Source organism: Equus asinus, chromosome 7 (assembly GCF_041296235.1).
Source record: "Equus asinus isolate D_3611 breed Donkey chromosome 7, EquAss-T2T_v2, whole genome shotgun sequence".
Lineage (NCBI taxonomy): Eukaryota > Metazoa > Chordata > Mammalia > Perissodactyla > Equidae > Equus > Equus asinus.
In genome coordinates, this window is record NC_091796.1 from 19,122,580 (window position 1) to 19,188,894 (window position 66,315).

The 66,315-nt window shown below is 40.9% G+C and overlaps 2 protein-coding genes across 6 annotated transcripts in view; both read left to right on the forward strand.

Moving 5' to 3' along the window:
- NARS1 (asparaginyl-tRNA synthetase 1) overlaps positions 1-14,240 on the forward strand; it is a 21,428-nt gene extending 7,188 nt beyond the window's left edge. Inside the window, exons 8-15 of the mRNA XM_014847137.3 lie at positions 616-702; positions 1,919-2,140; positions 2,250-2,449; positions 2,866-3,001; positions 9,577-9,690; positions 12,019-12,150; positions 12,457-12,588; positions 13,124-14,240. Of these exons, the coding sequence (XP_014702623.1) occupies positions 616-702; positions 1,919-2,140; positions 2,250-2,449; positions 2,866-3,001; positions 9,577-9,690; positions 12,019-12,150; positions 12,457-12,588; positions 13,124-13,255 (1,155 nt within the window). The 3' untranslated portion in view covers positions 13,256-14,240. The remainder of the gene's footprint in view (positions 1-615; positions 703-1,918; positions 2,141-2,249; positions 2,450-2,865; positions 3,002-9,576; positions 9,691-12,018; positions 12,151-12,456; positions 12,589-13,123) is intronic.
- An 8,399-nt stretch (positions 14,241-22,639) lies between these two features.
- Positions 22,640-59,542, forward strand: FECH (ferrochelatase). 5 transcript variants are annotated; one of them, XM_070512976.1, is made up of 11 exons: positions 22,640-22,872; positions 27,526-27,649; positions 33,218-33,337; positions 34,165-34,313; positions 44,524-44,658; positions 47,566-47,672; positions 51,014-51,112; positions 54,139-54,246; positions 54,675-54,839; positions 57,714-57,773; positions 58,243-59,542. In XM_070512976.1, exons 1-11 carry the CDS (start codon positions 22,806-22,808, stop codon positions 58,375-58,377), a joined length of 1,269 nt encoding a protein of 422 aa, XP_070369077.1. In that variant the 5' UTR covers positions 22,640-22,805; the 3' UTR covers positions 58,378-59,542. The 5 variants fall into 5 exon arrangements, with proteins under 5 accessions (XP_070369077.1, XP_070369076.1, XP_070369078.1 ...); XM_070512975.1 differs by having other exon boundaries at positions 22,660-22,872; positions 27,523-27,649; XM_070512979.1 differs by having other exon boundaries at positions 22,679-22,872; positions 27,523-27,649; positions 57,635-57,773; positions 58,243-58,333.
- Positions 59,543-66,315: the final 6,773 nt, after the last annotated feature.

Consider the following 66,315-nt stretch of genomic DNA (forward strand, 5'->3'; position numbering starts at 1 on the left):
TTGGGTCTGATCAGGTTTTTTTTTTTTGCACAACTACGTTGTGGGCAAAGCTGTGTTCTTCCATCTGCGTCTCGTCATGAAGCACATCATGTCCACTTGTCTTTCTATGATTAGTGGGTTCAGGTGTTGATAGCCTGATCCCTACATTATAAAGTTCCCCATCACTTTTCTTCTAATGATGTTATCAAGTATTGATGATCATAGCTTAGATGGACTCTGTGTGTTGTTTTAGCAGTCTGAATTTTTTTTTTTTTTGAGGAAGATTAGCCCTGAGCTAACTATTGCCAATCTTCCTCTTTTTGCTGAGGAAGACTGGCCCTGAGCCAACATCCGTGCCCATCTTCCTCTACTTTATATGTGGGACGCCTACCACAGCATAGCTTGTCAAGCTGTGCCATGTCCGCACCCGGGATCCGAACCAGCAAACCCTGTGCCGCCAAAGTGGAACATGTGAACTTAACTGCTGCACCAGCAGGCCAGCCCCAGCAGTCTGAATTTTAAAGAAAAGAAAAATGAACTTTCCAGATATCTTTAAGAGATGTGAGCTAGTGTCATTTATGCATATGTATGTATGTAATATTCACATAACTAAATTAGAACTTGATCTTTTTGTAGTGTCAGTGTTACAATGGAGTAGTCTTGTCCACCGAGAGTAGTGTTGCAGTGTATGGAATGCTAAATCTTACCCCAAAGGGCAAGCAGGTGAGTGGATTGAGTTCCTCTCTGGGCGAATAGATGTTTGTTTGTTTTCCAAGGTCTTTATTTGTACTTTTGGTATTTGGCATATAAATATGCAAATGTGATGCACTTGCTAAATTTGGTATGCCTTTTCCTTTTCCAGTGAAATATATACACTGTGCAGATCATATGATGTAACAAACTCAGGGATTTCAAACCTTATAGAATGTCTGAATAATCCTCATGGTCTATGATGTAGCTGCTTTGCTCTGGGTGTGTGAATAATTTTTCAACTAAGTGGAAGTAAAAACTTAACAATCTACCCAAAAAATTTCAGGAAAGAACAATAATCTAAATCTGAAACTTTCTAAATAGAGTTTGAAAGCCTCTTTTTAAAAAAAGTTAAATATAGCTCTGATATTCAGACAGTTGTTTGTTCCCCAACAGACACATAACCTATACCAGTTATAGTTACTTGATGGTAATTATTGTTCAAATAACTACTGTGGTTCTGTTTGTTGGCTAGGAAAGAAAAAGAGACAAATGTGACACATTAACCACCAGAGGGAACCCCTAGAATCTACCTAATAGACTAGAACTATTGATAAAAGAGAGTTTCCCAGGATTCATCTAAGAGAACCTGTATTAAGAATGAATATCTGAGTCAAGTTCATGGAATTTTCCTTGCAAGTAATGTGACTGCAAAATGGAGTGGTTGTCATGATGTTACTTGCTGTCCAGTGTTTAGCATCAGGATAATTATATATTCCATGATATATGGCTTCTAAAATGAATTGCTTTTAATAGGATTATTAGGGAGAATTCAATTTCATACTATATATCTGTTCCAAAGAGTAATAGCTTTTAGTAAAACCTTTGTATTTAAGGAGTTTTTCAGCGTGGGTAATAGTGTTATTTTAAATTATTGGGCAAAGGCTAGAAAGATATACCAAAATGTTAACAGTAGTTAGTAGTTACTGTGAGTTATAGCTTATTTTATTTTCTAGTTTGTGCTTTTCTATTTTTAAAAAATTGTGTGTGTGTATATTTACTCTGAAAGAAATATTAAATATATGAACATAAAAATGAATTACTGGGTCTTTGTTTTTAGAAGGGTAGGCTAATAATGACGAGGTTCTTAGAAGTATCAGCTTACCCAAAATTTTGACGTAAATTAAAATCTTTAATAATGTTAATTTTTTGTTTCCTTCTCCCTCCCACCCTCTTTTTAAAAATTTAGGCTCCTGGGGGCCATGAGCTGAGTTGTGACTTCTGGGAGCTGATCGGGTTGGCCCCTGCTGGAGGAGCTGATAACTTGATCAACGAAGAGTCTGACGTTGATGTCCAGCTCAACAACAGACACATGATGATCCGGGGAGAAAACATGTCCAAAATCCTAAAAGCACGTTGCATCGTCACCAGGTGCTTTAGAGATCACTTCTTTGACAGGGGGTACTGCGAGGTAAGCGCATGGTCATCACCTTTTGCAAGTGGTATCTTTTCCTAGTTTTAGATCTGAATAGCGGTGCTCACGATAGGCCTTTATTTACTCCTTCTTTCCATTTGAACAGGTAACTCCTCCAACATTAGTACAGACACAGGTTGAAGGTGGTGCCACGCTCTTCAAGCTTAACTATTTTGGAGAAGAGGCATTTTTGACTCAGTCTTCTCAGTTGTACCTGGAGACCTGCATTCCAGCTCTGGGAGATGTTTTTTGTATTGCACAGTCATACAGGGCAGAACAGTCCAGAACGCGAAGGCACCTGGCTGAGTATGGAATTGTCTTTTTATTTTAATTGAAAACTTTTTTTTTTTAAGAAAATTTGTTTAGAGAAGCAATCTTTATGTAGGCAAATGATGTCTATGTAATTGTGATCTATTAAGAGTATACATGAAGGGCAGTTGAATAAATTAATGGAAACCATGTATGAAGTTTTGCCTCTTAGGCCATGGATCTAAGGTCTGTCCTTTCCCTTTGCCTTGACCCTTTGTGTGTTACGGAATAAACAAGAAGCCACTATTCAAGGGGGAGGGTAGAGGGTGGCCCAAAACTAGTTTGCAGAGTTGAGCATTGGTTAGCAGGGTTGAAAGTTTGCCTTTCTGGACAGTTTCCCGATGTTAAATCCTTGCTTGAGAGAAATACAGCAGAGGAGAAGAGCCGCTCCGAGCTAGTGTCTTGTTCTTCAGGTACAGTCACGTGGAAGCAGAGTGCCCCTTCCTGACCTTTGAGGAGCTGCTGAACCGATTGGAGGACTTGGTTTGTGACGTGGTAGACAGAGTCTTGAAATCTCCTGCAGCAAGCATAGTGTATGACCTCAACCCGGTGGGTCTAGTGTTTTATGGAAATACAAAATCGTGATTCTGTTTTGGGAGGCAATGAAGTCTTTTTTTTTTTTTTTAATTATTTTTTTTATTGAGTTATTGATAGGTTACAATCTTGTGAAATTTCAGTTGTACATTAATGTTTGTCAGTCATGTTGCAGGTGCACCACTTCACCCTTTGTGCCCACCCCCCACCCCACCTTTCCCCTGGTATCCACTAAACTGTTCTTGGTCCATAGTTTTAAATTCCTCATATGAGTGGAGTCATACACAGATTATCTTTCTCTCGCTGGCTTATTTCACTTAACATAATTCTCTCAAGGTCCATCCATGTTATTGCAAATGGAATGATTTTGTTCTGTTTTGCAGCTGAGTAGTATTCCATTGTATATATGTACCACATCTTCTTTATCCATTCGTCTGTTGCTGGGCACTTAGGTTGCTTCCACGTCTTGGCTATTGTAAGCAGTGCTGCAATAAACATTGGGGTGCACAGGACTTTTGGGATTGCTGACTTCAGGCTCTTTGGATAAATACCCAGTAGTGGGATGGCTGGATCGTATGGTAGTTCTATTTTTAGTTTTTTGAGGAATCTCCATACTGTTTTCCATAGTGGCTGCACCAGTTTGCATTCCCACCAGCAGTGTATGAGGGTTCCTTTTTCTCCGCAACCTCTCCAACATTTGTTGCTATTAGTTTTAGATATTTTTGTCATTCTAACGGGTGTAAGGTGATATCTTAGTGTAGTTTTGATTTGCATTTCCCTGATGATCAGCGATGATGAGCATCTTTTCATGTGCCTATTGGCCATCAGTATATCTTCTTTGGAGAAATGTCTGTTCATGTCTCCAGCCCATTTTTTTATTGGGTGGTTTGATGTTTTGTGGTTGAGTTGCGAGAGTTCTTTATATATTAAGGATATTAAGCCTTTGTCAGATATATGACTTGCAAATATTTTTTCCCAGTTAGTGGGTTGTTTTTTTGTTTCAATCCTGTTTTCATTTGCCTTGAAGAAGCTCTTTAATCTGATGAGGTCCCATTTGTTTATTCTTTCTATTGTTTCCCTTCTCTGAGAAGGCATGGTGTCCGAAAAGATCCTTTTAATACTGATGTCAAAGAGTGTACTGCCTACATTTTCTTCCAGAAGCCTTATTGTTTCAGGTCTCACCTTTAGGTCTTTGATCCATTTTGAGTTTATTTTGGTGAATGGTGAAAAAGAATGGTCAATTTTCATTCTTTTACATGTGGCTTTCCAGTTTTCCCAGCACCATTTGTTGAAAAGACTTTCTTTTCTCCATTTTATGCCCTCAGCTCCTTTGTCAAAGATAAGCTGTCCATAGATGTGTGGTTTTATTTCTGGGCTTTCAATTCTGTTCCATTGATCTGTCCACCTGTTTTTGTACCAGTACCATGCTGTTTTGATTACTGTAGCTTTGTAGTATGTTTTGAAGTCAGGGATTGTGATGCCTCCTGTTTTGTTCTTTTTTCTCAGGATTGCTTTAGAAATTCGGGGTCTTTTGTTGCCCCATATGAATTTTAGGATTCTTTGTTCTAATTCTGTAAAGAATGTCATTGGGATTCTGATTGGGATGGCATTGAATCTGTAGATTGCTTTAGGTAGAATGGACATTTTAACTATGTTTATTCTTCCAATCCATGTACATGGAATGTCTTTCCATCTCCTTATGTCGTCATCCAATTCTCTCAAAAAAAGGCCTTGTAATTTTCATTATATAGGTCCTTCACTTCCTTAGTTAAATTCACCCCAAGGTATTTTATTCTTTTTGTTGCGATTGTGAATGGTATTGTATTCTTGAGTTCTTTTTCTGTTGGTTCATTACTGGAGTATAGAAATGCTACTGATTTATGCAAATTTATTTTATACCCTGCAACTTTGCTGTAGTTGTTGATTACTTCTAACAGTTTTCCAATGGATTCTTTGGGGTTTTCTATATATAAGATCATGTCGTCTGCAAACAGCGAGAGTTTCACTTCTTCCCTCCCTATTTGGATTCCTTTTATTCCTTTTTCTTGCCTGATTGCTCTGGCCAGGACCTCCAGTACTATGTTAAATAAGAGTGGTGATAGAGGGCATCCTTGTCTCCTTCCTGTTTTCAGGGGGATGGGGTTCAGTTTTTGCCCAGTGAGTATGATGTTGGCTATGGGTTTGTCATATATGGCCTTTATTATGTTGAGGTAGTTTCCTTCTATGCCCATTTTGTTCACAGTTTTTATCATAAATGGCTGTTGGATCTTGTCAAATGCCTTCTCTGCATCTATTGAGATGATCATGTGGTTTTTATTCCTCAGTTTGTTGATGTGGTGTATCACGTTGATTGATTTGCGGATGTTGAACCATCCCTGTGTCCCTGGTATGAATCCCACCTGATCCTGATGTATGATTCTTTTGATGAATTGCTGAATTCTGGTTGCCAAAATTTTGTTTAGAATTTTTGCATCTATGTTCATCAGTGATATTGGCCTGTAGTTCTCTTTTTTCATGGTGTCCTTCTCAGGTTTTGGTATCAGCGTGATGTTGGCCTCATAGAATGTGTTAGGAAGTGTTCCATCTTCCCTAATTTTTTGGAATAGCTTGAAAAGGATGGGTATTAAATCCTCTCTAAAAGTTTGGTAGAATTCCCCAGGAAAGCCATCTGGTCCTGGGCTTTTATTCTTTGGGATGTTTTTGATTGCTGTTTAAATCTCTTTCCTTGTGATTGGTCTGTTCAAATTGTCTGCCTCTTCTTGAGTGAGCTTTGGGAGACTGTAGGAGTCCAAGAATTTATCCATTTCCTCTAGGTTATCCATTCTGTTGGCATATAGTTTTTTGTAGTATTCTCTTATAATCTGCTGTATTTCTGCAGAGTCTGTTGTTATTTCTCCTCGCTCATTTCTGATTTTGTTTATTTGAGCTTTCTCCCTTTTTTTCTTTGTAAGTCTGGCTAGTGGTTTGTCAATTTTATTTATCTTCTCAAAAAACCAGCTCTTTGTCTCATTGATCCTTTCTACTGCCTTTTTCGTTTCAATAGTATTTATTTCTGCTCTGATTTTTATTATTTCTCTCCTTCTGCTGACTTTGGGCTTCATTTGTTCTTTTTTCTCTAGTTCAGTTAGGTGTGCTTTAAGGTTGCTTATTTGGGATTTTTCTTGTTTGTTAAGATGTGCCTGTATTGCGATGAATTTTCCTCTTAATACAGCTTTTGCTGTATCCCATATGAGTTGGTATGGCATGCTATCATTTTCATTTGTTTCCAGGTATTTTTTTATTTCTTCTTTAATTTCTTCAATGATCCATTGCTTGTTCAGTAGTGTGTTGTTTAGTCTCCACATCTTTGTGCCTTTCTCAGCTTTTTTCTTGTAATTAATTTCTAGCCTTATAGCACTATGATCTGAGAAGATGCTTGTTATTATTTCAATTTTTTTAAATTTGTAGAGGCTTGCCTTGTTTCCCAACATATGGTCTATCCTAGAGAATGTTCCATGTGCACTTGAGAAGAATGTGTGTTCAGCTCCTTCAGGGTGGAGTGATCTATATATGTCTATTAAGTCCAATTGTTTTAGTTTTTCATTCAGCTCCACTATTTCCTTGTTGATTTTCTGTCTGGATGATCTGTCCATTGATGTGAGTGGGGTGTTGAGGTCCCCTACTATTATTGTGTTGTTTTTAACATCTTCCTTTAGGTCTGTTAATAGTTGCTTTATGAATCTTGGTGCTCCTGTGTTGGGTGCATAGATATTTATAAGCGTTATTTCTTCTTGATGAAGTGTCCCTTTGATCATTATATATTGTCCCTCTGTGTCTCTCTTTACCTGTCTTATTTTGAAATCCACTTGGTCTGATATGAGAATTGCAACACCTGCCTTTTTTTCCTTGCTATTTGCTTGAAGTATTGTCCTCCACCCCTTCACCCTGAGTCTGTGTTTGTCCTTGGGACTGAGGTGTGTTTCCTGGAGGCAACAAATTGTTGGATCTTGTTCTTTAATCCATTTTGCCACTCTGTGTCTTTTTATTGGAGAGTTCAATCCGTTCACATTGAGAGTGATTATTGATGCATGTGGACTTAATGCTGTCAATCTGTCGCTCATTAGCTTGTTTTCCTGTGTTTCTTTTCCTGTGTGCTTTAGACTATCCATTTAATACTGCAATTTCTTATGCTGGGTTTGTTAGATTTTTCCTTATCTATGATTTGTGACTCTGTTCTGTACTTTATTTTAGTGTCTACCTTGAAGTTTGTATTTAGAATCTCGTGTATAATATAGTCTATTCTCTGGTGGTCTCTTACTTACTCGACCAATACTGATTTAGACCCTTTGCTCTTCCCCTCCTAAATAATTATTTTCATTTTTTATTCCAACTCGTCTTATTAATTTGTAGTTAGAGTGCTAAGATCGTCCTTGTTTTGGTAGGTTCCTTATTTTTACCCTAATGCTATAGTTGAATATTTGCTCTCCTGTTCTGGTTCTATCCATCGGTCTCCCTAGTCTGTGGCTTGTGTCCCCTTTCTCCCTTTTTTCTTTTTTCAAGTATGAGAGCCTTCTTGAGGATTTCTTGTAATGGAGGGCTTTTAGTTACAAATTCCCTTAACTTTTGTTTGTCTGGAAAAGATTTAATTTCTCCCTCATATCTGAAGGAAATTCTTGCTGGATAGAGTATGCTTGGCTGAAGGTTTTTATCCTTTAAAGCTTTGAATATATCACTCCATTCTCTCCTAGCTTGTAGGGTTTCTGTAGAGAAATCCACTGACAGTCTGATAGGGGCTCCTTTATAGGTTATTCTCTTTTTTTTCCTTACTTCCCTGAGTATTCTTTCCTTATCATTCCTATTTGCCAACTTTACTATTATGTGCCTTGCGGTGGGTCTTTTTACATTGACAAATCTAGGAGATCTAAAACCCTCCTCTACACACATTTCTCCGTTGATCCATAGATTTGGGAAGTTCTCTTCAATAATTTCGTTAAGCACCCTTTCTGCTCCATTTTCCTTTTCCATATTCTCGGGAATTCCTGTGATCCTTATGTTCTTACTCCTCATTGAATCCATTATCTCTCGGAGATTTTCCTCATTTTTTTTAATTCTTAGTTCTCTTTCTTCCTCTGTCTGGCGCCATTCAGCCTGTCTGTCCTCGATTATGCTGATTTGCTCCTCTATATTGTCTACACGGGCATTCAGGGAATCTGTATTCTGTTTTATCTGGTCCATTGTGTTTTTCATCTCAAGTAATTCTGTTTGATTCTTCTTTATGATTTCAATCTCTTTTGTGAAGTAACTCCAGAACTCGGCTTGTTTCTCTATCTTTCTCTCTACCTCATTGAGTTTTTTGATTATAGCTGCTCTGAATTCATTATCACTTAGTTTACCTAATTCCAAGTCCTCAGGACTTAATTCTGTGTTTTTATTGTTTTCCTTCTGGTCTGGGGCTTTTATAAATTGCTGGATGGTAGAGGAGCGGTTTTTTCTCGTGGTGGTAGAATTCAGTTGTGGTTACAGCCTGTCGCCACTAGATGGGGGTTGAGAGCGGCGTGTTAGCTCTCCGCCTTTGGGCAAGATGGCTGCGCCCACTAGCTTTGTTAGGGGGGAGGGGCTGTTACTCACCCGCGCCGGTCTGGGTTCAGATCCGTTCTGTTCTCTGGTCTCCCAAGGCCCTTGATTTATGGGGTCCCCGTGGAAGGAAGCTTTCCCCCGTCAGCGGGTCTCCACTGAATCAGCGGCAGGAGTCCTGGATGATCCCCCGGTCGCGCGGCCCCTCCCCCGCTCCTTCCCGACCCGCGCCGCAGCGATCGCAGACTCTAGGGGAGGCAGCGATGTTCTCTCCTACCGTTCGGGCGCCTCCGAGGGTGTAAAGCTAGGTTTATGATCTCCTCCTTCTTGGTATTGTAGGTCTCTAACGAGCTGGCATTATGTTTATTTTCTGAAATTCAGTTCTTCCAATCTTTTGTTGTATTTTGGAGGGGAGAGAATCCCGGGTCAGCTCACCCTGCCATTTTGCTCCGCCCTTTTTGGCAATGAAGTCTTCACCCTCAGTTTTTGTAGATGCGATAGCTCAGTGAGCTTTGAAATAAGTGACAAGTATACGTATATATTTTGAGATATAATAACATTATATTAGTTTCAGGTGTACAACATAATGATTTGATACATATTTATATTGCAAAATGATCACCACAGTAAGTCTAGTTAACATCCAACACCACACATAGTTACAATTTTTTTCTTGTGATGCAGCCTTTTAAGATCTACTCTCTTAGCAACTTTCAAATTTACAGTACAGTATTAACTATAGTCACCATGCTGTACATTACATCCCCATGACTTAATTTTATAACTGGCATTTTGTGCCTTTTGACCACTTTGCCCATTTCTGGGCTATTATTTTGAAGAATAAAATTTGATACTAGTCATTGCTTATATTTCATAATATTTTAACTTACGTAGGAGGAGATTCATATATGTTTTCCATTTCCACATTGTTTTCCAGTCTGAAATAATATTTTACAGTAATAGTAAATAGTTTCTCTTAAAATGAGAATTTTAGTGTAAATGGTTTCTTTATTTACAGTTTTTCCTTTCTACTGTAGAACTTCAAGCCCCCCAAACGGCCTTTCAAACGGATGAACTATTCAGATGCTATTGTGTGGCTAAAAGAACACAACATAAAGAAAGAAGATGGAACTTTCTATGAATTCGGAGAGGTATGTATTCCTTTCTAATCATTGTTTCTAAGGTGACATTAACTACTAATGGAGAAAGCACCTTCTTGTCAAATAAATAACAGAACCTTCTTCTTGGGGTCATCTGAGGATTCATTGAGTTAATAGACATAGAGTAAGCCTTGGAACAGTGCCTCTTCTGTAGTGTTCAATAAATATTAGCAAGTTCTTAGCCTTCACATCTCATCCTTTGTCTCTTTCTTCTTCTTCCATGATTAATCCATGGTCTTGATTTGGAAGCTCTAGTTGTAATTCTCTAGGATGGCAGGATGCTTCAGAAAGTTGTGAGCTTTGGAATTACAGGCAAAATATTGGTATGTGTATATATTTGTTTTGTTTTTCTGGAGAAAGTATCTGGCTTTTCCAAAAAGGGTTCCTCCCCAAAAATCAGTGAATTAAAACTCCTTCATGTGGAGGAGATTCAAAGAAGATAGCCATTGGTTAAAAGGAAAAACCAAGAGAGGAGACCTTGATGGGGAAGGTGGCTGGCTGGTCCCCTAGTAAACTGAGCATGTGTGTGTTGTGCCTGGGATCAAACTCCTGGCATGCATTGGGGGTATAGATTGTTAACTTTATTCTAAGCCCTTTTCCCTGTGCATTTAACCATTCCTCACATAGTATTTGCAAATCTAACTGTTTTACAGATGAAAGGTAACTGCTGCTAACTAGAGTTTTGTTTTGTTTTTAGAAGGAATTTACAGAGAGCACAAACAGTATACTAGATCTATATAAATTACTCTTAGTATTTCCTGAATTCAGTTGATGATGTATAATAACAATTTTGTACTGAAAACTTGAGAACTACTGTTATCTAAGACTTAGCAAAGTAGTATGATTGAGTGGAAAGAATATAAGCTTTGAAGTAAGAAGGCCCCCAGGTGGGCTTAGCTCCCACCTTTGTCCTTATTGCTATATAACTGAAGGCCAGGGACTCCACTCTCTGGTTCCTTATCTCTACCTTGGAGGTAACATCCACTTTGCAAAGTTGTGAGAACTCAATGAGCTAAATGGCCAGCAGGGCGCATGGCGCAGGAAGCCCTCAATGCATGTCAGCATTTACTGTACACTGATGTCATCCCACACACATGAGGACGCTGGGGTAGATATATGGTCTTCAGACTTTGGAATGTGCAGTAAGATCCCTTTTCCTCTGATTAATCTAATGCAGAACTCTAATATGTAAAGTAAATGAAAGCTGAGAGATCAAAGCTCTCCCACTCATCTCCCATTTCCTCTCTGTCCTCTAGAGGGCGCAGGGCTCCTGGGGCTAGAGCTTGAAAACAGCTGTGCCAAGTGACTGCTATGCTCCGTTTCAGTTCTTTTTTTTTTAAGATTTTATTTTTCCTTTTTCTCGCCAAAGCCCCCTGGTACATAGTTGTACATATTTTTTTTAGTTGTGGGTCCTTCTAGTTTTGGCATGTGGGATGCCACCTCAGCATGGCGTGATGAGCACTGCAAGGTCCGCACCCAGGATTTGAACTGGCGAAACCCTGGGCTGCCAAAGCAGAGCGCGCGAGCTTAACCACTCGGCCATGGGGCCAGCCTCATCCGTTTTAGTTCTTACATTAAACAAATCAAAGAGTCTTTTCAATTCTCTCAGTCAGTTTTGACTGGGACAAGAGTTTTCAGTTTTAACTTGAATTTATGTGTGGTTTCCTGAAGAATGTTTTGAGAGAGGAACGGATTTACTTGATTCATCATCATCTAACATTTCTTGGCTAACTATTCCAGGTGTGGGTACACTTACAAATTTGACATTGATTATTTGTCTTATGACTGCGTCTTACCGCCATTGAAGGCACACAGATTGATTATAACAGGAAAGAAGTACAGATAACTGGAGCGTTTAAAGATTGGTGTTATTAACAACATGCTCTGAGTGTAGGTCACTGACGTTCTGGGGCATTCACTGATTATCCTGGGCCTTACAGGACTGAGTGGACCATGTTTGCTTCAGAGTTAGATAAAACTAGCCACCGAAAAAAATACCTGAGCAGTATCTAGACACAGTGATAATAGCTTGGGTGGTTATTTTTTGTTTTTCATTCCTCAAGCAGCAAGGCACTTGACAATATACTGTAGAATAGAGGCTGATCTTTTTACAGTTCTTAAAATAACTGCATGTGAGTTTTGTAATACGTTTGTTTTTGAAAGAAATTGTCCCTTACGGCTGAATGTCTGGGTTATGGGTAGGTGTATATTCTCTACTCTGTGGCGTTAATAAGAGGAGGGCTGCTCCTGGGTGAAGAGCTGCTTCTGTCTGGCTGCGTTTCGAGTTGTAAATGTTAATGAAGTCTTGTTTAACCTCAGGATATCCCGGAAGCTCCGGAAAGACTGATGACAGACACCATTAATGAGCCAATCTTGCTATGTCGATTTCCTGTAGAGATCAAGTCCTTCTACATGCAGCGATGTCCTGAGGATTCCCGCCTCACCGAATCTGTCAGTTTGTGATCCAAATAGTATTAGTAATTTTGCTTTTTAAGGGGGTGGGGACTCACTGGAATAAGATATAGCTCATGGCAAATATTTCATTATAAATCTAGAATGATGATATTTGAAGAAGTCTTCTGATTGGGTTTAACATAGCTTGTTAAATTACAGAGTTTGAGTAATGTTTGAATTTTGCATGATCATAGTGCTCCTTTAGCTATTGGAGCTTAATTGTGGCTTTCTTTTAAGCTCTAGAGCAATGCCATGACTAATAGCCTGGTAGTAACTTTGCATTTTATTTCCTCGTTTTTAAAGGTTGACGTGTTGATGCCCAACGTTGGTGAGATTGTGGGAGGCTCAATGCGTATTTGGGATAGTGAGGAAATGCTAGCAGGTTATAAAAGGGAAGGAATTGACCCCACTCCCTATTACTGGTACACAGATCAGGTAAAAACAATTTTTTTTTAACACTTTTTAAAGTTTTTTCATTGTAGTAGTTGTGTATAAATTGAAATTTTTAAAAGGAGAAAATTTAGGGTGGTACTCAGGCATTTGATGAATGACCTGTATTCAGATTCATGGTTATAATAATGTGGCATGTGAACATTGCTAGTTTTGTCTTTGGCCAATTATGTTAACTTCATTTGAAAACCTGTGTAACTGCTGGCCTTGTTCATTACTACTGAGTTTTTAAAAATTTGTCATTAGATCCTACCAGTATCGAGCGCTATTTTTCATTTTCCTCTGATGAACAGAGGCATTGACTTAAAGTTTGAAATCTCTTCTTCCCAGGGTGGCACTTAATCCCTAGTTTGTTTTTCATACCAAATTATTTCTTCACACGTGGTCCATGAAGGTTTATAGATTAAGGGTTGAATTCTTAACCATGATAAACGAACTCGTTTCACAGTAGATCATTGTAACTGTTTTAGACAATTTAAAGTCAGCATTTATTCCTCTCTCTCCCTCTTTTTTTAAACAGCGAAAATATGGCACATGTCCTCATGGAGGGTATGGCTTGGGCTTGGAGCGATTCTTAACCTGGATCCTGAATAGGTACCACATCCGGGATGTTTGCTTATACCCTCGGTTTGTCCAGCGCTGCACGCCGTAAGGGAGTCCTCCTGAGCCATTAAAAGAATGCGGTTCATGAAAGGAACAGGCCATCTCTTTAAAAAAAACAAAAAGCCCAAATCTTCCCGTTTTTATCCTGCTGGAGTATATTCGTTTCTGTTTTCTCTTTTTGTTTTCTCTTGCTACTACCACAAAAAGTAACAAATCACTTGAATGTCGGGTGACATTGATGTTGTCATTTTAAGAAAAAATATCCACTACAAAGTTTGGGAGAAATATGTGACATATAACACAGCATTTTATCCAATGATAGGTTATAATCTTTGCATCGTTATGTACCATGTATATAATTAAACAGTTTTTAATTATGGTCTAAGACATTCCAGTAACTTAATCTTTATGTCCCTTTAAGTGTAACTGGAATTCTTAATTTATATCACTTTATTGTATCAATGAGTTAAAACAAACATCTTGGGGGACAATTGATGATATGGTGTAGAAATCTGCTAGAATTAGAACAGAGTATAATTCAGCAGTAGATACTGGAGTCAAATGAGGACAGTCTTTTGCATTAGTTACTAATCTTTTCTAAATCTGTACACTGCTTCTAATTCTAAGGCATACGAATTGATATGGAAGAATTTGCAAAAATGGAATTGTTTTAAACAGTCTGAAGTAAGGGCAAATTTTTTCTTTTTGTACTTCAGTGAACAGCATCCTTCCTAGCATTAGTGTAAGCTAAAGAGGCAGAGTGATCTTCCCTCCTTCCTCGTAGTTCCTAAGTAATTAAGAATAAAGAAGTTCCAAAAGAATTTGCAGCTAGAATCTTAATGACAACTGTAGTTGCTGTTTGAGTCACCCCACGCTGTGTCTTCAGATCTAATCTGTGCTACCTTACTAACTCTCAGCAGGCTTATTGAATGACTTCATTTCAGATTTGGTTAATTTCTCCCAAAAATGCATGTCATGTATTCTCAATAGGCTGTATTCCCAGCAATTAATAAAGAGACACACATAAAAACTCTTTGCTGCCTTAATTTTTTTAAAGCTGAACGTCTCTGTCTCCCACTAGTTCGTGTCTTTTGCATTTTTTTATCTTTTTATTTTTTATGATGTGTATATGTGAGATGAGATATTACTAAATTTAGTAGGTATCACTAAAATTACATGGTAATGAAAAAGAAGGATTTTTAAAAATTAGGTGTGGGGTCTAGTTACATCATTTTTGTAATCTTTTTTATGTTATTTTTGAACGCGTTAGATTATGTCCTGTTTTGCAGTTAAGTGAAATGACAGATGGAAATGGGGCATTTGTAGTATACTTAGCCTGTATCTTTAAATAAAAAATACTTGTAAGAATGTGAGTGAGCTCGAATTGGATTCAACTAAGCAATTCATTTGATCAGAATGTAGGTGAAGAGGTGAGACTCAGCTTAAATTTTAATTGTATAAATGGGTCGAGAGTTTTAAATACTGAGCGAGAGCGGTGGGATTAGGTGGGGATTAGGGAGTCGAGGTCGTGGGAACATCAGGCCAACAGCAGCAAACCTCATGCCTGTGGACTTTGTTCCCTTCACTCTGGTCCTTGCTGTAATCCAGGTGTCACAACTCTATCCCTCATCCCTGCCAAGTGTCCCACTTAGAGACACCCTGTTCTGAGTTGCTGCTCTCATGGAACTCTCCTCTCACTGGACTCTCATCTCAGCTCTTTCCTCCCTGAAACCTGTTCCTGATGTGACTTTTTGAGTTGATTCTCACGCAAAAACTCCCTTCACCTTCGGTACTTGTGTAGGAGACTACTTAAAGTTTTGAAGACAGATGGAAGGCTAATACTGTGGCAATTTAAATGACTTCAATATTAACTTTCGCTTTTTGTAAATGTCCTGCAGCCTTTTCTAACCACCCAGCTTTCCACCTTGTTGCTCAGCTCCCCACACCTGGCTGCCTCTAGCAATTTCTAAACATTTCTTCTTTAGTATATAGAACAGTTCCACTCTGTCAGAAGTAACTTTCCTGCATATTGGGATCACTTGCGGACCTCAAAAATACTAGTGCCCGGGCCTTATCCCAGGCCAGTTGCATCTGAGTATCAGGGAGGGGCCCATGATGTGTTTTAAAAGTATCCCAGGTGAGGCTGTTGCAGAGTGAGGTTGATCATCGCTGAGTACCTCTCTCCTGTTTCTAAATCCAACCTTAAGCCTCTCTCACTGTCACTGTAGGTCCTTACTTAATTATGTCTCATTAATCTCTGTAATTGGAATGGGAACATTGGGGCAAGGCTGAGACTGTCCAATGGCTGCAAAAACACTGCATGTGCTTCCACATAGCTTTCAAGGCATAGCGAGAAATGCTTGAAATTATGATAGCTGCCACCAATGCAGTAGTGTTTTGTGTCAGGCCACACACTATCGTGTGCTTTAATCCTCACAATAACCTCTCCAGTCATTCATATTAGCCCTATTATCCCTGAGATAATGGCTGAGAGAGATTAAGAAATGTGCCTGAAGCTGCACAGTTGTTAAGTGGCAGAATGAAGTTTTAAACCTTAAATCTTGAATTATTTTAAACTTAGTGTATTTCATTCGGCCTTTGTAAGAAAAAAGGAGGGATGTCATGATGTACAAATACTGTAATAGTATTTGGTAATCACTGACCAATTAACTGATTTGGTTTCTTATGCTGAAAAGTTTCCTTCTGCCTCATGGATGTTACTAACATGGTTAGGTGAAGAACATTATCTTTGAAGAAACATACAGTCTGAAGGACAAAGATGCTGGTTTCTAGAGTCAAAATCAAGTTTGTATTTAATACAATTCAGTACCCCAGCTCAGTGAAATGGAGGTGTTCGAAAGTTTTAGCTTAGTCTTTAGGCATTTACCTCCATGTCGCCAAATAGCATATTCATATTACTTTATTGATTTTTTAGTTTTAGACATTATCCACTGTTCTTCTATGGAAAAAGGATTTCACTGCTTCTTGTCCCTGCCCCTACCATTCATGTGCACCCTTCTCATCTCCCCAACTTTTCAACTTAGTTGAATCATAACTTGGGTTGGCTGTGTAGTATACTATGATTGCTTTTTCTTTTCTGCCCAACTTTTTATTTTCCCAATAATTATAGTCATCCTATTTTTCTTTTTCATTAATTCAATCCCAAAAGATAGTCATACATCAGGTAGCCATCGGTTATATCTTCCCATAGAAACTTCTGCTGGAGGTTCTGCATTAGTCTGTCCTAGTCACCCTCCCTTCTTGGAACACAGTTGTTATCCCGGGATCTTCTTTCACTGTCATCCTAGGTATTCACTTTGCCTTCTGTATTGGACATCCTATTTCCTGTATTCCATGTTCTCTTCTTTCTTGGTTCACTTCATTTTGGTGACACACATCCTCCACTAGTTTCCTGAGGAAGGGTTCGTGGAAGGTAAATTCACTGAGATCTTCCATATCTAAAAATATTTTTAATCTGTCTTTGCCCTTGAACCATACCGCCATAGAAAAATGTGGGTTAGAAAGCATTTTTCCCGCAGAATTTTGAAGTCCTAGCATCTAGTGTTAGCGTTCTAGCTTCCAGCATTGCTATTAAGAATTCCCAAGTATTCTCATACCTGGTCTTTATATATGACCTGTCTATTCTGGAATCTTGTCCCTGGTGTTCTGAAATTTCATGATATTTCTTGGGACTATTCATCCATCCACTGGGCAGTTGATGGGCCCTTTAAATCCAGAAAGTCATGCCCTTCAGTTGTGAAAAAGATTCTTAAATTGTTTTATTAAAAGTCGCCCCCCTGGTGTTTTTGTTTGTTTTCTTTATAAAACTGCTATTATTTAGATATTAGACCTTTTAAATTTTCTTTTATTTATTTATTTTTGCTTGCTAGTTTCTGGAAGTTTTCCTCAACTTTTCCCATCTCTGCTAGCATAGTAAATTTTTTTTTAAATTCTTATTCTGGTCTCAGAAAGTTCCATCTTTATGGTCCCTTATCCAAGTTTTCTTGTTCGTGCATCATCACAGTTTCCTCCATGTTGTTTTCTTCTGTTTGTTTGGGTCTCTGTCCTTCCTGTTAGAGGCTGTCAACAAATAAGAGCCATGAACTGCAAGAGAAGCAACAAGTTTATCTGGGGGTCTCAAGAACTACAATTTAGGGAGCACAGATTTAGGTAGAAACCCAAATGGTGTCCCACTAGGGAGTAAAAGTCAGGGACTTTTAAGGGTCAAGAAACGAGGTTGTATTACAAAGAATTTTAATTGGCAGTGGAGGCAGAGAGCTAGTCTAGGCTAAATATTGATTGACTATTGATTCTACAGAAAGTCCACAATCCTCAATCATTGTGATCAGGATGGTCCGTTCTCCCACTGACTTCTCAAACAAGTTCTTGTGAAACAATTGCCGTTTTGGCCCAGTGCAAAGGTTTGGCCTAGTCCGAAGTTCAAGACAGCAAGGGAATTTCTCTGGAAAGGCAGTTCCGACTCCATTTAAAATGGCTCCACTATAGTCAATTTTGACAAGGCTTTCCTCAGATGTCAAGTGGCGCTTAGTTATCTGCTGGGAATTCTGAATAGGGATTAAAATGCCCTAAGTGTGTGGGTGGGAGATGTGAGCCCCATGTAGGGTCAGCTGCCTGGGCTGTTGAGTGAGGGAGTCCCTGTGTCAGTATCCTTAGGTCTTTCCTTTTGGGCTGATTGAATTCCGGACTCTTTCTGTCTCCTGTGGGGGAAACAGGTGGAGAGGGCTGGGTCTCTGTGCCTTCAATAAGTGTAGTTGCCCAAACTCTGCTCTTTTCGGTGGTGCCCCTGCTCTCAAATGTGCCTGGTATCTTCAGTCCAGAGCCCCCATTCCCTCTCCAGAAACCAAACCTCCAGTTGGCTGCTGGGTGGGTGGGGGCAGTTGCCTGCTGCAGTGGGGGAATCTGGGTAGTCCGACCACTTGAACAGACTTGAACCACTTGAATCCATCTCATTCTAGCATCTCTCTTTTTCATCCCGTTGCCAGAAGTACCTGGTGCTGCCAATCCTGAACTGCCTGGGAATTCGGTTGTGTAAATCTGGATGGTTCTCGTTTTAGGATGGCCAGCTTAGGATCTAGTTTTCTTGGGTCTGCTCAATCATTAAGCATTTATCCACCTGCTTTCCAGTTTCCAAAATTCTGTTGCTGTGGTTCCCTTTTTTCCCCCATCCTGTTAGGTTTGTGCTTGAAAACAAACAAAACACCACTACCAACAAGACCTCTGTTGACATTTTAGTGGGGTTTTGGGGAGAGAGTGAAATTATATGCATATATTCAAGCCCCCATCTTTACCCAGAAGTCTTTACTCTGTACTTGAAGACAAAAGGGAGTGGACATAAGCAAAAGGAAAGAAATGCTCAATTACTAGCTGTTAGGAAGGACAAATTAGCAAGGAGAGTGATGAATTCTCTGTAAATTGTTTTGTAAAAAAATGATGAATGAGGGGCTGGCCCAGTGGTGTAGCAGTTAAGTTCGCCTGCGCTGCTTCAGTGGCCTGGGGTTCGCCAGTTCAGATCCTGGGTGCGGACCTAGCACCGCTTTTCAAGCCATGCTGTGGCAAGCGTCCCACATATAAAATAGAGGAAGGTGGGTACAGATGTTAGCTCAGGGCCAATCTTCCTCAGCAAAAAAAAAAAGGAGGAGGATTGGCAGCAGATGTTGGCGTAGGGCTAAACTTCCTTAAAAAAAAATGATGAATGGATGAATGGTTAGTTTCAACACTTACTTCTATGTAGATGACCAGTAAAACTTCCTGTTGGATAGCCATACCTGTTTGTCCTTCCTGCAACATAAAACATAGGTAAAAACAAACAAAACAGTATGAAAACAACCACAATAAAAAAAGTACCCTTATCTTTGTCTCAAACCAGCTGTCTTGCTGACTAACATGTTTCTTTTTTTTGGCCTTGCCAAGGCTGGAGGCCTTGGAGTTACCTGATTCTGCCCTCCCTCTGTCCTCCAGCGTGCCATTAACAGCCTGTTGGTGTCCTCTCTTTCCTCACTTCCCGTGTTCAATCCTCTCAACACCTCTTCTGTGACTGTGGCCACTGACTCCTATCTGCTCTTCCTGCCTCACCTCTCGTACACACTGGGGCCCACACGTGGCTTACTCAACTATTTTCCTCAGAGCACAGCCCTGAACAGGCCGCTCTTCTCAGTGACTGTCATGACTATCAGTGATCCCTTAGCTTACCAACAAAGGTCCAAGTCCTTAGCACTCTCAGGCTTGGCCCTCAGCCTTCTCTCCCCAGCTTCATCTCCTTCCGTACCCTGTGCGGTGGCCAAGTGGATGCATTAGTCCTGATGCCATGTGCTCTTGTGCCTCCATAGTGCCCACCCACATTCAGTATATTCCAGTCGTGCTCTTCTTGTAAGTTCTAACACCACTTTGATGAAAAAGCATTCCTTCTTCCACTCGGCCTGAAAGCATTACTCATTTTTATCAGGGAAACTTCTGCTCACCTCTTCCCCACTACAAACAAGTATATTTACTGGATAAATATAATAATCCTCCTGTCCCCATCCCTCCCCACCCCCGCCAAATCTTAGCTGAGGGTGAAAAGAATATCTCTAGGCATCAGAATTAGCGGGGAGGGAGGTCAGAGGGTCTCAAAGCCAGATTCACTAGGTTAGGGATGGGGGTTAGAGCAAGAGTTGAACCCAGATAAAGGCTCTGAGGGGCATAAAAAAATGCTATATTGAAATATAACATTCATATGGAAAAGGGCTTACATCATAAGCATGCAACTTCATGAATTTTCACAAAGTGAAAATCTTGTACCAAGCTCCTGGAATGCTCACCCCGAGAGGAAAGTGCAGTGAGGGCCAGACCCCTGCCTGCATGAAGTGGGGCCTCGGAGGGCTGGCCTTCTGTGAAAAGAAATCTAAAAAACTGTCCCTGTAGCCCAGAGAAGGTCAAGGAAGTTTGCCATCTGCCCACGGTAATTAAGTCACCCGGGCTCAGACAAACCCTCTCTCTCATGGGGAGGGTGCCGCTTATCGGCTTGGCCCGGAGACTGTGCCTGTGGTCTTCTGTTTGCTAAGGGAATTGGTATACAATTTTGTTACGGACATGGAAGCTAGAAGAAAATGTATATATATGCATATATATATACACACACACACACATATACATATCTGGTATATATGTATAAATACATATACATATCTTGGTGTGTGTATATATATAAATCTCATATACATATATAAATATGTATATATACATATACAACACATACACATATACAAACCTGGGCATATATATATATATATATATAAATCTCATAGAGTTTTGCAAGTTTCTTTTAGCCTGTCAAGAGCTTTCCTGCTTTTCTCAGTAAACCCATATTCAGAGTTCACAATTTCTGGGTTAAGGATTTTCTATCAGTTTTGAAAAGAACTGACATAAAGCACATTTTATCTGCTTTCATTTCATAAGAACATAAAAATTTACTCATCAGAAAGCTGTTTTATTTGATGTTTGTAAGAAAGAAGCCACAGATTAGAAATGGGAAGTGTTATGGCACTCTCTGTTGGGGAAACAATAACGAAGCTCTGTTTTCGTTTATAATTTGTGAGTCTTTATATGTGCGTCAGGAGGTTTTATATATGAGGAATCTTGAATGAGTTTTTTAAAAGTAAAAATGAAAGTACAAGATGTGAATAAAATGGGTGAAATGGTGCCAACTCATTTCTAAAAATGCTATTACGTTGATATAGTTAGTAAAGCAGGTTTTGCTGGTTCCTTTATCTTTTCTGGTCAGATACAAATTTAACTCATCCCAACTGTCAATTACGTGACATTTGGGACCTTTGTGCCTCGTCACTAATCATCAGTGTCCTTGGGAGGGGCAGAAGATCCCGGTTATCTCCCCGCCACAGGAAGGGTACAGCCCCCATGATTAGGGGTGACTTATCCAGAGCCTCCAGGGGTAGCTGAGAAGAGCCCACGCTGCTCAGACATCTAAAACCCTTGGCCTTTTCTGGTTCTCTGGTCTTGTCCACAGTTTTTCCAGCATGTTTCAAAATGTGGAGCCTTTTTGTGTAGTTTATTTAAAAGAAATGGGTTTAGCTTTTAGGTAGAGAAATGTATTATTTATTAAGATCACCTCTTTAAAGGGCAAATTAAACTAATGTAATTTTCCTTATGAGAGTTGAGAGTTAGCAAAATGTACAGAAAATCAGTTTGATACTTGGAGCAAGTTTCACCGTCCATTTCTCAGGGAATAGTTCCTGCGTGGATTTGAACATCATGTCTGTAACATGGAAGGCAATCCATTTAATTTGACATTTGATATTGGGCTTATAACCATACGAAGGACTAACTTTAATAGTAAGTAAACTCAGTCAAGAGCACTCATTTTAGCTACAGAAAACAAGTATTCAATTCAATCTAGACTCCATCTTCTGGAATGTTCCACACAGCTTGCCCCCTTACTTCCTTCAGGCCTTTGCCCAAATGTCAGTCAGCACTTCTCTGAGTCCCCTATTTCAAATTACATTGGCGTCCCCTCCCCCATCTCCCTTACATCAGTTCATTCTTCTTTCTAAAGCAAATCACCAATCAAAATACTACATATCGTGATTATATTCTGTCTCTCCCCCAACCTCCATGTAACCCCCTTCTGCTTACATGTACATAAGCTCAGTCTGCTCTGTTGACTGTTTTTCCAGTGCACACAGTAGGTGCTCAATACATGCGCAATGAATGAATGATGCCTGAGACCCTTCTGTCCCAAGGGTTGGCCTTATACTCATGCACTGAACTTATGGGCAGGGTGGCGGGGGGAGGAGTGAGGATGTAGGAACGGCCTGAAATGAGGGAAGTTCCGCGTGCGTGGTTGGGGCAGGCGGGTACCCCGTGAAGGTGCACAGACACGGATACTGACAAACCTCACCATACCATCCCTCCAAAAACGCATTTGCCGGACTGGCCTTCGCTTTCCTAAAGTTCTCATGTTGACAGTACAATGCTTGCTTTCTGGTCCCACCTGTCACACTCCGCTACACAGAGATACTCCAGAGAAACTGAGTAATTATGTCATGAGTGTCTAATATAAAATAGTTCCTTTTCCTATTCTGAAAACAAAACATGGTCGGCACATTTGTGCCGTTAACTAGGCAAGCAAATTGGACAACTAAGGCAAAAGCATCCCCATAAGTAATAGTAATGGAAATGTCTGGAAAGTCCTTTGCCGCGTTGTGGCCGCGGTTCCTCCCATGGTCAAGGTGGCACACGCAAGGCGGGCCATTGTCCAGAGCGACCAGGGGTCCGGAGGTCTTCAGACACCCACCCGCGGCGCCGGTGCCGAGAGGCGGCTAGCGCAGCCCCCACCCTTTCTCGCCCTGGGGGCGGCCCCGCATGGGGGTGGGCTCCCCGCGGGAAGCGTGCCTTTGCCTGGCCCCGCCCCGAGGCCCGGCGGCGAATCAGCGGGCGCGCCGCGAGGGCGCAGGGCGCGGCCACGCGAGATAACGCGGCGTGGGTTGGCGGTTAGGTGCTGTGCGGCGCGGCGGTGGCGGGGCCCGCTGCTGAGCGCGCCGCCGCGGGAGGAACCCAGCTCCAGGGCTGCGGCTGCCCGGGGAATGATTTCGGTCGGCACCGACATGGCTGCGGCCCTGCGGTCTGTGGGCGCCCTCCTCCGCAATCGACGTAAGTGGAGGTGTCGCGGCCGCCGCCGAGGCCCGGGTCTCTGCGACGGCGGGGACACTGGGCGGCTCGCGCCGGGCCCCCCCTGGCCTGGGGCCTTTCGGGACTGGCGGTGGGCTGCGCAGGAAGCTGCGCTCGAAGGGGCGAGGGGCGTCACGGAAAGCGGACGGGCAAGGGGCCTTCTTCTGGGAGGGGTGAGAGGGGGAACGTGGGTGACCCGAGGGCCCTGGGAGGCCGCCAGGAGGGGTCCCCGAGTCCCTTCCGTCAGCTGGGTGGCTGCGAGCAGTGGCTGAACTCAGAGCCTTGGTTCGCATCTGTACAACCAGAATAATGATAGTCACAGGATTGGCGTGAGGAGTACGGGAGGGAGGGTGTGTTAAGGGCCTGCCACAGAGGGGACCGTCACGAAGACAGCATCACCTCCATCGCCATGTGCATCTGCCCTGGGATTCCCTCCCTGGTGTTGGGGGTTTCACTGTGCCCACTGCTGCTCTGCCTTAGCCCCTGGCATCAGCCAGTGTTCACTTGCTCTTGGCAGCAGAACCCACCCCGGGGCAGCCTGGGCTAGTGTTTTCTAGAGCTGCGTGGAGAACAAATAAGACCCATTGACAACACCACACGTTTCTGATGCAAACCGGGGATGTAAGTTGTGTCCACAGGAGGAGCTGGTGGGAACCTGGGTCAGACACACCTGTTTGGGACGCTAGCCTGCAGCCTTCCTAACTGACCCTTTGAGCAAGGTACTCAACCTGCCTTGAGCTTTGGTAAACGTAAAAGGAGAAAGGTAATACCTCATAGGCTTGCCATGAAAATGAACTGGATCCAGGTAAAGCCTGTATCAGTGCCTGGCACGCAGTAGATATGTCAGGACCTCAAAATGTTAAGATATTATGGAAAAGGCTGCCACATACGAAGATGCTTAATTAATGCATTTGAACAGTGACTGGACACAGACCTGACTTATTTTTCTAAGAAGTTCTCTAAGTCATCAGTCTGGCACCTACTGAGAGTGGGTGGAGAGAATCCACTCTGAACCTCCATATCTTATTACAGGTACTTTTGTTAGGAAAATAATAAGTACCCAGTGTACATTGAGGATCAGGTCACTAAGGGCACTAGGAGACCAAAGGCATTGTCTCTCAAAAAGGGAAGCACAGAGCCCGTAATGGGGCTGAAAGAAGGATCAAATTGATCTTTTCTTTCATCGACCCTTCTGTGGCAAAGTCTGACAGGCTCTAGATTTGAGGTCATGGAACAATATGAGAAACTTTAAATGATTGGCTGTCCAGGTTATAAATAACTTAAGTGGAAGGATTCAGAAACCATAACAGAGGTAGATTTGAAATCCAGTTGTATTATGGACTCTGATTTTAAGATGTAGTTATAAGACTGTAATCATGTTTGATATGAAAGGATGAGCATTATTTGGGTTAGAAAAAATTAAGTAGTATTTCTGCAAATGAATTCTGAAAGTAAAAGGAAAGCAAAGTTTTACACTCTACAATTTTAGCATATTACAGAATTAATGAGACGCTTCCTAGAGTGGGCTATATACTATATGTATATATTTTTTTTATTAGAAAGTTGCTAGAAAAATGAATTGTTTTTCTTTCCAAATTTTCTACACTGGGCATACATGGTTTTTTGTAATTAGAAAAAAAAAATTCTAGAATAATAAGAAAGAGTATCAGTGTTTAAGTAGAAGACAGTAGGACATTTTGGCTCCATACCAGAAAATAACAATTCTTTTTTTAAAGCCTCCTCCCCCAAGTACCTTTTGAAGTAATCTTCATCTTCTATGTGATAGAAAAGGGCTTTATCATAGTTACGTACTTGTGTACCTTGCTTTCTGCCCTCCCCCAAAATATCCAAAATACTAAATAATTTGGTTTTGGAGAACCAGTTGATAGCTGTGAACTTCGTAAGTCACAGGTATTCTTTTGAATGATTCACTTATTTGGGTTGTCCAGGATTGGTGAAGTTTCATTTCTTACATCATCTTTTCTTCTGCAGATCCCTCATTTTTGTAGCTTTCATTGTTTGTGGGCTTTTCAAAGGTAGACCGGTTGTTCATGTCAACAGTAGGGTTAGAAATACCCGGTCTTAGTTCATAAGTGGGCAAGTATTCTTACCTCCTGTTTAACCACATGTAGTGCGCCGAGCACTGTTCTTGGGGCTGGATGTAGATTTTTTTCTAATCTTCACAACAGCCCTGCAATGATGGCCTTATCACTCTTTTACAGATGAGAAAATGAGACTAGGAGTGGCTCAGGGAGTTGCCCAAGCTCTGCCACACAGCGTGTTGGTCTTATCTGGGATTTCTGCTTAGATCTCTCTGGCTCCAGAACACATACTCTAAACCACACAATGCTACCTCTGCCTTTGGATTTCTCTTCAGCTGTGAGCTGAGTATATTCAGGAGTTGATCCTTTGTTTGAATGATTACTTTAAATTCCGTCAGCTAGTTGAACACTAATCTTTTGGCAGAAGACACTCATTGTTTCTCTACAACCTTCAGATCACTAGGGGAGAGGTGTGTTTTAGAGAAGTCCTTGAGAGGTGGATGTATTAACCCTAAATCCTGAACGGAAAGGATCCATTATTAGCAGCATCCCCCTCCTCTGAGGATTTGTTCAACCACAGAGAAGAGAATTTTGTGACTGGAGGGCATGGCAATAGTTCGGCAGATCGAAAAGCTCCCAGCTCCCAAATTGTACTAGGAAATACTAATGTACTACTTGGAGACTCTAGTCTCATCCGTATTTTCCCCCACCCCTTTTTTAAGGTTCACAAGAGGAAATCTTATTTTATAACCAGCAGTCAAATTATGGAATGCCAAAGTTCTGTTCTCATACCCCATGGAATCTGATATAATCTCATTCCTATAAGGAATTGCTGGCGGCATTGCGACATGATTGAGAACCTGGTTAAATCTCATCATGCAGTTCAGAATTGAACTTGTCCAAAATAAGGAGATGTGAATTGGTTTGAGACTTCATTTGATATGTCAATCTTTGCACTTGCACTTTGAATTGATAAGGATTATTCAGCACAAGGTCATGTAATTGGCTCTGTTGGGAATGTGCACAATCTAGATAGTTGGAAATCTAAGTTGCCTGGAGATACCGTTCTCCTGTATTTCATAGACATGCTTGGTGATAAAAATCAGAGCAGGTGTAGTCGCTATGCTCTAGACACTTAGAAATGAAACTTATAAATGATTAATGCCAGCACTAATCGTGTGGCAGACACTGTGCAGAATGCTTCTCTGGTCTTATCTGCTGTGATCCTCACAAGGATCCTGATAGCAATGTGTCATCATTTTACAGCTGGGGAAACTAAGGCTCAGAGAGATTATAACCCGGCCCCAGTCACTTTACTAGTAAGTGGCAGAGCTGGATTCAGAGTCAGAGCTTCTGGTCCACAGCCAAGTTCCTCCCGTCAAAGGACCCCTTTGACTCACAAGTAGGAGGAGGGAAGCTGACTGATCTTGAGCTTGTTTTGAGCCTGTTAGTCTGAGAATGAGGAAGGGAGGTCATGTGTACAGTGTTGGGCTACAACTGAGTATGGCCCATGGATTCCTCAATTCAGGTGGGTTCTCCAAGCCCACCACTAACTCTTGTGCAGCCCCGGACAAGAGTTCAAATGGAGACCCATATAGCATACATGGAATAGTAAGCTGGCAAACTGAAATATATTCTCTTATCTTACACTGACAAACAGACCTTCATAATGACCTGGAACGGTGAGCTCTCAAACTCTTCTGAGTGCCTGCAGGAATGTGGAGGCCTTCAGAGAGTTGCCTGTGGGCTGCAGGCTTCCCTGCTTCTCTTCCCACTGCTGGCTCTGTCCCGCATTGTGAAGAGTTGTCCATACACATGTGTGGACACCCCAGTCTGTATGTTCAAGCTCCATTCTTGACCCTGCAGACAGCCACCTCTTGGCTACCCTTCAGGTCAAGAGTTGCTTACACTGATAGCATGATGAGCCTTCAGATGGATGGACCCAGGAAAAAGGCCTCTGCAGACCCTGGAGGTGGGGATGGGGCTTTGGAGCAAGGAATTCTGGGGTCCTGAGTACTGGCAGCCTGGTCAGGAATGTAGTGTATGGACTCTAGGGTTCCATGAATCCTTAGCTATGCAGGCCACATACTTGTCGGAGTCCAGGGTCAGTCCTGGGGTTCTCAGCACTGGTGCTTTATTGGAGAAGGCTTGTAGGTAGCCAGAGACCTGTGCAACTGGTTGAAAACTGACCCAGTTTCCAAGCGTTAAATCTGGTTCTTAACCTTGTCTGTAGGCTTCTCACCTTTCATATGAGCAGCATGCAGACTGCATGCTTGCATACAGTTTGCATCAGTAACTTTCATAACGTGCAGTGATTCTCATGAGGGATCATATCAAAGTTTATGACCAAAGCGGGGAAAGAAGGTGTGTTGTTTCTAAAAAGGCTCTCTGCAGGTCCTGATAAGTCATCCTAGGGGGCGCCACCACATTCCCTTAAGGGCCTTCACCTGCCTGCAGAGAAATGCTGGGAAAATCACCTCTGCTGTAGCATTTCTTTAAATTTTAAATCCAGGAATTGTGCTCTGAGGACCTCTTCAAAAGAAATTACTTTCCAGCTAGATTTCATTCTGCCACTTTAATTTTGTCACAGTAGTGCATGGCAGCTCAAGGGCCCGTCAGCCGTGGAGGTGCCAGTTGAATGCAGCCACAGCGGCAGGAGCGTCAGAAACAGCCCAACGTGCCAGAAGCCCCAAACCGCAAGTTCAACCTGGGGAGAGGTATGAGTCCAATTTTAGATGCTGATAAGGATTTTCTCTTTTTTGATGCAAATACCAGTGGGTACATGTGACTTAGGAGGAGCGTTGCTGGGAAACCCAGTATGGAAGGAGTGTTGTTATTTTCATGTGACTTAGGAGGAGCGTCGCTGGGAAACCCAGTATGGAAGGAGTGTTGTTATTTTCTTGGCTTCCTTTCAGTAGCTGTTAAACTACAGATTTCATCCCCATAGGACTTTTAAGATTTTTTTTGAATTTTTACAGATTTTTAAGTTATTATTTATTTTCCAGCTTTGTTGAGGTATGATTGACAAGTAAAAATCCCACAGGGCTTTTGTTAAAGGACACAGAGTTGAGTATAGTCTGCAAATTGTGTAGGAATTTACTTCTGGAATATGTCAGGTAACACAGATTATATGTATGCTGGAAATGTATTTGTGAACCTAACATAATTATACCTAGAAATGTATTATCCTGTACAGGATGAAGGATAGCTAATCTACCAAGAATTTCTATGGTAAACTCTACCATCGTTTTTCATCTGTTAACACAGTGAACATAATTATAAATGCCGTAATAAGATTTATAACTTATTAAAGAAATAAAGTACGTGTTTCATACCTCAGCTCTGCTGTTTGTGGGTGGACGTCAGCAGGCATGGTGTTGTTGCTGGGTGTCCTTCTCCCTAATAGAAACCACATCTGTTCTCAAGTCTTCCTCAGGTAGAGAGGCAACAGAAGACTATAAAGGGCAGTTATTTGAATGAGTACATAGAGAAAAATAGTGCACTTTGACACTAGGCAGAGTGAAAGAAAGAAAGTAGCTATGAACTATTAACACCTTCATCTTTCTCGTAGACGAGATGTTCTGTAAAAGTTATACAGCTTTGAAAATAAAGTAGTCTTATTTTGTGTTGTTTTACACTGTATAATCATGGGTACATTGAGCACTAAATAAACTGAGGTTTATAGGGATAGAGCATTAGGGGCGGGGCCCTAAATCCTCTTCCTTCAACTCTCTCTCCTCCTAAACGATGGAATCTGATGAGGAAGACAAGAAGCACAGACACTGTCTCCATCCTGGCGGCATGTTGAGCAGGCTACCCTTCCTCCTTGTCCCCCACAGTCCCTCGTTTCTCACCTCAGCCATAGTACAAAGTGCTCTAAGTACTTGGGGTACTTGGTGTAACCTGAAGAACTGATTCGATGTGGAACCTGGAAGAAAAATGATTTCAGTAATATATTATCCTAGTGGCAAAAGGCAATAATATAAGTAGCCTTAATATTAAATTATTAAAATTAAATAAGAATCTTAAAAAATGCAAATTCTATTAAGTAACTTTATATCGTGTTTATACAGAAGAAATAAGTTCATTTTAGAAAATACAGACAGGCAGAAAAGGATCAAAAAATCACTGATAATCTCACCACCCAATATTTTGTCTCTATATATCTATTAATATTCACTTAGTAGATATTTACCAAATGTGACAATACTACATCTACTATTTTTATAGCTTCCTCTTTATTTACTATGTCACCATATAAATATAAATATTATAAATTATTTTAACAGCTTAAGAGTAATTTAATAAATAATAATTTATTCAGTCCCATATTATGGGGGATATAGGTTATTTCTAATGTTTGGGTATTAGAGATGATGAAGTGGTGAGTCTCTTTGTGAATCATTCTTTTTTATTTTATTTTATTTTAATTAATTTTTTTTCTTGAGGAAGATTAGCCCTGAGCTAACATCCGCCGCCAATCCTCTACTTTTAGCTGAGGAAGAGCGGCCCTGAGCTAACATCTGTGCCCATCTTGCTCTATTTTATATGTGGGACGCCTGCCGCAGCAGGGCTTGATAAGCAGCGCATACATCCATACCTGTGATCTAAACCAGTGAACACGGGGCTGCCGAATTGGAGCGCTCAAACTTAACCACCATGCCACCTGGCCAGCTCCTCTTTGTGAATGATTCTGATGCTACACATTATGAAGGCATTTTGCTGTTTAGTGCTTAGACTAGACTAGACTAGATGATGCTAGACTGGACACTGCTAGACCAGGAGTCAGCACACTTGTTCTATAAAGGGCTAGACAGTAAACTTTTTAGGCTTCATGGACCATTTGGTCTCTTTTTGCTGCTCTTCAACTCTGCTGTTATAATGTGAGGGCAACCATAGATAATATGTAAACAAGCAGAGCTGTGTTCCAATAAAACTTTATTTATAAAAACAGGTAGTAGGGGAGGAGGGTGTGAATTTGGCATATGGCTGTAGTTTGCCAGACCCTGGTCTAGAGGCAGCTTAGATCCTCAGGCCAGTTACATCTCGTAGGTTTAATGAGGAGCTGGCATTTGTTTCTTTATCTTGATGCTGACTGTATATGGTAGAATAGAATTACTCTATTGCTTTATTAATTGATGAGCTTAAGTTTCTGTTATGTACAATTAATAGTTCAAAGGAAAAACCTGATATTTGAGAGTCTTAGAATATAAAAATGGCAAAATGTTGAAACCTTTTGAAATGAGAAGTTTTAAATGTTTTACTCTATACACTTTTACATTGAAACAAAGAGAACTTACCCATTCAGACCTTGGTCTCAGATGTGCTTTGTCTGGAGAGGAGAAGGGACAGAGTCTCTTGACTAAAGCTTTGCTCTTCACATTCTGGAATAGAGGGGTGTCAGACTACGGCTTACTAATGCGCCATTCGTCATGCACAACACCGTTTTGAGTTAAGTGCACGTGTATTTAGGTATTTTTAAACTGTGTGCATCTCTTTCATGTATAAGATGAACATGTTTTGCAAAACATAGGTTTGCAGGGCAGAGTAATGTCCCATTTAAAGCCACTCTTGTTCTGAGCTCAGGTGTTATAGATGAAAAACAGTTCTAAATCCCGTTTGCACATTGATACCCTCCGTGGCTTAGGTAAGTCTCTTAGCCTCGAGTTTCTTAACCAGTAATCTCTTAACTGGCAGCAATCCATGGAAAAATGTGCTTAATTTATTGTGAGTCACAGATTTTGAGGGTGAAAGACAGGATCCCAGGAGGGCACTGGTGGTCTAAGTAGAAAGATTAAGGGAATATTACAGTTTCACAATATAATGAATCTGGAATTTTGAGGTATAAAGAAAAGAAAACCAAATACCAGTTTGTTAATTCATTGATGGGACTTCTGGTCAGTGGGGGTGGAAAAGGTATAGAACAATGACATCTTCACAATAGTTGCTTAGTTTAGTAAAAGGAGGTTAAAGTCCCTTCCTCTAAAACAGTGGTTCTTAAGAGAGGGTGGGGGAGCGTTTTGCAGCCTGGGACATATTTGACAGTGTCTGGAGACATTTTTGGTTGTCACAGCTGGGGTGGGGTGGGTGGTATTGCCATCTAGTAAGTAGAGGCCAGGGTTGCTACTGAACCTCCTACAGTGCACAAGACAGCCCCCACAGCAAAGGATGATCCAGCCAGAGTGTGAGTAGTGCTGAGGTTGAGAAACCCTAGTCTGAGACCATGATGTGAAAAGTGAACTTAGTTAATCTTTATAATGGGGTCTAAATGAGAAAATCCCTGACTTCATTGTAATGGAACTTTTCCCTTTCCCTATGAATTGGTTCTTATTTTGAAAATTTAGGCTAAGAATTCATATTTACACTTTATTCACCTACAGTGTGTGTGATCAGGAAAATGGTTTCCACCTGTATAAATTTAACATACTGTGCTGCCTAATATTATTGCCAAATGTTGTTAACAATTGTTTAAAAATTGCAATTCGAATGTCATCATATCTTTAGTTTTAGAACACATTAAGAATAATCTTCCAAAAGAGAGCCATCTTGACAGCATTGGCTTAGTTACTATGGTAGCTAGAGGTGGTCTTGATGGAGGAGATTTAGAAAATGCATTTGTAATAATGGTGTTTTAGATAAACGTCAGGCTGCTTATTTCTCAGCTGCTTTATCGAGAGTGAATGGAGAGTAGATCCATGCAACAGAATATTATTTAGCCATAAACAGGAAAGAAGGACTGATTCAGCCTACACCCTTGAAAATTTTATGCTAAGTAAAGGAAGCCAGGCACAAAAGGCTATCTATTATATGATTCTATTCCTATGAAATGTCCTAAATAGACAAATACATAGACCTAGAAAGTGGATTGGGGAGTTGCTGGGGCTGAGGGAGAAAGGGTGATGAGTATAAGGTTTCTTTGTGGGGTGGTGAAAATGTTCAGGAATTAGATAGTTGTGATGGTTGCATACCCTTGTGAATATATTAAAAGCCACTGAATTGTAAAGTTTAAAATGTCAGATTTTATGGTGTGTGAATTATATCTAAATTTTCTAATGCAAAAAAAAAAAGGATGAATGAAGAAACACTCCTTGTCCTTTAGTTCTGCAGCTGCAGACTCATTCACTGCCATCAGTGGCCACCGTTCATGGGAACACACAGGCCCCCAGTTCTCCACAGTACTGTCTCAGGCTCTGACCTCATAGTTCAGAATCTCTAGTCGTGGTCTTCTGTGGCTCCCAGAAGCACACAGCAGGCTCTCTGTCTGCTCCAGCTTCACTTTGCCCCCTGGTGGGGTTAGGGAGTAGAGAACTCCTCCTGGACTGGCTCACCTTGGGCTATGTAGGCTCCAGAGCTGCTCTGGATTTTAGAAGTGTGCATTTTTGCCATCTTTTTGTGTTTTTAATTTCCCAGAAGCTGCTTGACCTAAAACTTTTGTTACAGAGTTTTGCTTTCTTTTCGCTATTTCTTCTTACTCATTCAGTGCTTGATTCTTTAGCCTGGGACTAATTTGAGTAAGTTAGAGCAGTGTCTTACAGGAATTACCTAACCCGTGGATTTAGATGAAGAATGGAGGGCTGAGTGTAAAGTGAGAACTGTAGTTTATTATAGCGGGAGACACTGAAGAAGGACTAAGAAGAAGGCAGGCTCTGGAGAAGGAGGCAGAGTAGTAAGAAATCATTTGTCAGTAGTAAATAATTGACTAAAGAGAAAGGAGCAGAGTGGGAGATGGGTTGGTATACTGTGGAGGTTTAATGGCTTCTCTGTGTCTAATAGAACTTACTGTGTGCCAGATCATGCTAAATGACTAAGGACATTATCCATTTAATTCTCAAAACAACCTTTTGATGTGGGTGGTGGACTCTTTATTTTACAGATGAGGATACTAAAGTTTGGAGAGGTCAGGTAACCTGTGTATCCATAAGGCTTTCACATGAACAGGTGCTTCAGCTGCAGGACAGTTTTAGATTTCTCTCGTGACTTTCAGTCCCTGAAGATTGGGATCTTGGTGCAGCGCTGCCAGTTTAATAGGGAAACATTTCGAGCCTGCTGAAGGTTGGTGCCTTGGATGGAGCTAGGACATGAAGGCCAGAGTCTGAGCTGGGACCATGCAGAACTGGAGGCCTCCTGCATTTGCAGATAGGTAGCCACGTGATGGCAGTGAAAAGATCTGTATGTTTTTACCTTTGCTTCGAACAGATTAGATGAGAGTTTGCTAGCTGAACCAAGATTCTACCCTAAAGGAAAATAAGAAGTATTACAAATCAACTGTTGCATTTTATTTGTAGAAAGCCGAAAACAGGAATATTAATGCTGAACATGGGAGGCCCTGAAACCCTTGGAGAAGTTCATGACTTCCTTCTGAGGCTCTTCTTGGACCGAGACCTCATGACACTTCCTATTCAAAAGTAAGATACACATAAACACTTGCATTTGTTCATAACTTGTGCAATGTGTTTTGCCTTACATGTATCTCAGTTCTATAGTTTCAAAAAAATAAATGGTTTTAATGCATATCTGGTAGTGGCTAGAGCAGCATTATTATTTTCTATTAGATATAAGAAGGATATGCTCTTTTTTCGTTTAAAATAAGTTTTTGTAATGAAAAATTTATGAATGCATAGGATAAAAAAATGCAAATAGAATAAACTGTTCAAAGTAAAAAGCAAATGTGTCTTTCACCTTGGCCTCTAGTCTCCCAGTTATCCACCCTGGAGGAAATAGTCCATGCATATCTAGTCCTTCATACATACACACACATGTTTAGGTTGTTTACAGTGTTACAGTGAACATTCTTGTGTACATATCTTTGCTCACATATGCAAGTACATCTGTAGAATTAATATGCATTTTCTTAAATTAAGACGAATGTGTACTTCCTAATATTTTATATGTCCTAGTTCCTGCTAGGTTCAGGATCAAGAGGTGTGAAGATAGTGGCTGGCACATGTCCAGCGTCTCTGCACAGGTGTTTGGTGTCCTGAATCTTCAGGGTGTGCTGGTGGAACAACTTGTGGGCAGAGGCGGCTATGCCTCAGAGAGTGTCTAGTTTTGTGTCTCTAATCTAGGCCAAATTGCTGGCTGTTGTCAGTGACCTCAGGGTTCTGTTTCTAAAGGCTTGATCTTGTCAGGCTCTTCTTAAAATTTTGCTTATCTTTTCTTTATTGAGAAGAAAATGTTTCTGAGGTTGCTAATGTGGAATAAAATTTACTTCCCTACATGTTAAATGATTTAGTAAGCTGGCACCAATCATCGCCAAACGCCGAACCCCCAAAATTCAGGAGCAATACCGCAGAATTGGAGGCGGATCCCCCATCAAGATGTGGACTTCCAAGCAAGGAGAAGGCATGGTAAAGCTACTGGACGAGTTGTCCCCACACACCGGTACAGTGTTTCTTTTTTTTTTTTTTTTTTTTTTATTAATGTTATGATGGATTACAAGCTTGTGAAATTTCAGTTGTACATTTTTGTTAGTCATGTTGTGGGTACACCACTTCCCCCTCCGTACCCTCCCCCCACCCCCCCTTTTCCCTGGTAACCACCGATCAGATCTCCTTCTCAATATACTAATTTCCACCTATGAGTGGAGTCATATAGAGTTCGTCTTTCTCTGACTGACTTATTTCGCTTAACATAATGCCCTCGAGGTCCATCCACATTGTTGTGAATGGGCCAATTTCGTCTTTTTTTATGGCTGAGTAGTATTCCATTGTGTATATATACCACATCTTCTTTATCCAATCATCAGTTTCTGGGCATGTAGGCTGGTTCCACGTCTTGGCTATTGTAAATAATGCTGCGATGAACATAGGGGTGCAACGGACTCTTGAGATATCTGATATCAGGTTCTTAGGATAGATACCCAGTAATGGGATGGCTGGGTCATAGGGTATTTCTATTTTTAACTTTTTGAGAAATCTCCATACTGTTTTCCATAGTGGCTGTACCAGTTTGCATTCCCACCAACAGTGTATGAGGGTTCCTCTTTCTCCACAACCTCTCCAACATTTGTCGTTCTTGGTTTTGGATGTTTTTGCCAATCTAACGGGGGTAAGGTGATATCTTAGTGTAGTTTTGATTTGCATTTCCCTGATGATTAGCGATGATGAACATCTTTTCATGTGTCTATTGGCCATATTCATATCTTCTTTTGAGAAATGTCTGTTCATGTCCTCTGCCCATTTTTTGATCGGGTTGTTTGTTTTTTTGTTGTTAAGCAGTGTGAGTTCTTTGTATATTATGGAGATTAACCCTTTGTCGGATAAGTGGCTTGTAAATATTTTTTCCCAATTAGTGAGCTGTTTTTTTGTTTCAATTCTGTTTTCCCTTGCCTTGAAGAAGCTCTTTAGTCTGATGAAGTCCCATTTGTTTATTCTTTCTATTGTTTCCCTCAACTGAGGAGTTACAGTGTCCGAAAAGATTCTTTTGAAACTGATGTCAAAGAGTGTACTGCCTATATTCTCTTCCAAAAGACTTATTGTCTCAGGCCTAATCTTTAGGTCTTTGATCCATTTTGAGTTTATTTTGGTGTGTGGTGAAAAAGAATGGTCGATTTTCAATCTTTTGCATGTGGCTGTCCAGTTTTCCCAGCACCATTTGTTGAAGAGACTTTCTTTTCTCCATTGTAGGCCCTCTGCTCCTTTGTCGAAGATTAGCTGTCCATAGATGTGTGGTTTTATCTCTGGGCTTTCAATTCTGTTCCATTGATCTGTGCACCTGTTTTTGTACCAGTACCATGCTGTTTTGATCACTGTAGCTTTGTAGTATGTTTTGAAATCAGGGATTGTGATTCCGCCGGCTTTGTTTTTCTTGCTCAAGATTGCTTTAGCAATTCGTGGTCTTTTGTTCCCCCATATGAATTTTAGGATTGTTTGTTGAATTTCTGTGAAGAATGTTCTTGGGATTCTGATTGGGATAGCATTGAATCTGTATATTGCTTTGGGTAGTATGGACATTTTAACTATGTTTATTCTTCCAATCCATGTGCAAGGAATGTCTTTCCATCTCTTTATGTCATCGTCAATTTCTTTCAAGAAAGTCTTGTAGTTTTCATTGTATAGATCCTTCACTTCCTTGGTTAAGTTTATCCCAAGGTATTTTATTCTTTTCGTTGCGATTGTGAATGGGATAGAGTTCTTGAGTTCTTTTTCTGTTAGTTTATTGTTAGTGTATAGAAATGCTACTGATTTATGCACGTTAATTTTATACCCTGCTACTTTGCTGTAGTTGTTGATTATTTCTAATAGTTTTTCTGTGGATTCTTTGGGGTTTTCTATGTATAAGATCATGTCGTCTGCAAACAACGCGAGTTTTACTTCTTCGTTACCTATTTGGATTCCTTTTATTTTTTTTTCCTGCCGAATTGCTCTGGCCAGCACCTCCAGTACTATGTTGAATAGGAGTGGTGAAAGTGGGCACCCTTGTCTTGTTCCTGTCCTCAGAGGGATGGCTTTCAGCTTTTGTCCATTGAGTATGATGTTGGCTGTGGGTCTATCATATATGGCCTTTATTATGTTGAGGTACTTTCCTTCTATACCCATTTTACTGAGGGTTTTTATCATAAATGGGTGTTGGATCTTGTCGAATGCTTTCTCTGCGTCTATTGAGATGATCATGTGGTTTTTGTTTTTCATTTTGTTGATGTAGTGTATCACGTTGATTGACTTGCGGATGTTGAACCATCCCTGTGTCCCTGGTATAAATCCCACTTGATCATGGTGTATAATCTTTTTGATGTATTGCTGTAATCGGTTTGCCAAAATTTTGTTGAGGATTTTTGCATCTATGTTCATCAGTGATATCGGCCTGTAGTTCTCCTTCTTTGTGTTGTCCTTGTCAGGTTTGGGGATCAGAGTGATGTTGGCTTCATAGAATGTGTTAGGGAGTTCTCCATCTTTCTCAATTTTCTGGAACAGTTTGAGGAGAATAGGTATTAAGTCTTCTTTGAATGTTTGGTAGAATTCTCCAGAGAAGCCGTCTGGTCCTGGACTCTTGTTTTTGGGGAGGTTTTTGATTACCGTTTCTATTTCCTTACTTGTGATTGGTCTATTCAGATTCTCCATTTCTTCCTGATTCAGTTTGGGGAGATTGTAGGAGTCTAGGAATTTGTCCATTTCTTCCAAGTTGTTCAATTTGTTGGCATATAGTTTTTCATAGTATTCTCTTATGATCTCTTGTATTTCATTGGTATCTGTTGTGATTTCTCCTCTCTCATTCCTGATTTTATTAATTTGCGCTTTCTCTCTTCTTTTCTTGGTGAGTCTGGCTAGGGGTTTGTCAATTTTGTTAATTCTTTCGAAGAACCAACTCTTTGTTTCATTGATCCTTTCTATTGTCTTTTTTGTTTCAATATCGTTTATTTCTGCTCTTATTTTTATTATTTCCCTCCTTCTACTGACTCTGGGCTTTGTTTGTTCTTCTTTTTCTAGTTCTGTTAGGTGTCGTTTGAGGTTGCTTACGTGAGCTTTTTCTTGTTTAGTGAGGTGAGCCTGTATTGCGATGAATTTCCCTCTTAGGACTGCTTTTGCTGCATCCCAAATGATTTGGTATGTCCGGTACAGTGTTTCTTAATTAGCATCTCACTAGGGTTTCTTTTTCAAAGTAGTTAGAAATTCAAAACACTCTTGGATGCCAAATGCAGTTCTTTGTCCCAGCAGCTCTCGATTTGTGGGGGTTCCCATGTGATGCACAGTCATTTAACTCAGTTCCTGAGGCATTATCCTTTGTCCTTGGCAGTGTAGCCTTTTCTGTTACTTCCTTATGTTGCAAATAAAAAAGCTAGAGATTTGGAACATTAGTTTCGAAAGGAAGTTTGAGGTGTGTGTTAGGTTGAGTAGATTAATAGGAAGAGGCTACATATCATGAATAAAAGGTGCACATATCATGCCCTGGAAGAAATTTTCTGGAAATGGATTGAGGCTGCTGCTTATTGCCTTTTCTTTCTGTGTGAATAGCTATTTAGATCAACATTTAGAGCACAATTAGCTAGTTGTCACTGAAGCCATGAGATTCTAAGCAACTTTTCAGCAAGTGCTTTCAGCTCTCAGCAATGCCACCATTGTGAGGCATTTAAGTGCCCTGTTGGACGTGACACTAAAAAGAGGATTGCATTTGGTAACTGTCCTCTGAGAACCTCTAACGCAGAATCATCACATGCAGAATGAAACACTACAGGAGTGAACTGTAAGCGCATATGTAATCGCATTCAAGACACCGTAGATTGCAGGTCACATATTGTCCTTGTATAATACTAAGACACAAAAACTCTGCCAGTTAATTTTAAGACAGTGTCTATTGTATATGCGGACCAATAGGAGAAATGTTAAAACAAAAAATGTGCATCTTAGGACACATGAAATACATTAATTGCAGATATATTTTAGGGCTTCAGGATTGGGAAAGGAGTGTGACACAGTGGAGACTTGCAAAGGGCAGCCCTACTAGGCAGGACCAAAAGCATTTCCTTTTCTGAGAAGACGACACTGAGCATCAGCCCGAGTTGCTGTCAGGATCCACCGTTTCACATCACACGCAGGGACAAAGGGCTCTAGCCCTCAGCAGATCATCTCACTTGGAAAATTGTTCAGTTGTGCTTCTGAATATTAGGTTTGCTTCCTGCCTTCCCTTGTGGCTCAGGGGCGTGTCTTATACAGTTCAGGCACACATGCCACAGTGAATCTTCTAAAATGTTTGTTGAGGGGAAACTTGGCTGACCTCTACTCACGCTTACTTCATAGAGAACAAACTCTCTGGTTATTAACAGTTTATCATGATAAAAGGCTTAGTGTGAATCAGATCTGCAGTTGCTATGCTGTTTTCAGTGGAAAAAGGAGGTGGGGGGGTGCCATGTTTTCTGTGATGTGTTAGTATAGTGCCCATAACCATATAGGACTGTTGCAGAGTTGTCAGACTTGAAAAAGGATTACAGATGGAAGGCATGCTTCCCGCCGCCTCCGCTGTCTGGTGAGGCCGCTGGGTTGTCCAGATCAGACAAGCCAGTGGTGGCCCTGGCCTCCCAGGTTGTCCTGGAAAGAGTCCCATGGAATGACCTGGATTTAATCCAGTGTCCCACTTATTATGAAACATCTGATCATTTTATTATTTTTTTTAAATGCAGAGTTTATATAACAAGCCAATTTTTGCCAAATTCCCATTCTAATAGGAATTGTTAATAATGATCAACAACATCTAACATGGTACTTAGTAGATGCAGTTTTTAAGGAATATAATTCAGTTGAGACCACGACTGGTTAAGGTAGGTGTTATCTCCCTTACAGAGATGAGGAAATAGACACAGTTAAGTAACTTAACCAAAGTCGTACAACTTGTACCTGATACTGGCCAGTCTGGTTTAGAGCATAACTTTCAACTGCTCTGTAATTCCTTTCTATGCAAATCCCTGTTCTACAAATTTATATCAGTTGGGATTCTGACTTTATGATCGTATGATCATTTTAATATGTGGCCATTTAGTCCAAAGAGAGGAAGTTACAAGCATCTAGACTCTACGATTAGTTATCTCCTTCTTTGATAGGGACCAAAGAATAATAATATCCACTTCATATTTTCATAGTCAAAATTGTAAGAGTAATTTTTTAAAAAAAAATCAGTTATTAAGCATTCTATCTTATAGAGACCTATATGGAAACAAAAAGCTATTATTCTTCATTATAACTTTGGGGATAAGTTTAGGGTAGCCATGAAGCACAAATCATCTTGGTGGCTTGCCTGTCCAGTCACTAAATCGTTACTAATGTGGCAAGAAATCATCTTTCTCTCTTCTTTCACTTGCCCATCTGATCACTCCCTCACCCACTCTTTCATCCATTAATTCCCACATCCATCCATTCCTCTTCCATCCACCCGCCACCAGATACTTATAAGCACTGACCACATGTCAGGTATCATGACGAGGGATAAAGTAGTGAATAAGTCGTGCCCTTACCTCCATGGAGCTAAGTTTCCTGGTAGTTTGCACAAAGGCAAGAAGTAAATTCTCTTGGGGCTGCTTTTGAGTTCTTTGGATCTTGGAACTTTGTCCAGGGCCAGGTCCTGGGAGGGCATTGGTACTGGTGACCCTTTGGCCAATCACCATCCTTTGTGGCCCAAGCTTGGGACTCTCTGAGGCAGGCAAGTTAAAGTACTACTTTCTCCTGCATGGTGGATGACTAACTAATCATTTTGGCAGACCTGCTTTGAGGGTATGGTAGTGGTGCTTAATGAAGCCCAAGACCACCCACTCATTCGTTTATCAGTGGCCCAGTGAGTGCCCTGCACTGTTCAGAGTCGAAAAGCCTGGTTTCTACTTAGAAGTTGTTTCCAGTTTAGTGGGACCTTGCTGCTGCAGGCCAGTCTGCCTAAGGGGCAGAGAGAAAATCGTTTGAAGATGCATTGGAGGAAGTTGCTGGTCCTCCTGCTCTTGCTCCACTGAGTGGACCTGAAGCTCGGCGATGAAGTACCCAAGTGCTTCTTAGGGTGGGAATAGCAGTCAGTTCCCTCCCTCCCCACTTCGTGCTGCTTTTCCTGCCTGCTTTCTGGTTTCTTTGTTTCTCCCTCTCTTCATCTCTTTCTTCTTCCTCCTGTCTTCTTATATTTTCTTTTCTACAAAATTATAAAGTTTGCTTTTGAACTATGTCTATTTGTTTATGTCTATTTGGAAAAGCTCTTTTTAGGCAAAAAGTGAGGATTACAAACATAAGAATGTTTAATACTCCCATTTTTTAGGGAAATAGTTGCTGCTTGGTAGCCAGTATAGAAATTTTGAGACCTGCACTGACTTTGCATAGAATTGACCAACTGACTAATACAGTGAGTTTCAGTCCTGTCCCGCTTGCCTGTCCATCATACGACTGTGTGTGTCTCTCGATGATGGGGATGGGTTCTGAGAAATGTGTCGTTAGGCAATTTCATCGTCGTGTGAGCATCACAGAGTATAGTTACACAAACCTAGATGGTATCGCCTACTACACACCTAGGCTTTGTGGAACTCATCTCATGGGACCACCGTCGTATATGTGGTCTGTTGTTGACTGAAGCGTTGTCATGCAATGCATGACTGTATGTGAGGGAATTTAACTTGGAATTGGTTTCATATAGTTACATTACATTGCAGTAATTTAGGGACTACAGAAAGAAATAGATGAGAAGTGTAATCCTTTCATGAAAAGTCTAAATATAAAAATATAAAAAATTTTAGTTATGTAGATTATAACTGCTTTTAATGAAGTTATAGGTAAGTGCTACTCAGTAGAATAATTTCGTTGTTCTTTATAAAATGCATAACAGAGAGGAGCATGGGTTCTTGTTCAGATTCAGATGGAGCTGGCTTCCCCATGCCTGGTTGTCTGATTCCAGGCATGAAATCATGTTGTGTGATTACTCACCCGACTAAAGCTCCTCTTGAAAATGGGGATAACAGAACTCAACTCCTTGGATCATTGTGAAAATTAAATAAGATAATCCTGGAAGGCATTAGTGTGGTGCATAGTACATGACACTCAGTAAATGTGAGCTTGTTTATAATTCGTCATTGGCATAGGGTTCATGATCTAATACAAATTAAAGGCATCATGCTATATGTATTTCAAACCTTTGTCTCAGGGAGTCATGTTCAAATCAAACATTTGAGGTATTGTACTTGCTAAATTAATGGACTGGAAATTAATGAAGTTTTGCTGTTTAAATATCTGGTTTTTCTGTTCAGTCCTTTTTTCCTTTTGTAGTTCTCACTGGAGAGTATTCACTGGGTAGCCGCTCTGAGGGTAGACTAGGCCAGGCCAGCAAGTAGTGTGTTTTGAACTCAGTCTGGCCAGATGTGGTGCTGGTTAACACCCAGGAGGCTCCTTCTCCCCACGCTCTGCTGGGGACAGCCAGCTGCAGTGGGAAATCTATCCTGACCAGCAAGGAGCCTCTGTGAACACTTGTTGTTTCCTCAGGATAGGCCCAGTCAGAGAGAGCACATTGTCACTTTCTGTAAAATGTGTTTTTGGAGGCCATCATTAATTGGACAGTTTAGAAAGCATTATCTGTTCTTGCCAGAGTATTCAACTGTCTCTCACTTCAAAATGTGGTCACCACCCTGCGTTTATGTGTGAGGGCAGCCTCTCCACCTTTCTTAGGCTGCAATATTTCAGGAACTCTCAGACCCTAGGCATTTAGGCTGCAGCTTCCCAGTACTGCACAGGTGAAAAGAACATGTGGGGAGCTGGTTGACCTGCAGCATTGGGGGCTCTTCTTATATCAGTCTCATAAGTGTATTGTCTCAAAATAGGTTAGAAAGCAGATTCCACTTCAACCTCAGCTCAGCTCACCAAGAGCTCCTTAAAAATGGACTTGGTGAGGGGCAAGCCCAGTGGTGTAGTGGTTAAGTTTACATGCTCTGCTTTAGCAGCCCAAGGGTTCACGGGTTCGGATCCTGGGCGTGGACCTACACACTGCTCATCAGGCCATGCTGTGGTAGTGTCCCACATACAAAATAGAGGAAGATTGGCACAGATGTTAGCTCAGGGACAACATTCCTCAAGCAAAAAGAGGAAGATTGGCAACAGATGTTAGCTCAGGGCCAGTCTTCCTCACCACTCCCCCCAAAAAAGATGGACTTGCTGATATTGTGATAGTTGGCAGTTTAGCATGAACCCCATAATCTTTCAACAGTCAGTCATTTGGAGTTGGCTTCCAGGGTCACTCTGCTGTGTTCTAACTGCAGTTCACCATATTTTATGCAAGAGACCATAAAATTGGTGACTTAGAAGGGACAGACAGCTGAGAATGATTCTGTTTACACCCTTCCTTCCTCTTTTTGTAGACCCCAACCAGAGAATATCTAATCAGACTCCTTCCCATGTACAGACATACTTCTCTCTTCCATCGGTATTCTGCTTCTGTCCTTGGTAACATGCTCCGTTGATTCACAGTTCCCTGGGTCAAGTTATTGAGGAAATTTTATATATATATAAAACATAATGGGTGTGTGTATATATAATGCTCCTGCTAATGCTTGAACAGTAATAGCATCTTAGATTTACTATTACTTAATGTTTATGTAGTGTGTTCTCCATATCATCCCTGGGTATAAGTTAGTGTAATTCTATGAAAAGACAAGGAAGCAAGGCTGGGTCACTTTAGGAAACTTTCAGTTTTATGATTTTATAAATGCCTAAGAAATTGAGTGGTTGTAGATGCTTTTAAAATATAGGGGGGAAAATACAAGAGGATAAAGGAGGAGATAGAAGAAGGGATTGGTAAAGTGATGGGGGAAGGAATGCAAAGATGTGTGCTGACTTGAGCCATTTAGGTGTCAAGAGCAATTATTTTAAATCCCAGTTGGTGCCTCCAATTTAAGAATTGTTGTTGGGGGGCCGGCCTGGTGGCGCAGCCGTTAAGTTTGTGCGTTCCGCTTTGGCGGCCCGGGGTTCGCCGGTTCAGATCCTGGGTGCAGACATGGCACCGCTTGGCAAGCCATGCTGTGGTAGGCATCCCACATATAAAGTAGAGGAAGATGGGCATGGATGTTAGCTCAGGACCAGGCTTCCTCAGCAAAAAGAGGAGGATTGGCAGCAGTTAGCTCAGGGCTAATCTTCCTCAAAAAAGAAAAAAAAGTTGTTGGATTTTTTTCATATATTAAATGAGGAGAGTCATTTCAGTCATTTGTTATCAATAAACTTTTGTTGAGGATCTCCAGTTTTATACAAACTCGGTGATCTGGGGTGTGAGGGAACAGGAGGAGGGAACTCCAGTGGTGGAAGCAGGCTGGGGGCATGGAAGGAGCATGGGCTTTGGGGTGAGGAGACCCATGTTATAATTTCAGCCCCACCATCTGCCAGGTGTGACTTTGGGCGGGTTCATTAACCTTTGAGAGTCTCTGTTTCCTTATCTGAAAAATGGGGTCTAAATGAGAAAAAAAAAAGTTAAATTTTTACCCTGGTATCTGGTACATAAGAGGAGGTGCACTTGAAGAATAAGTGCTGGTTCTTTCTTCCCTCCTCCTGAGTCTCTCTTGTCTCAGCCAAGAGCAGAGAATAAGACACAGAAGCTTAAGTTTTAAAAACCATGTGCTGGGGCCAGCCCGGTGGCACAGTGGTTAAGTGCGCACGTTCCGCTTTGGTGGCCTGGGGGGGTTCGTTGGTTTGGATCCCGGGTGCAGACCTGGCGCCGCTTGACAAGCCATGCTGTGGTAGGTGTCCCGCATATAAAGTAGAGGAAGATGGGCACGAATGTTAGCTCAGGGCCAGTCTTCCTCAGCAAAAAGAGGAGGATTGGCAGCAGTTAGCTCAGGGCTAATCTTCCTCAAAAAAATTTTAAAAAAGTAATGCTTGATAATTACTATTACTAGTATAGTAAAAAAAAAAAAAAAGTGCTAAGTAAAGGTGTGTCTGGTGGAGTGAGGAGGTTGATCCCAGAAAATAGTGATTAAAAGTCCATGTACTAGCTGAAGCCTGGATAAAATCCAAGGAATATTCTAAACTAGACACACTATCAGCATCACAGGAAGTTAGGTTAACTGTTCTTTGTTCTGGGCGTTGCATTGTGTTTGGCAATTCCGAGGAATCTATATAAAGATTAATACTTTCTCTTTTCCACACATGCTTCCTAATAGCCCCTCACAAATACTATATTGGATTCCGGTATGTCCATCCTTTAACAGAAGAAGCAATTGAAGAGATGGAGAGAGATGGGCTTGAAAGGGCTATTGCTTTCACACAGTATCCACAGTACAGCTGCTCTACCACAGGTAAGGGCTTCTCTTTGACAGTGGGAGGGAGGATATGGTCCTGGAAGAGATAACCAGGGAAGCTGAGTGCAGAATGAAAGGATAAATCATTCTCTATTTGAATGGCAAATCCAACCTGTCTGCTTTAAACACGAGAGTTCAGGTCAGTCCATTTGAAATCTCATGGTTCATCTATCCCTTGAGTTATTGGCCAGTGGGCTGAGAATTACAAATGGTAGGTGGGAGGTGGTGGCTGCTAGTGTTCTGTGCTTTAATGCAGTCGTGTAATAGATCAGTAATGAACCTTGAGCCACTTTCCATGTTTGTGTAATAAACCTTATTTTTATGGCTACCCTAATATTCTTATTAATGTAGCAAAGATGGTAGCTGCTTTCATTTTGAAAGCAGAGGTGCTCATACAATGTAGGAAATATTGGTATGTTTTTTTGTTATGCTTCAGTTATGGGTTGGTTACTGGTTAAACCAATGCCCAGTGTGAGGTTCCCTTTGTAAACTTCTCTTAGTGGTGTAGATTTTGGAAAATATTACTACTTGTTGTTTCTTATATATTTAATTGGAGCTGGAGAGTAGTCTGTGTTTGCCGATCGCTGTATCATTAATTGTAGGTAAAGCTTCTACTGTCACACACAAATACATTTTCATTCTATATAAATACATTTTGTTTTATTTCAAGGATTGAGGTCAGCTCATTTTTACTCACAAATAGCTTTTGTATATTATTATCTATTATTTCTGTTTCTGTAAGGAGAATCAAAACTACTGGAACGCATATTCACAGCCCGTTGTGTGCTTTAAATATTTGTTCAAAGCACCTATGAAAATGCCTGAGTTCTCAGAAACCCTCAAGAGTCTGAGCTGTGATTTATTTTGGAAATGTACCTCTGCAACTTCAAAATAGTAATCTATTGTTGGAGAATGAATCAGAGTTTATAAATTTCTAAACCCTACTTTTGCCTTGCTTTAAAAAATATACCTGAACATGTAAATGTCTGCTCTCAAAATTAGACACGTTAAGAAGATGGTTATTTGTATGACAAAGGATTGACTACAGGTTTCATTTCACAGCTGGCTCTACTAGTGTGTCAAACGTCAGTGTCTGTGCAGTTGTTCTCCAGGACACTCGTGTGTAGGGGCAGGTACATCTTCGCTTGCTTCAGAGATTTGAAAGCCTTTGGGAAGCACAGTCTTTCTTTGAGGGCGCTAGAGTGTCATTTATCTAGTACATCATTTAGACACACACCGTTGTGGCAGGGCCGGTGTATTCTATGTATCAATCACAAGCAATTGTTTAATTTATGTTTGCCCCTGAGTTACTACTAGTAGTTCACGTAGTGTTTCTGAGTGAGCCAGGAGAACTAATGTGCTTTCAGAAGTTGTTCTGAACATCTGACAGTGATACTCACCTGTAAAATGTGGTTTGCAGGATGAATATGGTGTTGACCACTTTGTGATTTCTAGAGAGATTGTTTTTGAACCTGGAATGGATGCAGTTTGCATTTATCTGACTGATTGTATTCTGCTCACTGAATGGAACTCATTTATTTTTTTGAAAATTGAGTTTTAGCCTAAGAGGACATTTGATTTAAGTATGGCTTTGTCCTAACTAGCATTTTAATTTAGAGACCTGACTGATTAATAGCTCTTACAGTTAGAGAAACCAGTGGATTGGTGTTGGAAGCATGGGCATGTTTTGGAATGTTTGCCCTGTGTTAACATTGAGGGAGAGGCCCTGTGGTAGGAATAGTTTCATAGGATTAAGGCTTGGCCCTTGTGCCAGCTCCCCTGGGCCAGGAAAGAGTTGCATTGGGTTGGCACCATCTGCCTTCCTTTAGTCTTTGAATTTTTTTGATTTCTAACTCTTGCTTGCAAATACAGATTTTGTTAGATCACCTGTAAGGATTTAGTATCCATTTAACTTATTGTAGGGAATGATGATAATTTTGTAGGAGCAGATAAAAATGGAGAATGCTCATAGGAACTTCAGTCAGCTGCTCTCCATAAGCTGTTCTTATCAACCAGCCATTAAAAGGATAGTTATAAAGCTTTTATTGTAATGTGAGAAATGTTCATCTCATAATATTAAGTAAAAATGCCCCAAATACCCAGGATACAAAATTGCGTATGTACTAAAATTACAACTTTGTTAAACAATACAGCTATAAAGAAAAATAATTGAAAAGAACTATACTAGAATAAAATAATAACTGTATTAGCATGCTGGGATAAAAGCTGGGTTCTTTTTTCCTTTTTCCCCACCCCCTACATTTTCTGTGATGGGGTTGATTATCTTCATAATGGGAAAAAAAATTTAACGTGCTTTCAAGCGTAAGACTTGGTCCCTGCAAATAATGACTACTTATATTTCGTAAATCCACCTCCATCGTGTTTCTCACTAGGAATGGCCTCAATAATTTTTAAAAGGCCATTGAAATTGATTGCTCTTTAGTGATGTTCATTTGCAGGGTAGTTAAATCTATATGCATTTTAGAGTATTTGAAATGATTGTAATTAGGCTGATTCGGTATAGAAACGTTACCTCTTTTGAACTTAGAATTACTGCCTTTACTGTCTGTTTTTTATTTTCATCATAATCAACATGCATCTACTAAGTGCCCCCCAGTAGGGGCAGGCCCAGTGGCCCAGTGGTTAAGTTTGTGCGCTGTGCTTCAGTAGCCCAGGGGTTCACTGGTTCAGATCCTGGGCGTGGACCTAGCACAGCTCATAAGCCATGCTGAGGTGGTGTTCCACAAAGCACAACCGGAAGGACCTACAACTAGACTATACAACTATGAACTGGCGGTGGGGGGGGGCGTGTTGGGGAGAAAAAGAAAAAAAAAGATTGGCAACAGATGTTACCTCAGGTGCCAATCTTTAAAAAAAAAATAAGTAGCCCCCTATATATTTCAGGCAGCAGCTTAAATGCCATTTACAGATACTACAATGAAGTGGGAAAGAAGCCTGTGATGAAGTGGAGCACTATTGACAGGTGGCCCACACATCCCCTTCTCATTCAGGTAAGTCAGCGGCTGCCGGCAGCCCCTGTCACCCCTGCTTCTGCTGTGGGTCAGGTTCTTGTCCCTGCTTGGTCTGCAGGTGTCCTTCTGAGCCTTACTGTAGTTCTCTTGCTTAAATTGTGTGCTGGGGCTTAAACAAAAGTATTAGAGTCTATCAAGACTGTGACAGGAGAAAATAAATTCAAAGATGGTAAACGTTAGATTCTTTTCTTTCTTCAGATTAATACTGTTAGTCACAAACCATAGCAGATTTATATTTTGAGCTTTGTGTTTGCCGATGACCAGAGGACTGTTAAAGATTATGCAAGTGTTTCGCCTAATTTATGTTCATAGATTGAATGATGGACAAATAAATCCTCTATTTTCTAGATCCTTTAAAATGTCAAAAGATTTAAAAAATTTAAAGGTGATAAGTCTACATGTTCTGAAATGTGAAAATAAATGTAACATTTCAACTGAGGAAGTTTCATGTATTTGAAGAAATTTCAGATTCCTCCTGCACAATTATATTTATAATGTTTATATTAATAGATGCTTGATTTTAGGAGAATCAGTTAAAACTACAATTCTAAAGCCAATACCTTTGAATTGGTGTTACTGTATACTTTTTGCCCTGTGAGTAGAGTGTGCTACGGGTAATTGCCCTAAATCATACAAGTATAGTTTTATTCAGTCAGTACAACCTTCTGCCTTTGAGTTAGTTTAGGTAGAGGAAATATTGAGTGATTTAGATTTCATCCAGTTTATGTTTCTTTCCTTGGACATCCTCTGACTGGCAGAATACCACCTTACCCTTTTAAAAAGCCTGGAGTCATTTAGAATCTGTAACCGCTAGATGGTGCTAGACATTGTTAAAAGCAGGTCAGCTCTCCCTGGAGCAGACAGTGTTCCTTAGGCACGGAGATGATGTCAAGGGTTAATGCTCAGATTGAAATGCAGTGTTAAGCAGAAATGAAAAGAAGGCACCTTCCCTTAGGGATGGGTGTAGTTTTGGTCTCAATGTGGTGTTCCCCCGCTCATTTTCTCTGCTGCTGGATCCAGTCAGTACTGCCTGAAGCTCCAGAGTGCCCTAGTTTGCTCTTGGAGGCCTGTGATTGGAAACGAGGGGTGTTTCAGGTCAGCACTGACATGTGGTAGCAGAGAACGAGGGATCTGCACAGCATCTGCCTGCCCTGATCGAGTGAGTAATTAGATTTGCATCAAAATTCAGCCCTTTGAAAAGGGGGGAAGCAGAAAGATGGAAAGGTCTCTTAACTGAGGAAATCTCCGTTCATGAAATGAAAGGGAGTTTTAGAGGCATTTATCCACCCTCCTAGATGATGTGATTGAAGGCTCTGAGAGCCGCCTGCCGCTTTCATTCTGCAGGGGGATTGCATGTAGGAAATACCGCAGATGGATTTTAGATGATTTGAGTAGCACTTCTACTTTACCCCAGCTCCTCAGTTTGGATGATGGCTTAGAGTCTGCTGTAAGCCATAAATAATTGTGTTTCTGCTTGTGGTTTTGCGAGATGAGAAAAGGAAAAATACCAAAATTTTTGGAAACAAAAGTTTATAATAGGCCTTATTCTTAATATTGTGTAGATTACATGAGGAGATTTGATTTCTAGCAGAAATTAAAAACAAACAAACCCTAAACTAAAACTAGAAATATAGTTAAAAACTAAGAATATTTTTAATCTACATTTCTACTTGTTATAGGTAGTAATTACTCAAAATAGTCATTTTACTACTGTCATCTCTAAAATTGCTATTTGTCTAGCTGGAGGAGTAATTGGAGTAAGTGAATGTGCCAAGCTCCTCTGCCAACTTTGCAGTGGGCCTTCTGATCTAGGCTGTGGTCCAGAAACAGTCCTTTCTGAGCATCCTTAGTTTCCAAGCACTGCAAAGACCACCAGAAAATATTGTTTTGGTTTGTATCTGATCTTACCATATTTACTCTGTAGGTAAATTATAAATTTTGAAAAGGGAACTAACGCTCTAGGCACATTTTGTACCTTAGTGCATCTATTTACCAAATTTTGAGAGTCCAGAAAGATTAATAATGTCTCAGTGTTGATTAGGGAATAATTTTCTCTTCCTGTAGTATTAACCACTGATATATCAAAATACCAACAAGTACAAATGTACATGGTTCTGGTAAATTGTCCTTTATAAGTTTTTAAAAACCTTTTTTTGGAAATAATTTCAAACATGCAGGAAAGTTGAAAGACTAAGAACAGTATAAGCAACTTTACTCTTTGCCTAGATTCACATATTCTTAACATTTATCCAACTTGCTTTATCATTTGCATCCTCTCTGTGTGTTTATGTTTGTATATACATACATATATTTTCTTCTGAACCTTTTGAGAGTAACTTATATATATAAAATCACCCTTTACACCTACGTAGCAGGGATATTCTCTTCCATAACTGTGGTACAGTGTTCAACTTCAGTAAATTTAACATTGATGCTTAAATTTGTCTGACCTACATTTATATTCCGGTTTTGTCAATTGACATTGATATGTCCTTTGTAGCATTTGCTTTATAAGTTAAGTGACGAAGAATGATTAAAGCGTAAGATGAAAGAAAGCCTCTTCAGATCTGAGATTTCAGCACCTATTGTTGTGAATCAGCAAGTGCCAACTAGACATGGGAACTCACTGGTCTGGTGGACAGAGATTCGGAGGAGGCGGGACCTGCGTTGTAGCCCAAGTTCTGCAGATGTGACTGAATGGGCCCCCAGGTCGCCGCATCTCCCCGCACCCCCGTGAATTTACTGAGAGTTGTACTACCTCTCATCTGTTGTTATGAAGGTTGTTATGAAGATTGACTTAGTGAAGATACTGGGCTCAGAACGAAAAGGTCATAAAAATAGAAGAGTGTTTTCTTATTCCTCTACTATTTTTGTCTAATGTAGTTTAATGTGATATACCTAAAAGCCAGACTAAGGGAGATTTAGAAAGACCCTGTAAGCTGTTTTCCTGCTAACCGAGCAAATGAGAGGTCTTAAAACAACTTCTCCTTCCCATCTGTGTTTCCTTTCCATCTGGAAGTGTGCCCTGTTCCTCCCGAGGGGAAGCAGATCCAGAGCATTCATTTTCAGTGAGCCATTAGTGAGCTTTAGAAGTTTCCCATCAAATTCCCTAGGCCCCTGAAACTGTTATGAGCCATTTTGATGATGAACCAAAGCAAGCGGAGACTGTACTGTTTGTAATTTTTTAAAAAGAGAGTTCCAGTTTTTGATGGTTGCTGTGAGATTTTTTTTTTGTAGCTCTCATTTAAAAAATATTTTCTTTTCCTTCTGTTTCTTTTTTCCTACTTCTTCCTTATCCTCCTTTCTTGGTATTTGCGAAGTGCTTTGCAGACCACATTCTGAAAGAACTGGACCATTTTCCACATGAGAAGAGAAGCGAGGTGGTCATTCTTTTTTCTGCTCACTCACTGCCGATGTCTGTAAGTAAGAACATTCTTTTGGCTAATCTAGGGGTAGAGGATTTCTAAATGCAGCTTCCACGTTGTCCTGAGCCCTGTGCAAGGATGAACTGTAAAATCGCAGACTTAACTTGGTGCTAATTTAACTAGACTCATTTCTTGAAACCTAATAACAAGTAATTCAGATTATAATATTGTGAATAGATACTGTCTTAATAAACCCCTTTAAAATGATAGTTTGAAGATGTATTTGTATGTAGGAATTTTTAGTAAGTGGAAGAGTTCTTTTCACTGCTTTTGCCTGCCCTGTTGAAGGGGCTCCGCCCGATGTCTCAGTGCGTTGAATTGTTGGGCCTCCATTCACACGAGTGCTCTCCATCCCATTCTTTCATCAAGACTTGGTAGGGACTGTTTGAAATCCAGGAAGTAATCACAGTTTATAGTTTGCTAAGACTTGGGATCACATTTTGGCAATTGAATATAGAGTATATCAAGTTGTGATCTGATTGGTCATTGGTTTGTCATAGTATACTGTGTCTTCATGAAAATACTCCATCTGCCATAGCTGTTGCCTTTTTGGAAACAAGAATGATCAAGCTAGTGTGCAGTATAGACGTGCTTGATATAAGCAGCTAGTTTCATCAGCTCAGAACTATCATTGTGTCCTAAAAACATCGCTTTCAAAGGCAGCGAGGTAGAGAATTACTTTTTCTTAGGTGTTATTAAGGTTTTAACTCCAGGGTTAATGGAGTTAACCTGGATGTCTGGGGCGACTCTTCTAGTTGGTCTTCACTGCCACCTGGTGGTGACCAAGGTGGAGCCCTTCGCAGCTTTTCCATTCCCATATCTCAACTAAGCAGTAGGTGGCTCTGGAGATAAATTTCTCTCTTCTGGAAGCCTGCCTGTTGATTTTAACGGGTTCATATTCTCTTTTCTGGTATCATGCAGAGCCTCTTCACATGCCCATCCTCCTGCTCCACCCTCATCCTTTGTATAACTGTCCTTCATGTGATGAGGCCGTGTCTGAAGTGCCAGAAGGGAAGCTCTTGAACTGGGAAGGGAGGAAACACATTTTTATACATGAACGATTCCAGGTGCTGCCTTCTCTTCTCTCACCCGCGGCCTCATTTCCCTTTCTTCCCCTCAGGGACTGAGCATACTGCTTCCAGGTTTCTGCTGCCCCGGGTCCTGTGTGTGACTGAGGAATGCCATGAAGTCATGAGGATAGGGAAGGGGTAGGGAAGACAGTGGGATGGTTGAGGAAGAAAACTGATCTAGCGAACTTTTCTTTTCCTCTACATTTGCTTTCTAATGACTTTTTCCCCCTTAATGACTTTTTAAGAACTTGTTATTTTGAAGTAATTTTAGACTTACAGAAAAGTTGCAGAAATAGTACAGAGAGTTGCCATATACCCTTCACGTAGCTTCACCTAATGTTGACATCTCACGTAACCATGGTACAGTGATGAAAAGGAAGAACTGAGCAGTGGTGTGACACTATTAACCAAAGGCCAGCCCTTACTCGGATTTCACCACTTCTTCCCCAGTTGTCGTTTTTCTGTTCCAGAATTCAATCCAGGATCCCACATCGCATTTGGTTGTCATGCCTCTGCAGTATCCTCCAGTCTGGGACAGTTCCTCATACTTTCCTTGTCTTTTGTGACCTTGATATTTTTGAAGAGTGATTTTGTAGGCTGTCACTTATTTTGTAGCACGCTCCTCCATTTGGATTGGTCTGGTATTTTCTCACGATCAGGTTGAGGTTATGTATTATTGGGAAGAATACCCAGGGGTGATTGTCCTCCTCAGCGCATCCTGCCGGGAGTGTGTGATGTCACTTTGTCTTACTGCTGCTGGTGTGATCCTTGGTCATTTGTCTAAAGTGCTGTCTGCTGGATTTGTCCATTGTAAAGTAACTATTTTTCTCTTTCTAATTAAAAATATCTTGGAGAGCTGCTTTGAGACCATGCCAATGTCTTGTTGTTCCTTAGACTTTTGCCTGCTAATTTTAGCCTCTATCGGTGGATCTTGCCTGTCGCAGTTATTTCTGTGCTGTTCTCACGTGACTTCGTATTTTCCTCATTCTTTCCATATTTACATTTCTAATGGCTTGTTAACTAACTGAATTCATCAGTATTTCATGGCAACAGGATTTGCTAAGCACCTACTGTGTTCCGGGCGCTGTTCTACCCGCTATCGTAGGATATGGGAATGAACAAAATAGACAGAAATCTTTGCCCCCACAGAGAGGGGAAGCAGATAATAGACACACAACGTAAGAAAACAGTGTGCTATGTTAGGAGGTAATATGTGTTGTAGGAAGAAATAAAGCAGGGTGTGTGTGTTAGGGAATTAGTACACAACTAAATATTAAAGCAGGAGAAATAAAATTTCTGTTGAACACTTTAAAGCTGTAACAAGCTGTTCTGTCTCTCAGGAGCATTTTTCAGACAGTCGCTGTGCTCGAAGCACGGACTACAGTCCATTGTGGGAAGAGTGGGGAGAGAAGAGGGATTAGAAGGCACAGGTCATGTTCTTGAGGAGCCTGGAATTTGAACCATGTGCTGCTGCTTTCCTCCCTCTTATTCCACTAGCATCTACCCCTTTGTTTACCTGGTCCCCATAAACTCAGTAGTTCTGTACACTGTCCATACAACACTCTTGTTTCCTGTTCTAAAAATCAGCCACTCAAATGACTACTAAAGTAGAAGTCCCATCCCCCATTGCCTCTTCCTGCCCTGTTTCAGATGGGGGACTGAGACCATCGTCCAGCGTTATACATTGTTGGTCTCCCAGGAATAACGTAGAACAGAGAATCTGACATATTCTTTGGGACCTCAGAGATGACTGAGTGCTGTGTTCTCTGGCTGATGAACAAATGGATCCCAGGAAGTTTGGTGATTGAGCTCAGATTGTGTCCTCCTTAGTGCAGAAGACAGAAAGGGAGGACTCGGTCCTGCCCTCACACCCATTGTCTCCCGCACACTTGGAGGCTCCCGGAACCCTTCACGTGCTAGCGACTGAACGCCCATGTGTCTTTGCTGCAGGTGGTCAACAGAGGGGATCCCTATCCTCAGGAGGTGGGCGCCACTGTGCAGAGAGTCATGGATAAGCTGGGTTACTCCAACCCCTACCGACTGGTTTGGCAGTCCAAGGTAGGTGGCTTCCACAGGTTGGAGGCAGTCAGCTCTTTTGAGGAAGTCTAGTTTAGGACTTAGTTATAAAACGATTAGATTTGGCTCTTATAGACAGAATGTTCTGTAGCCTGATTGCTCACCATGGATAGAAAGAACTCAGCAAGCAAATTGGGTAGGAGGAGAAATCAAGTGACTAGTTGAGTTCTGTTGATTTAATACATTATTTTTAGTGGTAATGACAGAAATTGTTATTTATTTATATTTTGCCAAATTCCAGAAGGATTCAAGCTTAATGTAGAAATACCAGAACTCATTAAAGCAGGTGTAAAGCATGGCTCTCGCTCCTACAGGGAGGTTCGTGTGTGCCCAGGGCAGTGGGCTGTGATGGGTCATAGACATGGTGGGAGCAGTGGGTCCCAGTATGTGTTCACTCTCCTTTTTCATAGGTTGGTCCTATGCCCTGGCTGGGTCCTCAAACAGACGAGACTATCAGAGGACTTTGTGAGAGGGGAAGGAAGAATATCCTTTTGGTTCCAATTGCGTTTACCAGCGATCACATTGAAACACTGTATGAACTGGATATCGAATACTCACAAGTTCTAGCCAAAGAGGTAAATGCTCCCATCTGGCTCATCAATCCCATTGTTATTTGTTTTAAAAGAAAACTTTCTCTGCAATAATCTAATTGTATCATTCAAAAATATTGTTTGGTATACTTGTTTGCATGTACTGTGTCCTCATTGTTCTGAATAACACTCAATCTGAGTAATGGTCTGAACACATCAAGGTAATTCCATGTCAGCAGTGGGAAAGCAGTTTTGTGCCTTTCTAAAACCAGGTGGCCCACTGCAGGCAATGTCATTTTGTTTAGTTTGAGTTACTGTACTACTGAAAGTAATGAAAACTACATTTCCTTAAAAAAAATAATTGTACTTCTCATCAATTTGGAGGGAAAAGTTTTTATTGTTCTATAATTCCTTTTCTTAGTCTAATAGTGCCCTTACTTTCGGGCTGTTACACTGCTTCTCATTGGGTTTTCAAGGCTTGTAGGAGTCACTGTCATTTAAGAGAAGAGCATGGAATGAATGAAGCAGTATATGTTTTAATTTCCTTGACCTCTTTTATACATTCACTTAATTAGCTGTTTGCTACTGTGTTGTGATCAGTGTGGTCACTGAAATAACAAATACCATCCTTAGTGTCTTGTAATGTAAGATGGATGTGAATTGTCAGTCAGGGTGGAGAAAAACTATTCCTCACCCATCTCATGGCTTCTGAGGGCCTGCTGGAAACTTGAGTCTGATTTATAGCATTGTTTCCATGGGAATTGTGGAAGCCTTGGACCCAAGAAGCCCTTCCCTCCTCATCTTCTGCCAGAACTCCTGGCCCTGATCATCCCACGTGTGATTGGTGGAGACCTGGCCTCAAAGGATGCTTCACCCTCTCCAGGCCTGCATGGCAGGTGCAGGGCAGGGTGGAGAGTGGGTGGGGAAGTTTAGCCAACACCCAACCCCACAGGTGTTTGTGTATTCATGCTGCTCATCAAACATCAATGAAAGTTCAGGAGTGCCTAAATTACTTGTCAGTAGTTCTGATAAAGAATTTATGGGAGAGTCATAGTTGGCTAAAATGAGGTTGCAGGGTTGTCTGTGGATTTTACTTAATGGTGCCTCCTGTATCCCACCATGACTTTGGCTTATTATGAGCTCACTAAAAAGATTTAAGTGCAAATATAGTTCATAGCAGAGTGTTTGGAAAATAATTTATTGTTTGTATTGAATAATAATTCACATTCATTCATATTACTAAGCTAAGGTCATTCCTTAGTAATCAAATGGATTATTAGTGATTAATAAATTAATCCATAGAATAAAGGAGACCAACTAGCTACAATTTGTTTCATTATTTTGATGGGAGAATACACTGTATTTAAAACAATTAACTTTATTTAAAAAATGGTTTGAATTTTTTCCCCAAATAGAAATAACCTTATTGCTTTTTGATAATAAAAATAGTAAACATCTCAAACAGTTGAAAGAAGTATAACGTAGAACTCACTTGGAATCTTACCCCTAAAGAGAGAATACGTTAATATTTTGATAAAAATAAGTCCCATTTCTCCTCTAAATGTGTATTTTAATTAAAATGATATTCTTCTACACGTTTAACAAAAACAGCATTTTCTTCATACTGTTTTGTAACTTTGTTCTTAAGAATATATTACGCACCCAAATCAATAAATATAATTAGATCTATGTAATTATTTTTAACAAATCCTTGATTAGTATACATTTAACATTATTTCTAATTTTTTACTATCATAAACTGCTCTGTAGTAAACATTTTCTTTTTTATTTTTTCAGTATTTTCTTAGGATAAATTCTTAGAAACGGAATTTAAATGTTGGTGCATATTTTACTGGATTGCCCTACAGAAGTGTCTCCTTTAAATGTTTCCAGCATTGGTTATCTTGCTGTCACTGACTTCTCCGTGAAGTTGTAGATTACAGTCTCTTTTTAAGTTGAGGACTATGTGTTTGCTGAATCTCAGCATTTTTCCCATGCCAGTCTTCTGATGTTGATGCCGGCTTAAAATACATAGCAACTGAAAAGTCATCAACATTTTGGAAAGGGAAAGAAGATCCTAACTATCCGAGTAAATGATAATTAGATATTTCTCACTTATTTGAGGGATAATTAACTGGACATTTTTGGAGAGAGAAGCAGGGATGGTAATGAAATAATCCTCAGAATTTTATTTCAGGTTTTTCTACGTAAGAATCTATCTAAAATCCCAACTCTGAATTGGATCCAATCTAGGTTCAGCATACGTTAAATTACAGTCATGTACAGCATAATGATGTTTCAATCGGTGACGACCGCATATATGACAGTGGTCCCGTAAGATCAGTACCATACAGCCTAGGTGTGTAGCAGGCTGGAGCATCCAGGTTTGTGTAAGTGCACTCTCTGATGTGTGCATGATGAAATCGCCTGACAACGCATTTCTCAGAACATATCCCCATTGTTAGGTCACACCTGACTGTAATTTACTTCTTTTGACACTGGAAGCATAAAAATTTAAAGCAACGTTCTGTTTAGGTGGAGTCTGTAAATGCATGCATTAGAAAGATACAGTAACAAAAGGATGGTAGGTAGATTTAAATTATTTGGGAATTCTATCAAATACAACCTCAAAAACGGTTTGGAAACAAAGCACCTGTGGGAAGGTAATGGGGTGGGGAAAGAATAGAAATTGAAGAGCAATTTTACGGTAACAGAGGTGGAAATCAACGGATGTGCTCACCCCATGACCATTTTTCATTTCTGAGCAGTTGGGGGACGCTTTTGAAGTAAGACTTTGAGTTGTGTTTGTGAATCTGTGTTTGTATTTATTTTTTTGGCAGCAATCAGTTTCTCTAAAAAAAAAAAAAAAGAAAAATAAAATGTGTATGTGTTTCTCCTCCCTGTTCTCATTTGATTCAGTGTGGAGCTGAAAACATCAGAAGAGCAGAGTCTCTTAATGGAAATCCATTGTTCTCTAAGGTATCCGCAGTGTTACAACCACTTCAGTAGAACATATCGGAGAGTAATCCTCTGAGAAACTCCTACCGAATATTGGTTTTCTCACATATTAGAACATTTTGAGTTCCAATTAATTACAAAAGTAAAATCGAATTCCTTATACTCTCACTCTTTTTTCCTTTAGATGGCCCAATTTTCTTATTTCTACCCATCTATGTCTAATTTAAAATCTGCCTTTCAGAGACAAGGTTTAGCAGGTGGGGTAAGAGGATTTCATTTCCTAAAATCTCTGTCTTGAGTTTTCTCTAAGCTGAGGAGATTCTTAGGAGAGGAACATATTACAGAATTTGGTTCAAAGGATTCATAATTCAGATTAAAAGAATCCCCAAGCCATAGTGATTATCTGGGCAGATGGGCGGGGGAAGTGCATGGGGAGATAGTAGACTTTTTGCCTCTGATGAATCTTTGCTTCTTGTCGTGCGTCCTCCAGGCCCTGGCAGATTTGGTGCACTCACACATCCAGTCCAACGAGCTGTGCTCCAAGCAGTTGACTCTGAGTTGTCCGCTCTGTGTGAATCCTGTCTGCAGGCAGACTAAATCCTTCTTCACCAACCAGCAGCTGTGACCCCGCAGAGGACCCTTGGGATTAGGCAAATGCCCAACCTCCAGATACCTCCAACATGGAGGAGGACATATTTAGAGATCAAGGAAGGAAGTGACATTAGTATATGTGCGGACTTTGGGCACAAATTGTGTGATTTCTTGACGAACAGACTCTGAAATCCTTATTGAGGCTTTTCTGTTTTATATACTGAAACAGTAAGCATTTATAGTCACTTGCTCTGGGCAAAGAGACTACTTTGGAATGTCCACTAGGCTATTTTAAAAAGGAGTTTTAAAAATTTATCTTATGAGATGCACGTGTATTTTAAATACAGATTTTGTTTTTTATTACCTAAAAAACCTCCTGCAAGGGTACAGAATCCCCTCCGTGAGCTGTCATTATGAATATGTTTACAGTCTCATGCATATAGGTTTTTTTATGTGAACGCAGCTGAGTAAACGAGATATAGCTTGAAGCAGAAGTGTTACCTAACCTTTCCTAAGCCGTGGGCCGCAGAATGCCGGTGAGCGGTGGGGTTGCTTGCAGTGGTTGCTTTTGCCAGTGCTGTCACCATTTTGGTACTTGTGTATGAGCCGCACTTTCCTCACCATCAAACCAAATCGAGTACAGATTTCAAAAGTGCTTTGAGATTCCCAGGCACACAAGGCTGATAGACGTGTGGAAGTCCAGCGTGTGTCGTACCCGCCCGGGGGGAAGCTGTGGAGCGCAGCCTGGGGCCTCCCGCTGCTCCCTGCCTCCAAGGACAAGGATGCCGGGCCTCGTCTGCAGAGCTCCTCCCAGGACCCCAGCGAGCTTTCCATTGAGCATCTTTCTTTTGGTTGAATGTCTCCTTTCTGCATATTTGTTTGAAGAATTATAAAGTCAACTGTGTTTTGTAAGCTTGGATTCTTTCTTCATTCATAATTTTTTATTATAAAAATTATATAACATGCTATAGGAACTTTGAAAAATAAAGAAAAGACAACTAACCACTCTAATGCAATAGCTATTAACAATATTATGTTTCACGTCAGCCTTTTCCTTTCCTGTGGATATTTTTGATGCCACTGTAACCTTGAGTTTGTGAGTGAAAAGGTGTTCCAAAATGTACAAGTAATGCAGGATCAGAATCTGATCTTCCATGCTTGGGTTTGAATGGATTAAAAAATCTCTGATGGATCCATAATGAATCTGTAATGGTTACTTTCTCTTTCCTCATTGCCTAAAACTTTGTTCTTCAAAAGAGCATTTCTTTGATTTTTTTAAAGCCAGTTCATAAAGTGGGAGTATTAGAGGAGTCATAGATCTTCTATATTCAAAATTTACTGTGTTAATGAATATGACGTCATTAAGGTTTTAACCGGTTTGATTCATGCTCTCTGTTAAAAAGAAAAACTAATCTAAATTAGTTAATAATAAAAGTTGTTAAATAGGAACTTACTTTGTAATACAAGAAAAGAGCCATGCCATCCACTTTCATTAATAGTTTTCCTACACTGAGAACGGCTCTGAAATTTGACTAGCATCTACTTTTTTTTTTTTTCAAATTGCTTTTCTTATTAGTAGATTGTGTTTCCAGAGAAAGGTACAAGGCATAGATAGTTGTTTAGAATTCTCCTCTATCCGTTTCTTTCATGTTTTGGGGAGTAGGTTCCAGTGGACTTTGACTGTCCAGTCACTCAGTGCAGTGAATTCTCTGGGTTAGTGGCGTGACGCCAGAGGGCGGGTTATGCTTGCAGCCATTGTCCCTCCTCCAGGAAATTGCTGAGGGCTTGCTTCACTCCAACTGTTTTAAAGTTGAATATACATTATTTTGGAGAATTTGCAGAAAACTACAATTAAGTTCTTTCTAGGGTATCTGACACCCCTCATTTGCTAAGGAAACTTCCCGATCAACGTGACTGAGCTGTCTGGAATGATATCCTTGATTCTGAGTTGGGACCAGATCAGCCTTTGTAGTGAGAGGCAAAGGGGGATTTATTGGGATCACTGTCCATGGCATTTGTTGTTCTCGTAAGTGTCACTTCTGCCTGTTAGTAACCAAAGATGGGTAAGGGTCATACGCGAGGTAGCCTTTGGTAGGACAGAAATCAATGATTGCTCTTTTTAGAGCTAATATTCTTGAGAATTGTTGTCCTGTTTGTCGACTTTAAAATACAAAAGTTTGCCCTGGTCATCAGCTCTTACTGCTGGCAGTTTCTTCAGGCGGCACTCCCGGACAGACCTGGCTTGCACTCGTGAGTCAACTTAGCTTGCAGGAGCTGTGATGCTAGGCAGTGTAGCCGTCAGGGTTATTAGGAGGCCCAGGTCCCTGTATGACTAGCTCGGGAGGAGGGAGCTCTTCCCTTTAAATGTCTGTCAGTGGCTTGTTGGTGCTGACTAAGTAGTAAATGTCTGTTAATTTCCTGGTAATACCTCAAAGTACCCATCCTTGCTCAAGTAATCCCATGAGCGGAATGTAATATTTCTCTAGGATTCTGTTAAGTTTTTCTATATGGCTGAAATTATTTGGACACTGGTGGTTATGTAGGTATGAACAGAAGGTGGATTTTCCGCTCCAAGTGGCCCAAACTAAGCCTGAGTAGAGGCCACAGTGAGACCGGTCCCAGAGTGTAGTTAGCCACGTGGAGCTGCAGTCCTAGGGGCAGCCCCCTCAATTTCTCAGTAATATGGAAATCCTTGATGACAAAAGCTAATCATTTATTATTTCTAAGAATCATAAAATTAGAGACATTTAATCATGGTTGTGCCCCAGAAAGACTTTGTTAATATCATTTCTAGGAGTTTGTTCTAACTGCTTAATAGTTGAGATTTCTTTGTTAAGAAGCCCCTTCAGTCCAGATAGCTTTCTATGACACTGAGATTTCATTTTATGGAAACTAGCGTTGTAAGATCTCAGGGTACATACATCAGTGGATTAAATCTGAATATTGAATGGCTCAAGAAACCTGAATTATTCTTGAATCATTGCCAGTTAACATATTTAATTGGGGCTGGCCTGGTGGTGTAGTGATTCAGTTCATATGCTCTGCTTTAGTGGCCTGGAGTTCACAGGTTCAGATCCCGGGCACAGACCTAGCACTGCTCGTCAAGCCATGCTGTGGCAGGCGTCCCACATATAAAGTAGAGGAAGATGGGCACAGATGTTAGCTCAGGGCCAGTCTTCCTCAGCAAAAAGAGGAGGATTGGTGGCAGATGTTAGCTCAGGGCCAATCTTCCTCACACACATACAGAAATTTAATCGTGTCATACTTATATTGAAGTTTCACATGCTTGCCTTCTAACATTCCTTGCTAATTCAAACAGTGGCACCTGGAAACCTGTTTTGTTTTTTTTTTGGTGGTCACTGGGCTAACATCTGTGCCAGTCTTTCTTTATTTCATATAGAGGACACCGCCACAGCATGGCTTGATGAGTGGTATGTAGTCTGCACCTGGAGTCCAGACCTGCGATTCCCAGGCTGTTGAAGTGGAGCGTGCAAACTTAACCACTATGCTACCAGGCCGACCCCAAAAACTTGATTTTTTTTTGCAAAATTCCTTCCAGGCAGACAATTGTATGGCTATTATATGATCTTTGTCTTAAAACTCATGTTTCTTTTCAAAATGCACTTATTTCGGAAAGTATAAAGTGTGCGGAACAATATGGCACCGAGCGGAGTGGTGATTGCGGGTGAGTGCTCAAGAGAAATAGGTTGATGCTGCCAACGTTTGCTGAATGGCACTAACGTGATGAGCCATAGCGGGTGGTCCTGCCTAGTGGGACCTCCACTCCCTGCGTGCAGTGAGTCTTAGAAGACCTCTGGGAGGTGGGTGCCCTCAAGGGAACACGCTGCTAATCTGGGGTCCCCGGAGAGGAGGAAATGCTTTTGCTTTCACTGTGGGAATCTTATTAAGCCTTTCTACAGAGAAGAGGAAGTGGAAAACAAATGCGGCCATGACAATCAGTTTCTTACAATATACTTTGATAGCATCGGCTTAGTTGTTTTTAGCTGAAATCATTAGCTTCCATTTTTAGTATAACAGCTACTGGCTAAATTAGTCTACAGTAAGCCATCATGATGGATGCTGGAATTAAAAACATTTTTGGAAAAAAGCCTGGTTTGAGCCGTAGTTATAAGCGCTTGGGCAGGAATCGGGTGTGGTTTCTGGTTGCCTGATAGCTGTCACTCGTAGCAGTGAACTCCTGAAATGGGAACACATGACCAAGTGCCTTCTCCTTCCGGTCTCCCCTCTGGGTCCAAGCTTTCCTTTCCTGACATGTTAACAAATAAGAGATTTTGAAGCAGGAGTGTGCTGGCTCGTTTTAAAATTTCAGGTTGTTAAACACAGCAATCATTAAAAATTCTATATCTTACAATTAAATTATATCAAAAACAAAAGTAACAAATACTCAAAATTCATCAGTTCCCAATCGTTTTACTATATTTTATTATCTTTATTCTAGAGGTTATTTATGCTTATTGTACCCATAAGGTGGAAATACTTAAATTACATGAACTGCTCTGCCTCCCTTGCCAACTTTGTTCAGCAACATCACGTTAGTAGCTTGAAATGGGCTGTGATAGGACTATTTACACTATGGAAATCAGCACATACTACAAATTAGGACTTGATTGATGGTTTTGCTGATTATCTAGACTTAAAGTGATGGAAAAATGTTAATAGTACAGATTAAAAGTTGTTGTGTCTGTAGCTGTTACATTGTGCATAGCACAAAAACTTGGGGAATATTCTCCCATTATTTGACAACTGCTATCCGATTTATCCAAGTGAAGTTTCTACATATAAAGAAGTTGTTTCATGTTTGTCTCACTCATCAATGTAAGCAAAAACTTCAGCATTCATGTCGGAACTATACTTGTTGATCACTTGCAACCATAGGTTGGCTACAGATGCAAGAGCTTGGTGAAAATCAACAGAAGCATTCTTTGAGCATCAGTTGACTGTATGGAATTTTCAGTAAAGAGTATTGTGTATTTTATTGTTATTTGTAAATTGTGTGTCCTATCTCTTTTACATCGGTAAAATTTATCGTAAAAGTACTCTCACACATACATGCATAGATTGTTTTCTGAGAGGGCTGGTTGGTGACTATCTAGGAGCACACTGCTGCCTGAAGAGGACCTTTTCTGGGATGATGGAAATGGAATATGTGGATTGCATGCTTACCTTGTTCTACAGTCATATAGAGGCAGCTCTCACTCTCTATCACTGTCTATTTAATCTATTTGGTCACTAGATACTTTAATCTGTTTAGTAAGATTCCAGTTGTCTCCAGCAAAATCCCACGGGCCCGTTGCACTAACAGAATCCCTGAAGAGTGAATGTGTGACTCTCCCAACCAGTTCCAGGCAGAGGGCTGGAGGGGGAAGGACTTCCCAGTGGCGAAGTTCTGCAGAGCGGGCTTTTGTTCTCCCCATCTCTCGGCCCAGGAGAATCGTAGCAACGGAGGACCACACGTGGCGGTTTGTGCTATTCAGGGAAGATGAATCGCTCTTTCTTAAGATGGGCACTGGTTCTCTGAGTGCCGGTTCTTGTTTCACAGGGGCCATTTCTTCACGTAAGGCGGAACCTCCTGATGTCCGTGACAGCTGGCGACAGTGAGGTTGAGCGCTGTGTCCAGGGCTGGCCCTGAATGCCGCCCAGGGTCCTCACTGATACCAGAGCGACCCACTCACCACAGTGTCGTCACTGTACCCTAGTGCCTCTGGTTTCACAGTTGCTGGTTTTCCCGAATCAGAATGATCTTTTCTCAGGACTGGCTCTGCAGACCAGCAGTTTATTTTATTTGTGTCTTTCTTATATTGAGTCCATGCCAGCAAAGAAAACCCCATGTCAAACTGTGAATTGCAACCTCCTCCTACGACTCAGAACTTGACCAAAATAAGACAACTACTCTCTGCAGCCACTTGGCCTTCTGGGCTTCTGCGGAGCTTTCTTTTGTTTCCAGTCCCATGTTATCCTTTGCCTCAATCCCTTGATCCTTGCGAGCTCAGGATATCTTCAGGGTCTTATGTCTGATCCCTTCCATATCCCCTGAAGGCCGAGTGTCCAGCTGAGCCTTGGGGGTGCTGTCCCATACGAAAGGTTAGCCTTGCCTGCCCTTTTTGAGAACTGAGTGTCTTCGGGAGCGTGCTCAGACGTTTGATTGTGGCTGCGCAACACGAGGTAGCATTTTGAGGGGATGTGGCAGCTCGGTTACAGTCACTTCTCAAAGAAATTTAAATGGATTCCCCCAGACTAAGGATATGCACCACCGAATGCTTCTGCCTGTTATTTCTGTCTGCCTTAGCACCATCTGGACCAAATTATCTCCTGATCAAGTTTCACTCCCAGCTGACTTGCCCACAAGTGCCAGAAAGAGCTGAGATTGTTCCTGAAGCACCAGTGGAGGTGGCCTGAAGACTGGGAGGCAGAGCAGAAGCAGACAAGCCACCACACCTGAGGGACCCTGCGGGAAGTCTTGGGGCCAAGACTGTGGAGGTGTCTGACACAGACACGGCCCCTAAGTGGCGAGCAGGCCACTGTTCTTGATTCAGTCATCGTTTGGGCCCATCAAGTTTAGCAATAAGAGACGTGCACTAGGTGGTCTTTGACTCTGGATAGGGCACAGCCAAAGGAAACAAATTTAAGTGACAGTGAGGAGGGTGGAGAGTAGGCAAATTGGGAAGGTTTGTAAATATTGAAACAGTTTCTGAGAAATGTCATCATTTTAAAACAATATTCACTTCCTGCTTTAGTCTGTGCAGGTGGAATCCTGTTTAAAGCAGGGGCCTGGATAGGTTGACCCTCATTTTAGTATACAGATTTCTATTTCTGAGACTATCCAGTGGTGTGCTGGTCCCTGCTTAATGACTGGCTCTCTAGGATGGGGGGAAGACCCTAATTTATAGCATTGGCCGACTTCCATGGTGTAAATACTCCCATCATGGCCAATTCCAATCTACCTTTGTGATGTCACAGATGGCAGAGTTGGGAAGAGATGCCAATAAATGGCTTTTATGAGCCAGCACGAGCAAACTCCATCACACTGCTGACTCTATTCCTTGTCAGAGACTTTGCTTACCATGTCTTCTGGAATGTTCCTCCACCCCACTACCATCCTGTCCTGTGCAGAGCAGAATCCCAGAGAACCTAAGCACTCATGGAGGGAAAAGCTAAAGGAGGAATGGGGCAGATGCCTTTGAGAGCCTCGGATGCAGCCGTTGGAACTGGGTTCCCCACAGGGGATGTGAGAGCTTGGAGGAGACGGCCTGTGGACCGCAGCAGGGGCGGCCCTCCTCCAGAGAGGCCTGAGTGCGGCTGGCCCGAGGGGCGACAGGAGGCTCGGGGCTCTTACGCCGCGCGTGCTCTTTAATTTGTCTGGATGTTTGAAGAACACTTGCTCAGTCCACCCGCAAAGGTTGCGGTGAGGGTCAGCTGAGACAACGTGTGTAAGATGGCACTGTGTGTGTAACGAGCTACTGATAAGTTAACTAACATCTATGACTATTTGGACATGGTACTGAGGACATGCATTTAAAAAAATATTTTTATTATTATAAATTATGAAAAGAAAGTAAGATAAATAAAACAGAAAAAGTCATCCATAATTTCATGACACTTTGATGAATCTCATACCACGTATTTTATGCATACATATCTTACATACTTTAAATTTATAAAAATACTCATATTGTTCCTACTTTTCTATACTCTGTGTTGCTTACTGAATACTCTTTCATGAACATATTGTATCTGTCATTACATTGCAACATAGTTTAAATAGCTACACAACGTTATATTGTATGGATATATTGGAATTTGTTTACCAGCTCTCAATTATTGGAACTTTTTATTGTTTCTGTTGCTTGTATTTGAAAAACATCCTCATTGGCAAAATCTTTGGACATATCCTCAATCATTTCCAGAGGAAAAATTCCTAAAGGTGGATTTTTTGGATCAAAGGATATTTTTG

What these genes read in the sequence shown, in the direction of transcription:
- FECH (XM_070512975.1), top strand. Translation starts at nt 22,806, where the DNA reads ATGATTTCGGTCGGCACCGACATGGCTGCGGCCCTGCGGTCTGTGGGC. An exon ending in CAAGTTCAACCTGGGGAGAG is followed by an intron (nt 27,650 to 33,217) that starts GTATGAGTCCAA and finishes TTTTATTTGTAG; the next exon opens with AAAGCCGAAAACAGGAATAT. An exon ending in GTACAGCTGCTCTACCACAG is followed by an intron (nt 44,659 to 47,565) that starts GTAAGGGCTTCT and finishes TATATATTTCAG; the next exon opens with GCAGCAGCTTAAATGCCATT.